The sequence below is a fragment of the Pezoporus flaviventris genome, unplaced genomic scaffold (assembly GCF_033815535.1).
Source record: "Pezoporus flaviventris isolate CSIRO_AGI_PZ_B2104156 unplaced genomic scaffold, CSIRO_AGI_Pfla_v1 ptg000007l, whole genome shotgun sequence".
In the NCBI taxonomy this organism is placed as follows: Eukaryota; Metazoa; Chordata; class Aves; order Psittaciformes; family Psittacidae; genus Pezoporus; species Pezoporus flaviventris.
The window spans coordinates 67675311-67740646 of NW_026892555.1; the positions used below are offsets into that span (position 1 = coordinate 67675311).

The 65336-nt window shown below is 42.8% G+C and overlaps 2 long non-coding RNA genes across 3 annotated transcripts; both read left to right on the top strand.

Annotated features, from left to right (window-relative positions):
* The first annotated feature begins 29543 nt into the window (after positions 1 to 29543).
* Positions 29544 to 35023, top strand: LOC133266394 (uncharacterized). Of its 2 annotated transcripts, none has more exons than XR_009742364.1 (2): positions 29544 to 29657; positions 34558 to 35023. It is a non-coding gene; the product is annotated as an uncharacterized LOC133266394 (long non-coding RNA). The 2 variants fall into 2 exon arrangements; XR_009742363.1 differs by having other exon boundaries at positions 29559 to 29824.
* A 7692-nt stretch (positions 35024 to 42715) lies between these two features.
* Positions 42716 to 56006, top strand: LOC133267113 (uncharacterized). Its single transcript, XR_009742639.1, has 3 exons — positions 42716 to 43588; positions 54612 to 54740; positions 55633 to 56006. It is a non-coding gene; the product is annotated as an uncharacterized LOC133267113 (long non-coding RNA).
* Positions 56007 to 65336: the final 9330 nt, after the last annotated feature.

Consider the following 65336-nt stretch of genomic DNA (forward strand, 5'->3'; position numbering starts at 1 on the left):
AGTATTCTGCTTCCAGGTCTTCCTTCTGTCATCACAGATGAAATGGCTGTGCAGGACAGCTTGGTATGAGTAGAGCATAAAATAACATGAGTGAATGTCTGTGTTCATTAGCACTGCTTGCATGGGTTTAATGATGTGCTCTCGAAGCCATACTTACCAGATACCCTATGTTAGGATTTCCCTGGAATCGCTGGTCATACTTCTACATGCGCCAGCCTGTAATTTGTGAAAACACTACTTTTGCTTCTATTTTTGAGTAGCGTTTCCCATAATTTCCTTCAGGGCCGGGTAGTTCTGGAAGAGCTCAGTCAGCGTGAGAGAAACCAGCAGTACAGAGGGAAAATGACAGTGATAGAAAACTTCAAAAGGTTCAGAGGTTCAGGCAGGGGCATAAGTTTATCTGAGCCTCTTTGGTGTGGAAATTGAGACAGAGTGTCACAAAAAGCCTCAACTCACTCGTAAGACATCTAGCAGATCAGAGGTTCAGCTGGGTTTGAAGTGACTTGAGAGTGACCTTCTCTGCACTGTTTCCATATTTCGCCTTCCTGCCTGCTGCGAGCAAGAAGTGTCAGAAGCACACGATGGTTCCAGTACGTAGGGGCAGGCTCCCTACTCCCCCGTCTTCTGTCCATCAAGGAGCCCAGCCTGCAAAAAACAAAAACCCGAGACAACCAAAGTATCTTTTTTTTTATGCCTTACAAGAACATTTTGGGTGGGTTTGGAAGTTGGCAGAGGATGTGCTCAGAGGTGAATAATTACTTTACATGAGCAGGCTTATTAGGGACAGCTGGACCAACTGGCGGTCTCATGATGCAGAGGTGATGCAATAGTTAAAGTGATTTAAAACTGTGCAGGACAAATTCCCCCTGCCACACACCCCAAGCCACTTCAGAGAAATTGATAGCTTGCATGGATTGTAAAAAGAGTACAGATTTTGGCCTTTTGTTTTTATGCAAGGCTACAAATTCCTGATACTGTGATTGTTGCCCTTGATATCAAAGTCGCATGCTATGATTCAATGGTTTTAGCTCTCTTCAAAAAGCTCATTAATCACTGACTGTACATGTGTATAATTATTCTGCTGGAAATCTCAGTCCATTTTTTTAATGTGAGAGTCAGTAGCTAGAGGTCTGTGAAGCCTATTCATTATAAAACCCTGTTGTCAAGAGAGTATAACTGGGCTGTAAACATTCATTTTAATCTAAACAATTTCACAGAGAGAGTCTGCTAAAGGAGGTAATTTTTTTTTTCTTTTAAAAAAACAAGATAAAAAAAACCCCATATGGCTGTTTTTAGTTACACGTCCTTTAGTGAAGGGAAGTACGAGACATCCTGCTCTGCAGGCCCAGGCTTACAAGGCTGTGGTGCTTCTCTCCTCTCTGCCGGCAGAGGGAAAGAAAACGCTGCTATTATTTCCTCCTTCTTCAGATCCTGCAGATGGTTTTCTGCCCCAGGCAGACAGCAGTGCAGCTCCTGGTGCCAAAGCCTGAGCTCTGTACAGAGGTTTCTATGCCATGAGTGCCTTTCTAGCAGGTGTCTTTAACCAAATCCAGGTCCATTCTGCATTTTGCACAAAAGGTGTAATTTTGATACATGGGAGATTACGTCCAAACCCTGTTATGGTCCCCTTTGGCCTCAAACTTTGTAGTAAAATAATCCAGCAACCCCTGTACCGGGGCCCTGGCAGGGAGACTGCTGCAGCACCAAACGCTGGGAACTTCTGCTAAAACTGGCACTGAAGCCCCCCTTTCTGTCACCCCATCCCCGGTGGTTGGGTTTGGTCAGAGGTGTGCTTCTCAGCACTGAGGAACAAGGCTGTCCCAGCAGTCAGCTGGTGGCTCCATGTGCACATCAAATAGGAGCATGAGCTTGGATGGGGGCACGCTCATTTCACATCTGCAGGTATATGCATGGATCTAACTCCAGCTCAGGGCAGGTCTTGGGGTCCTCAGGACTGTCTCCACAGCCCTCAGACTTTCATTATTTTCATAGCAGAGAGCTGTGTGTTGCTTCATGGAGAAATGGTTGCTTGGATGGACAAGGAGGCCAGGATGATAAAACATCTGAGCTCTACCCAGAAGGGGGAGCATGGAGGAGCTCAGTCCCTAAGCCCTGAAGACCATCACCTCCACTGCCTGGTCTGGCAGAGAGTAGTTGTGCTGAAAATAACTTTCCTAATTTAAACAGAAAAGTCTCTGATGTTTCCCATTCCTCTCTGAAAGCAGGCATGAGTGGAATGAGTCAAGCAAGAGGAAATGTCTGGCTTTTCAGCATGCAGTTTCAGGCAGGTGTGGTGCTGCATGTGTCTGCTTAGTAACCACAAAAATGATTTGTGCACATCATTATACATTTTGATGTAGAATTGCTATGGCTGGAGAAGCACCTTTTGCAGAAGTGGATCACTGCATAAGCAACTCCTTGCAATAATACTGTTTTTAAATGGCCTGTGATTCCAAACAGAGCAACAAAGCACATCAATAAATACTTAGGGAAACAGTTGTTACCTGTGAGCCCTAGCTGCATAGCCATGCCTCTAAGAGTATGCCAGCTAAAACAGGCTTTGTAAATGGAAAATAACACAAAGAAGCTTTCAGAAGGGAGGCACTAGATTTTAAAAAATCCCTGAAAGTTTTCTGCTTCTTTCTGTGGGTATTCCTGCCTTGCAAAAGAGAATCTGAGGGCCAAAGTGATTCAGACTCATCAAGGATATATCTATAGGAACTCTGGGGCTTGAATGCAATGTTTCCTGAAACCCTCAGGTGTGCAGCATACAAAAGGAGAACTTCCCTGGCTCCCCCCAGTCCTTATGCTCCACCAAGATAACCATTGTATATATTCACCACATGCAGTGGGCACAGTGTCTATCAATTAGTAGTGTGCAGTGCTTAGGAGAAATACAGAGCCACACAGTCTGGAAAGGAAGGACTCTAGAGAGGTCCCTATCTCTGGTGCCAAGCAGAGTCTGTATTGAATTCAGACCTGGCTTCCCAGGGCTTTACTCAGTCAGGTGCTGGAAACCTCTAAGAATGGAGCCTGTACAACCTTTTGGGGTAATCTGCTTCAAAGTCTGACTGTCCTCATGGTTTTTCCTTGCATCCTGTCTGGACAGCCCCTATTTCAGATTACTCCTGCTATCCTGTTCTACAGTCATCTCAGTGAAAAGCTTGGCTCCATCCTCTCAATTACCCCTTCGTAAGTACTAGCAGTCTGCTAGTAGGTCTATTAAAGCTTTCTTTTCTCTTCCCCAGGCTGAACAAGCCTTGTTTCTTCATCTTCATCTCATGTACCAAATGTTGCCACCCCAAACATCTCGGTGGCCCTTTGCTTAGCTCACTCTGTTGGTCAGCATCCTAATTTCTGAGGGACACAAAACTGGACACAATGTTTGCCATGCAGTCTGACAAGTGCCAAGAAAAGAGGGATGAAATGACACTGTTCTTCACCATTCTAAATTTAAGGGAAATCTGGTAGAAAATATTTGTAGTCCTTTGTGATTTAACATTTAACTCAACCCTAAAATCACAGCAAAGCCCAAAAAAATCCATGAACTACTTTTTCTTTTTTTTTAAATATTCCTTGCAGCAAAGCTAATAAAAAATTGCTGAAGAGGTAAAAAGGTTTCAAAATCATAATAGTTCATCGAATGCAATTAAAAAATTCTCATCTTTTATTTCACTACTGCTGGTTCATTTGTGCATCAGAGACCATTGGGATGGGCCAGCATGGCAAGTATGGAAGTCAGCTCTGAGCCATTTCAGGGTGCAGTTGTGCTTGCCTCAGGACATCTGAGGGAAGGGAGCAGACAGCTCAGAAAGGCATGAGGAAATAGGATGGCCTAGGGATCTCCAGGCTAGGACTCTGAAGGTGTTCCTGAATGTTATATTGCTAACAGATATGCACCTTTCCAAGGGGGATACTAAACACAGTGCTGCCTGGCTTCTAATTCACCTTGTGGGTTAGAAGCTTTCCTCCTGTAGCTGCTAAGGCCCATTGATGGCAGGTGAGACTGCTTCCTCAGGAATGCCAGACTATGGCAAAGTCAGTAATACGTCTCAGAGCAGTAGAAATATTACAATATTAAAACATGTATGTATTTGAAAAATGCCACCAATGAATGCTATTTCCAGCCAAAGCTGAAAGACTCTAACTTTATTACCCAGACTTTCAGTGAGGGTTTGAGGGTGTTTTTTTTGCTTTTAATCCTTCAGGCAATACTTTCCCCATCTCCTTCCTCCTAAAATCAGATTTCATTTCTTCAGATTTTAATTTTTTGGAGAATAAACTGCTGTAAATCTTTGGAGAGTTCTCAGAAATGTGATGGCTGCTGTGTCAGGCATTTTGGTTGAAAAAATACTGCAGCTGAGTTGATGGAAAATAACCCATTGCTTGCTTTTATTAACCATTTCCTGATTACTTTTTCTTTCCTTAAAAGGACATAACTATAACTGGTCACAAGCTAGTGCTTCATCTAGGCAGAGAACATGCCAAAAAGTGTCAAAAGTAAACATATGTAGTGATAGGACAAGGGGTAAAGGGTTAAAACTTAAACAGGGGAAGTTTAGATTGGATATAAGGAGGAAATTCTTTCCTGTTAGGGTGGTGAGGCACTGGAATGGGTTGCCCAGGGAGGTTGTGAGTGCTCCACCCCTGGCGGTGCTCAAGACCAGGTTGGACGAGGCCTTGGGTGATATGGTTTAGTGTGAGGTGTCCCTGCCCATGGCAGGGAGGGGTGGAACTTGATGATCTTAAGGTCCTTTCCGACCCTAACTATTCTATGATTCTATGATCTAACCCACTGAGATAATATTACCTTAAATGTGTTGGAGGATTTGAATATATATACTGTGACATGGCTTTTTTTGGACTTCTTCCCATTCTCACTCCTTTGTTTTGAATGCGGATAGGTGTGAGCGCTGCTTTCTCTCACAACAGCTGTCTGAATCCAAAACAAAGCGTTTCAAAATTAAAAAAGGCAAAGTCAGAAAGATTGACTCAGTGAGCAGCCCTCTCTGGAACTGGTATCATTTGGAAGCGTTAGCACTGAGACAGGAGAGAGAGGGTGCACAAAATTCCCTGCGTCTCTAAATATGACTTTCTAAACCTCATAATACCTTCTGTAAAAGCTACTATCCTGTTAAATATTTTTGAGGTTGATCTCTTTGCTGCTGAAAATATAAAGAAGGATCAAATAAAGTTGCAACTATTTTTTATATATATATATATATATATATATATAAACCACATCCATTTTCTTTTCATCTCCTTGTTCTAAAAACCTGGCTGCACGGCATTTGATCAAGCTTTCGGAAAAAAACCAAAACAAAATCCTCCCTCAGGCATAAAGCAATCTTGGGAAGTTTTGGCTCAGGGTACAGGTATTTGTGAGAAAATGAAAACAAGATATTGGAAACAAAATCCTGCAGCAGCCGTAGCTGCGCGCTGCTATTGTGGCCTTAATTATTACGTGGGAGGATGCAATTAGATATTTAGAAAAGCTGGGGGATTGATGTTACTACTGAAAGACTGAAATGGGGCTGGCAGCTGTGATAAGGATGGGGGACCCTGTAGAAACACAGCTGCTTTCCAGCTCCATGTCAGGATACAAACATGCAGCAATGGGCAGGCTTCTGTGTCTTTTGTAGTCTCCCTGGTAAATCCTCTTCCAAAGGGAAATACCAGAGTGAATGCAGCCACAGTGCTCTTTCTCCATGTCTTTCAGGCACAGTTCTCAGTCCTGAACTGGGAGCTGATGTTTAGCCATCAAAACCATATTTCATACCTGTTTTGACCTGTTTAGTTGTTGGCAACCAGGCATGTGCGTCAACCCACATCTTTTTTTTCCACTAATAACTATAGCTGAACTGACAACACGAAGTTATTAATGGATATTAAGATTTCCGGCAACTCTGACCTGTAACTGAATTAAATCAGGTGTGTAGAAATGATGGCTGACCACCTTCATGACCTCCTGCCATGCAGTTATATCATTATTTAACATATCATATATTTGCCATCCATATACATTCCCTGATTTCCATGTTATTTTGTCACTATTTTCTCACCATTATCTACCTACAATTTTCTTCAACAAACTGTCAAAATTACTTTGTCACTCATTTTCAAAGCTGAAGTAAGCATTGTTTAAAAAAATGTTAAATATTTAAAAAGAAAGGAGTAATGATGAATAATTGGGATGACCTGAGTGAAAATTACAAGAAATAAAGGAAATAATTTAAGGGGAATTAGCTTCAGTTAAGACAAAGTAAAGTAAGAAGATAGTTGCAGAAGTCACACTTAGTGTTCTTGAGGAATCTCCAATACCAGGAACATATCCGATGTACAGTTAGCTTCTTTCTCAGGTAGGGCTTTGGAGATTATGCTTCCCATGAAGCAGTCTCAAAGGTAGCTCTGTAGTATGCATATAAAATGTTGGAGTCATACAGATTTAGAAACATGAATGTGTGGCTTAAATCTGTATCACTCTGCTTTCCTCTAAGCTGCAAAGTCTGAGCTCTACTTTTGTAAGAAGCACAACAGAGTCTCGCTCCTTGCCTTTTTCCATTTTCAAAGGAGGTATTTGGGTTTTGGTAAACTCAGAATTTTTGTTAGAGTTGTGTCTGTACTAGTAATGGAGCTACAGGCATCATAAAAAGTGATTGTATGTGACCAGCCCCAAGCATCCTTTCTGCAGTTTTCTCTGCGTAGGACATGCAGTGGAAGGCACGATTGAAGTCTTATCATAACACAGCCACACTGTATAACGAAACTTTAATGTCAGAATCTCTCTTCAAACACAGTACCTTGACACCTTAATCATTTTTGCCTTTTGTTCTTTGCACCTGCTCCAGTTTTTCTAATTAGGTGGCCTGGTACCTAGTGAGGGTTCTCCGGGTGGGCTTCCCTTCCCTTGCACTGAGCAAGTTTGTCACCCCTCTTCACTATGATCTAGTGGCTTTACAGTGTTTTTTTTATCGTCAGTTATAAGCAATAAACAATTTGTTGACCAGTTTTATTCTTCCTAACTACCTGACATCATTGTTTATTCTGCTTTTCTCCTTCTCCTTGCTTAACTCTGCTTTGGGTTATTTCCCCCTGGATGTGTTGGTAGAATGTAGGTTTTGTTTTACAGTGGATTGCCTTTTGTTACTTCTTACTTGTAATTCTCTAGATACCTATGTGTTGCCATGTTTTTGCTCTTTCTCTTCAGTACCTGAGTGTGAACTTTGCAACCTCCTTTGTATCCCTAATGAAGGTATTACCCACAGTCAAAACTGGGGGGAACCCTGTGAACATTTTACTGCTTCTTTCTCAATCTCTCTCCTGCAGTTTTGCATACAGTTCCTTATCGGTCTCCCTTCTGCCGCTGCTCCTCTGTAGGTCTTGATTAAGCAAATCATTTATGCTCATTGCTGAACTTAGAGAAGGCAAACAAGCCTGTTCTTTCATCCAGTGGTTGCTCAAAACTTACTTGGAAAGATTTAAGCACGTGTTTAAGTGCTCTGCTGAAGGGAGTCTTCTATTTCGATTTCATTGTTTTTATCCCTTACCTTTTGATTCTAGTCTTATATGCATAAAACATCAATAACTCCTTCTAGAATGGATTCTTTCTTTGTTCCATGTCACTTGTTGCTCGTGTTTCCAATACCCTCTTGAAGTTTTCTAATAGCTCTTTTTGTATTGCCTGGTCAATTATTTTACTGAAGATTGAAGATAAAAGTGGAGGGCAGTAATTGCCAAGATCATTCTTCTTTCTGTGTAAATCAATACTATATTTGCTTTATTTCCAGCCTTTGGGACTTCCATAGTTCTCCATGACTTTCAAAAATAATTGCCAATAGTTCAGTAAATTAACTGGCTAATTCCCTCATCACCTTGGGATGAGTGCAACCAGCCCAGCCAACATGTATGGTGGATATTCAAAATTTCCAGCTGTTTCTTTAACCTGCATTACATTAACGGCTATTCGTGAAGGATATTTGTTATTCCCAATGCTACATCTTTTTTTCCCTTTTTAGTCAAGAAAGAAATAGTAAGGGGTTAATTTGGCCTTTGAAGAAAAACTGGTTGTTTCATCTTCTTCTGGCTTATTAATGAAACTTCTTTCTAGCTGGATTTCCTTTCCCCTACGAGACATTTGCAAAGCCATTCTTATTCCCCAATGGTACTTTGTTTAGCATAAATTCAGCTAAGTTTTTCCTGTCACTGCTATTTCTCTTTGCTCCTGTTTTCTTCAATTTCTTTTCTATTTGTTCGTGCTCATTTCTGAGCTTTGTTAACCTCTGAGTGAAGCAGCTTGTGTCACAATCACTGATCTATTCCTGCAAATAGTTAGAAAGAGAGCTGGGCTTGAAGGACATAACCCATCACCAAATTTTGTTGCACCTCTCCTGCACTGACCTGGTGTCCTCTCACACCTGGACTTTTTTCACTTTCTTTTATTTATCAGCAATGGAAAAAGAATAGCTTTAGGGCAGATATTTATGACTGTCTATCCAAGATGCTTCTCTCTTTCCAAGAGAGACATAATAGACAGGTGCCAGAATTAAGCAAGCCCTGTGTTGTCAGTTCCCCTCAGGTCATGGCAGAGACCCTCCCTGGAGGTGGGTGCCCATTTTCTCTTTAATTTGTTGCTGTTTGACCTTGGCTAGTGTATGATGTTCGAGCCCAGAGCTCTTCTGTTGTTGCCTCTTTCTCATGCACTCAGAAGGGCACTGACTTACATGGCCTAGAAGGACTTTTCTATCTTTAACTTCTTTGAAATGGTTTACCTTTTACAACATCTTCCTCTGACTCCTTCATTTCTTGGCCATTTCATTTTCCCAGAGGCTCACTTTTATAGTTCCTAGCTTACAAGACACTCTCACTTTAATAAATGATGACAGTATACAAGCTGTGCTTTGGCCGCTATTCTTGTGCTTGAAGTATTTCTGAATAGATAATTGTCACAAACTCTTTCCAGATTTAGGGCAGACTTTTCTTTGTCCTGCTACTCATGGTACCACCTCTCAAACTGGCTTGTGCAGATTGCAGAGTGGGTTGTTGTGTTGTCCTCAGAGTAAAGTGATCTAATATAGTGTGCTGGGGAGCTCACACAAGCTGTCATTTAGAGCCACTGCTATCCTAAAATTTTAAGGGAGGAAACGGTTTATTCTCTTCTTTGATGTTGTTTCATGTCCACATACCTCTATTTTGCTCATTTTTCTCATGGTGGAGACTGCTTTTATTGCTCCTGTGACCAGTTACTTGGACATGAACATGTTACCAGCTCTTAGAGGAGTAAAGGAAAGGGGGCTGGGTGAAGAACACCATTATGTTTTCTCTTTCTCTTCAAGATGCTTTGATTAGCTTTTCTACCACACATATTTATTACCATTTTCATGACTTCCCACTGATTATCTCTGATACAGTCTTCTGAAAATATGGGTGACTTCAGAAACGCATTACAGGAAATATTAAAAGTACTATCTTATTACTAAATTCATAATTATCTGTCTTTAGAGAGTACCTTATAAAGACCAAGCAGGATATCACAGATGGTGTTGCTGGAAACAAGGAGCTTAATTAAAAAAAAAAAAAGAAAGAAAAGAAAAAGAAAAGAAAAGAAAAAATCTCCAACTTTTAATTTATTCACTGTCTTGATTTTTCTGGGTAACCTCTATCACCATACTGCTCCAGAAGTGCATCTCTCATCATTTTTCTGTTTAATGCATGTTGTGCATCTTAGAATCGTAGAATCATAGAATAGTTAGGGTTGGAAAGGACCTTAAGATCATCAAGTTCCAGCCCCCCTGCCATGGGCAGGGACACCTCACACTAAACCATCTCAACCAAGGCTTCATCCAACCTGGCCTTGAACACTGCCAAGGATGGAGCATTCACAACCTCCCTGGGCAACCCATTTCAGTGCCTCACCACCCTAACAGGAAAGAATTTCTTCCTTATATCCAATCTAAGCTTCCCCTGTTTAAGTTTTAACCCGTTACCCCTTGTCCTGTCACTACAGTCCCTAATGAAGAGTCCCTCCCCAGCATCCCTATAGGCCACCTTCAGGTACTGGAAGGCTGCTACAGTCTCCATGCAGCCTTCTCTTCTCCAGGCTGAACAGCCCCAACTTTCTCAGCCTATCTTCATACAGGAGGTGCTCCAGTCCCCTGATCATCCTCATGGCCCTTCTCGGGACTTGTTCCAACAGTTCCATCTCCTTTTTATGTTGAGGACACCAGAACTGCACACAATACTCCAGGTGAGGTCTCACAAGAGCAGAGTAAAGGGGCAGGATCACCTCCTTCAACCTGCTGGTCATGCTCCTTTTGATGCAGCCCAGGATATGGTTGGCTTTTTGGTCTGCAAGCACACACTGAAGCCGGCTCATGCTCATTTTCTCATCAACCGACACCCTCAAGTCCTCCTCTGCAGGCATCTGCCCACCTCACAAGCATGTCAAGGTCCCTCTGGATGGCATTCCTTCCCTCCAGCGTATCAACCAAACCACACAGCTTGGTGTCATCGGCAAACTTGCTGAGGGCGCACTCAATCCCACTGTCCATGTCAGCGACGAAGATGTTGAACAAGACCGGTCCCAACACCGATCCCTGAGGGACACCACTCGTTACTGCTCTCCAGCTGGACACTGAGCCATTGACCACAACTCTTTGTGTGCGGCCATCCAGCCAGTTCTTTATCCACCGAGTGGTCCATCCATCAAATCGATGTCTCTCTTACTTAGACAAGGATGTCATGTGGGACAGTGTCAAATGCTTTGCACAAGTCCAGGTAGATGACATCAACTGCTCTACCCCTGTCCATCAGTTCTGTAGCCCCATCATAGAAGGCCACCAAATTGGTCAGGCAGGATTTCCCCTTAGTGAAGCCATGCTGGCTGTCACCAAGCACCTTGTTGTTTTTCAGGTGCCTCAGCATGCCTTCCAGGAGAATCTGCTCCAAGATTTTGCCAGGCACAGAGGTGAGACTGACTGGTCTGTAATTCCCCGGGTCATCCAATTTCCCCTTCTTGAAAATGGGGGTTATATTTCCTTTTTTCCAGTCATCGGGAACTTCACCTGACTGCCATGATTTTTCAAATATGATGGACAGTGGCTCAGCAACTTCATTTGCCAGCTCCTTCAGGACCCGCAGATGGATTTCATCAGGTCCCATGGACCTGTGTACATTCAGGTTCTTAAGATGGTCTCGAACCAGATCCTCTCCTACAGTGGGCACAAGGTCTTCATTCTTAGAGTCCCTGCATCTGCCTTCCAAGACTTGGGTGGTGTGGTCAGAGACTTTGCCAGTGAAGATCGAGGCAAAGGAGTCACTCAGAACCTCAGCCTTCTCCAAATCCAGGGTAGCCAGTTCTCCCGAGAGCTTCTGGAGGGGGCCTACGTTTTCCCTAGTCTGTTTTTTATTCACTACATACCTATAGAATCCCTTCCTGTTATCTTTCACATCCCTAGCCAAGTTTAATTCTAACTGGGCCTTAGCTTTCCTAACCTGATCCGTAGCTTCCCGCACAACATCCCTGTATTCTTCCCAGGCCACCTGTCCTTGCTTCCACCTTTTATAAGCCTCTTTTTTCCTCAGGAGCTCCTTATCCACCCAAGGAGGTCTTCTGGCTCTCCTGGTGCACTTCCTTCTAGTTGGGATGCAACACTCCTGAACTTGTAACAGGTGATCCTTGAATATCAACCAACAGTCTTGATCCCCCCTGCCCTCTAGGGCTGTATCCCATGGAACCTTACTAAGCAGGTTCCTGAAGAGGCCAAACTCTGCTCTTTTGAAGTCCAGGGCAGTGAGCTTGCTGCATGCTCTTCTCACTGTCCCGAGGATTTCGAACTTGACCATCTCATGATCCCTGCATCCAAGGCTGCCCTGGAGCATGACATTTCCACTGAGCCTTTCCCTGTTGGTGAGCACGAGGACAAGCATGGCACCTCTCCTTGTTGGCTCCTCTATTGCTTGCTCATCTATTACTACTACTACTCTATTATCTTACCCTGACAGAAGCAGCTCATGTCCCCAGTTAAACCTTTCCGTACTTTGTTTTGATGAAACAAACATGTTTCATGTCATGTTTTTTAAATCCTGTCACTGCTCAAAAGAGAAAGCTGTGTTTCAAGGACCCTGCTAAAAGAATCACAATGACGGTCCCTGGACATACTGCCCCATCTCTGCTTTTCTATTATTTTGTGAGCAGGACTCCATTCACATTCAGTGAGCATCCGTATTGCCGTGAAAAAAGTGGGTGAACTTGGACTCTTCTTTCTTGCATGACTGAATATTTTTTTTATGTATGGAAGAAATTCCCACTAAATCCAAAAGAAATAATAGAAGTCCAACATGTTAATACAGTAGGTGACTTGCTGTCGTCAGTGGCAGTGTCTTTTGCTTCCAGGCAGTTCGCCCACACTGACTTTGTTCTTTATTCCCTGCTGTCTCATATGTTCAAGAATAGACTCCCAATTAATATTTGCCATGTTGCTTCATACTCAGCATACTCAGTTTGAAAACCTACCTATTCATTAGGCACTCCCACTTGAAATGTATGAGGTCCTGTGGAGGATGGTCAAGGGAAGGGAAGGTTCCCAAATTCTAATGGGGCTCAGAGAGCAAGCAGACACTGGCTTTGGGTAAACACCTAGGAGGATGCACACCATTGCCATGGAAGCTGAGGTTCGTCTCTGCGTGCAGGGCTGCTGAAGCCAGCCCTGCCATTTATTTCTAATTCTAGTGTCCTTGATGATGAAGGGATAATAAAAAGCTGCAAAGAAATGTAAAAAAACCACAAACCCAAATGTCGTGGTTTAAACCCAGTCAGGTAATTCGTTCGCTCACTTCCCCCCCTTTCTTGCCCTCCCCCTGCTCTCAGAGGGACGGAGAGGAGAATCAAAAGAATGCAACTCCCACGGGTTGAGATAAGAACAGTTTAGTAACTAAGGTATAACACAAATCACTACTGCTACCACCAATGATAGTAATGATAAAGGAAATAACAAGGGAACAGAATACAACACCTCACCACCCGCTGACCGATAACTTGCCCCCCAAGCCCGACCAAGCTCTGACCGATACCTCCTCCAACCCTGCAGTCTCCCAGCCCTTCCGGCTAACTCCCAGTTACCTCCTGGGCATGACGTGCTGTGGTATGGAATAGCTCTTTGGTCAGTTTGGGTCAGGTGTCCTGTCTCTGCTTCCTCCCAGCTTCCCCTCCTCCCTGGCAGAGCATGAGGCTCACAAAGTCCTTGGCCAAACCAAAACATCTCTATCAGCTCTGTTCCCGAGCCGAAAGTCAAAACACTGCACTGCACCAGCTACCAAGGAGGAGAAACATGACTGCTACTGCTGAACCCAGGACACCAAACAAACCCAAACAAACCCAAAAATGGAAAAAGGGACAATATGAATGTGAAAAACATCATCCTCCAAGAATTTAGTTATCAAAGAGAAGGTTAGGAGGTGACTTGAACATAGTTTATTGATAACTATTTCATAGCTACATATAGAACTGCTGATAGTAGAAGGTTCTTAAATTCAGCAGACAGAATCAGTAAGTGAAACTCAGCACTGAGGCAATGAAGTGCTGTGAGTTTGGATCAGAAATAAGAAGTACATTTCTAGCTATGAGAGCAGTTAATCATTTGAATGTCTTTGCCTATGTGGTGAGTTCCCTATTGCTTGTATATTTTAAATCTACATTCCTGCCTTTCTAAAAGTATGTCCTCTGGCACCAATGAATTTAGTATAGTCCTTGTGGACGAATTTCCATGTTATGGAAGGAAGACATTTTTATGCTTTTTCTGGATAGCATCAACTCCCAAACATTTTTCACCCCTTACCAGCTCCTGAGACACCCCCTCACTCCATGATGTGCTCCATCTGCCAGGAGCTCCCTTCAGCTCCTACTTCAGACACCACGCTTTCTTCCTACATAGCAGCTCCTCAATTAAACCCCCCGGCAGTACTTCTGAGTGTGAATGTTTAGGGCAAGCAGCTCCCAATACCTATCCTTGCTGTGGCTCAGGAGCTCAGCAGTCTCTTCAGGCAGCCTTTGTCCCAGTCTTAGCTAGACCAATAGTTTCACAGTAGGGCTGTGAAGGCCCCAAGGAAGCTGCTCATGGTTAAACTGCATCCAATGGAGAGATGCACCCTTCTGTAGGTCACTGCAGACAGGGAGATGGATGTATTCTGCCAGCCTGACACACCAGTGCCAAGCTGGTTGTTAGCTGTTTTCTCTTTAGACATTGCCATCAGTTTGGGAGTCCCTGCACAACCAAATCTGCAGCTGAGGGGGGATGCATTCATACACCATTTACTCACTGATGCTGGGTCCATTTGACATTCTGTCTATAACACACTGAAGTGTGTTATATGTTATCTTGTCACACCTGTGCTTATCTTCCCAATTCTCCTTGTAGCTATGGGCTGCCTGAAAGATAACAAGTCCACACCAAATGCAGGTGTTTTGCCAAGGCTAAGGCTGAGACAAAGTGTAAAAAAGACAGAAAAGGCAGGCGAGCTCTGAAGGTTCAGATTCTCCTCTAGTCCTGTTATTTAATGAGAAAGTTCCTCTTTATCTTTTCCAAATCTGTTTTCTGTTGCAACACTGTTCAGAAAATAATTTCTTGTACCTTCTATCTCCCAGCAGGTCATACTGCTACATTTGTTTTCAGTCCTGGTCTGATTGCATATCTTTTAAAATATGATGCTTTGTTCTTTTGAAACAAAGCAAAAAAAAAACCCTCCGAGCTGAATTGGAAGAAAATGGACTGTCTTCTTTTGAAAGATTTTAGAGGTTTTGAACTGCAAAATATACGATCACTGTAAAGTTCCTTTTGTACTGGCTCTACAACCTTGGCAGGAGCTTGGAGTTCCTATTAGTCTAGGTAATGAGCAATAATAATAGTGATAATGACACTTCTGAATGCTTAAAATAGATTCTGTAACAATGTGTTGGTCCAATGTGAGATAATCTTAAATCTAATGCGGTTCTGAATCCCAAGCTGCATAAAAATCCACTTTAGAGATGACATGCCGTTCCGAGATAATCTTCCCTGCATAATGAGTTCAGGTATTTAGGCCTTTCTAAATACCAGTTACTCAGTTTATAGTTTTATCTTGGAACTTGGACACATCAGAAGAATAATGAATAAGAGTGTTACCAAGAGCAGGGGACCTGCTGGCATGTAATTTTAGGTGCTTGAAACAGCTATTAGAGCTGCAGCTTCACATGCTCGAACTGCAGTATTTTCTGATTTACCAAAATCGCCTGGCTATGTTTGCGATCCTTCCTAGACAATCAAAACATGTACAACTCAGACAAAAAACAGTCTTCCAGGCCTGGGACAAGTTGTGTGGTTTTGCTTAAACAGCATAGTAAATTCTATCATGGGTTTTCCAGCAAACCCAATGAATATGAAGTCCCAGTTATTTTGTTTCTAGGCCTAGCAGTTTCAGATATGCCCAGCAGAGAGCTCTTTGTCTCTAAAACTCTGTTTCTAAGGAATGCGCCACAGAAAACTTTAGCATGAAGAAAACACACATCAGATAGGAGAGGCAAACTATGCTATAGGGATGCTCCACATCTGATTTAAGCCATCAAAAAGAAACGTACTTAGTCAGCACACTCTCACCTCCTTTTTAAATGCAACCGGTGTAGTCCCCATTCCTGTTTCAATTAGAATTTAGATGAGCAAGGGTCATTGAAAGTTTGGGGTTCAACCTTTGGGTCCAGGCAATCTTTCTTTGAGGTATGAAATTTTTCATCTAAAAGTTAATTACTTGAGGATGCTTATTTAAAGAAAATAATACTAACTTTTAAATAAATAAATAAATAAATAAATAAATAAATAAATAAATAAATAATTTGGTGGTGAGCATCACTTGAGGACCTTCTCCAGCAATGGTAAACACCTTTCCCTTCCTTGCTGCTGAGTGTGTTCCAAAGCATCCAATATTTGCATACTGAAGGCATGCTTTCCTGCAGGACTGGCGAGTGCAACGCCTGCACCAGTAATGCACCACACAGCACTGCAGATAATGACTGACTGGCAACTCAGTTGTTTACCCTGATTATCTTTTCCCTTTCCCCTTCCGAACAACGGCGGTAAACCTTGACAGTTTACTTTTGGAGTCAAAGTAAGCACACACCTCTCCTTTGGCTAGCACATGTTACATGGAGTCCCTATGGTGCTACTGCCATCCGCATCAGTGTCATCGCACTGGGTCATAGCAGTGGCAGGGGCTCAGGGACACCTCTCAATGTATAGTCAAGATGACATTCATTGCATATGAAAGTGCAGGTTAAAGGATATTACCTAAAGTCAGCTGAACCAGGGTGTATCAAATACTTTTCTAGTGTTCCCAACTTTTTAAATTATTATTTCATTTTGAAAGACCTCCCCAGGACTCAGGCCTTGCTAATTCTTATTTATAAGTAAATTCTCAACGTATTTAGAGGAACATATGCTGAGGAGACCCTTGGAAATTTGCTGCAGGGATTGTCTGCTGGCTTGCAGTATGATACTGCAGGTAATGAAAAGTTCCAAGCCAAATTTACTATAAAAATGAAAGAAAAATGTCCAAGTTCTAGAATTTTATGCATAAAGTAAAATTCTAATCTTTAACATTTGTCCTATCCCATGCCACCCTGGCTTCTGCATTTATAATCTCTCCATAACTCCTGGATTTTATTTGCTTAGTTTGCAAGAAAAAAGATGAGGCGAGAGGTTTCCTTTTCTCCACATGACTGAATCCAGTTTGTTTAAAGTACGATGCAAATAATGATGAATTACTCACTTATCTTCTTTTTCATGAGTTATGCACAGGCTTATTTTTATGAAGTAATTTGTAGTCTCTAGGCATCTCTAGTCTCTCCTTGCTGAAAAGTCCAACCAAATATTCCTCAGCAGATTTCCTGCAGACTTCATTGATCCATTCATGCTGCCCAGGCTGTGCCCAGGTCAATGTGTGGTCTCAGGTGCCTGGGTTTGATTATAAGACAAAGAATGACTCTGTAAGGAATGACTTTTCCCATGTATAAGTATGCTGGCTCCTACACAAATGCAGGCTTTGCAAAGACCTCTCTCAACATCCATATGACTACAGCTCAGTCAATTAAGTGCTATTGCAGAGTAGAGAGAAAGACAAAGTAGAGGAAAGCAAGTGTCTACTCTGGTATCAAAAGAAGCCTCCTCAGGTCAATGAATTCATTCCCACCTTGCTCTAGTTCAGTTCTCTACTTTTGACCTAGGAAGAAACTCAGTCTTCACCTATTGGTAGAGAAAATGGAGATTCACCCTTTTTCTGCTCACTCTAGAGCTTGTTGAGAAGCAATTCAGCTGAATGCTGCAATACCACTACTCATTATCAATTTTTCACAGTACATCAGCAAGTTAGTTTTCTAATGGAAAACCTTACTTCACCGCTTTCTATTCTTCTCACCCACAGCCCCTGCCTGAAGGCTGTGATTCTCTCCAAAACCTATCAATCTGGTTCCCTGGCCAACTGAGAAAGTTAATTGGCTGTTTTCTGTTTATGACTTTCTCTAGGACAGAGAAGCAGCCAGAATTTGTATGCCTGAGTGACAACATAGGTATCACAGCTGTCCCTGCCATGATGCTTCTCCACACACATAAGTAAGTTGGTCACTGAAAACAAGCTTTGTTATCCCCCCTCCTTGATCCCACCCAAAGCTTAAGGCTCAGAAGACCCTGGAAAATGGTTCTCCATAGCTCAGGGGAATGTGGAACTCATTGTGGCTGTCCCTGACATTGCCCGTTGTTGAGGCACTTGTGCTCCCAGCCTGTTTGAGCACAGGGTATGCTCCCAGTGCCAGGACGGTTGCAGCAGCTAGGAGAGCAGGGTAACCAGAGGGCAGGCCAGAACTGGAAGGGGCTGCCAGCCTGATGCGAGGGTTCCATACCCAGCTTAGGAGGAGCACAAGGCATGCACATTTACCACAACTACGGGCTTCTGGAAAGTTCCAGTGAGTTTGTGAAGTTACTGAGAAAAAAGCCAGCAGTTAGCAAAGACCTGCACGGATTTGCAAGCTTCTGAATTTGCTCAGTATCTGAATTTGCTCCCTGCCAACAAAGATAAAATCTACCTGGTTTTAGTGTGGGATGCCATTAATGCTTGAGGAGACTTTAATAACACCAGAACATATTCATAAACTGATCCTCAGTGATTCTTGTATGCAGATCTCTGTCTATCTAAAATATTCTTCTACTTTCCATTCTTAGACAGACTCTTCCACTGTAATTTTGAATGCATCTTGCAGAGTGCTGAGAGCCCCCTTTTGCAGTGGAGCCACCGCAGTGAGCAATGAAGGTACCCAGAAGGAAAAACATTTGGAAAGGTTTGTATTCCAATTCCTGATTTCATGGATTAGTCTGAAAGTTGTATTATCTATTCCGCCTGAGTGGCAGCTGCTTATAAGCCTTGAGGGAGAAATACTAAATACCACTTTCTCTTTCATAAGAAAGATGATCTTATTTATTTGAACTGGGTTTTATTCTATGCTTTTTATATGCACTAAAGCAGCGAACATTACCTCAGCACTCCAGAAGTGTTCTGCCCTGTGCCTTTGAATCAGTCCACCCTGCCAGGCTTGGCACCCAGGTTTGACATTTCAAAAGGACTTTGTACTTACATGGTAATTGAGCTCTCCCAACTCCCCTGACAGAACATGGCCCATCTTCATCCCCTGAAAAATAATTGACGGCACCAGTGACTCCCTTGCTACTTTTCACAGTATTCCTGTGGGATATGCAATATTCCCATGGATTGGGTCAGAAAATGTAAGATTTAAAGCACAAAGCTTAAAAAGTTTTGCGTATCATGCACTCAATATGACACCAGTTTTTCATTGTTTCAAAGCTGTTACATGTGTTCTCTCTACTTTTCTCAAAAACATGACTGAGACCAGAATGAAAATGGAACCATCCATTTATTCACCATCATAAACTTACTTGGATAAAGCTTGCAGTGAGAACAGTCTCCCAGAGAGCATCATAGGCTGGGACAAAGCTGGAAAAAGCAAAGATTTTGATCTATGTTTTAAAGGTGGGCTGCTAGGATGACTGTCCTTGCTGTTCAAATACATTCAGTTTGTTCTGATTCCTGGTCTTCTCATCAGCTGAGAGATCCAGGAGTAACAGCAAGCCCCAGGCCACCCAGCAGATCAATAGATAAGTTGAGATAAGAATATTGTTCTTACCTCCTGGGGCTGTGGCTGGACACCCTGCCTCCTCTATGGTATCAGAAAAGCCCATTAAGTGCAACCTGTTTATCCCAGGACAAACAAATTTAATTTCTTCTTTAAGTCTTTCTAGTTCTCTGTCACCAAACATTGATTTAAAAATGGACATTTGTCTTCCTTGGGCAGAACACTTTGGGTATTTGCAGTCCTCTGAACTTGCTCTTTAACACTGGAAAGCGATAGCAAATTGAAACCTGTGATAAACTTTTTAATAGGCAGATAATGCCACCAGATTTACATGCTGACAATGGAGTTGATGTTAATGGAAGACAGTATGAACTAAGGGAACTTTGGAGTCCTTTAATGCTAAAAGCCTGCAGCAGGTAGGTTTTTAATTTACAAGCTCCACTTACCATCTACTTGTCATTGGGAGCCTGAGGCTTTTGAATGGGTAAAAGTGGATAAAGCAGTTAAAGAGGTGCTGAAGTATTATTAGGTGTGGAGTGCCCACAGCAAATACTCTGCAGTTGCCACACTGATTAGGCACAGAGGCATAGGCTGACAGTCATTGCCAGCTGGTGCCAATGTGCTCTAGTGGGAGATCCACACCTATTTGAGCATGTGTTCACAGGGAATAGAGGCTGGCAGCCTTAATATTAGCTTCACGCCAAGAGAAACAAGCAGTGACCAGGAAGCCATTCTTAATAAGACTTATGTATGTTTATATTTTGTCACCAGTTGCTCTCGGGAAACCAAACTCAGTGCAGGTGTGCTGGAAATGTGTTCCTGAGCTGCATCAGGCACCACTGTGCTCTTCAGGGTGGTCTGAGCCCTTGGCTGCTCTGGGGCTGTGAGGTGACAGGTAAAGTCTCAGTCTCTCTCACTGGGGGGGTGGCACGATCTGCAATGGGGGACAGGACTGTGTGCCAGATAGAATGGGTTTTGCTGTTCTTTGGTTTTGCTTTTTCTGGGAGATGTGAAAGGAAAAGGGAGGGGAGAGCATAGTGTTTAAATTTACAGAAGCTATTTGGCTCCTTACATGAAGGACACATCCGAAAACAGGCACATCAGAGTAACGGGGGAGGCAATTTGACAAGAAGGAAGCACTTAAAATAATGGGATCACTGATAAGGTCAGGGTTATGAAGAAGTCCAAACTGGGTCAGAGATTCTCATTTCAAACTAATGAACCCCTTGATGACAGGAGCTGGAGTTTCTTGACGAAGGGGATGGACTGTTCACAGCAAAGTCGTGATGTGAGTGTCGACAGCAGCACCGAGAGGTTAAAGGCAGTAGTTTAATTCAGTTGGGCAAGCGTCTGCCACCTTTCTGGTCAAGAGGGTCTAGGCAAATTCCTCTTCTGGGTTCAAATTCAACACTTTATCTTTAAAATATCAAGGCCAAACAGAGTTCAGTTTTACATGCTCACATAGAAGTTCACCTTTTATTCACCAGAAACATCTTGTTTCATGGCTCATAAATATTAAACAAATATAAATGTAACCTCTGTGCTCTCAGGACCGATTATGAGTGAGTGAATTTAAGAACTAAAATTTCAGAGCTGCAGTCTTTTTCCCTGTTTTTGACATCCTCTGCTAGACAAGGAGCAAAAGCACCAGCACCTGTGGTCAACTCACACTCAGAAATGACCCCCTCCTTAATTCCCACCTCCCTTCCTCTGGCTCCCCTGTTGTAGTAAGTCAGCAACCACAAATATCCCAGCCTGAGTTTGCGAGCTTCTCCATTGCCCCATCCACAAAAGCTGTGTGAGGGCATTACTGGGTTTTGTGGTGCTGTGGCCACATCAGTTCTGCTGTGTCCTTCTCCAGTAATATGTTAGCTCGCAGCTGAAAGGCAGCATAGTCTAGAAGTCACTGGTAACAGAAATGTCCAAGTGATTTTTGTGCTGTAACTTTTGAGATGAAAAACTTGGCTGGGAAAAAAACAGAAGCCATAAGTCTATTTGCCTCACCTACTTACTGTGTGCTTATCTGGAACAGCTTGTGAAATTCTTTGGAAACATAATGTATTTAGCAGATAGGGGCCAAGACTTTGAGCTCGCCAAAAGCAAACTTTAATTCACGGTCTTGGTATCATGGGAGAGCTAAACTTCAAGTGGTCTGATGCAAGGATTTTCTGACATTTATATGGTGAAAAACAATTCAGTCCCATATTTAAAGGTGGGATGGGGGAAGTAAACAGAAAACGATCTCTTGGGAAAGCTTCAAGGCTGATGAGCAACATTTAAAAGTTACCCTCATTTCTCCTAAGGGTCTTTGAAAGAAGTGCTGTGATTCCCCTTTTGGGCAAGGAAAGATCTTTACAGTTGGCTTTGAATCTTGAAGAATTAAATTTTTTCAGGTGCTGAATGCCTTCAGCTCCTGCAATTTCTCTCTGCCATCATACAACACCTCAGAAATAGCAGAGATGCTTCTGAGTACTTCTGCCACCAAGCATGCCACACTATTCCAGGTAGAAAAGCTGTGCTAGCTCTAAGGCTACCCTTAGTCCTGTTTCCTTCTGCCTTGCCTCTCTTGCTGAGTGCCTTTATCAGTCCCATCTGCTACCTGCTGCTTACAGAGATAGGACACAGAGCCTGGTGCGTGCTTCAGATTTCAAATGTGACGCTCATTATATACCCAGAGAAGACCACAAAGACAACTGAGTAAATGAGCAGAGTGATAGAAAATGTAATTAGCCTATTTTTATGATGAGGCAGGAGATGAAGTCCTGACTGCCTGTTGTTATTCAAGAGCTGACAGCACTTTTTGTGCAGAGGAAGCTGATGACTCTTGCCCTGTGTGAACACATTATGTTCCACTTCAGTTTCCATGGCATTTTGCTGTTCTTGGCCCAAATAATTCTTCAGTCTTTGTGAGGGCCACGGTACTGAATAGCAAATTGTTTCAGCACAGATGTAGCAGTATGATAGGTTGTGTAATGAAACTTAGCTTAGAACTGATTTAGCAGAATACTTGTGTCTGTGAAGGGTCACCATGGTTATGGTTTGTATTCAAAACCTCACAGTATGCTGAGAAAAGCTCCAGCATGCTAGACCCAAAAAAGGTATCGATGTGTCTAAAAGTCAGATGTTGCAACGAGATGAACAATCCAGGCCTAGAGACCTGCATTAGACACCTGTGTGCAAGGGAAGTCCTGTGCCTGAGCTCCCAGACCAGCATGCTGAGAAGACAGCCTATGCTGACCTAAAGGTAGCTGAGCCTAGGGGTGTGCTTGTGGGGCAGCAGGGTGGCGCCTCCATCCTTCAGGAGTCGTCATGTTCAGGGCCAGAACGTGCATCTCTGGCTTTTCCTTAAAAGAAATGAAGAGAGGTGCTGGTGGCAATGGCTAGAGCTGCTTCCTGAAGAGGCAAGAAGGCAAGATTTCATTCCCTCATTTGTCTGGAAGGGACCAAATCCACACAAATAAGGACGTGTAGACTGGGGGTAAGGCATGGCACGTGTGGGTCTGCCTCCCACCCGGATGATGTCTTGTGCCTCCTAGGTTGGAGACGGGGGGTAGAGGGAGTCTGGCTGCCTGCTATTGTAAAAGAAGTCCCCATTTTTCTCCCACTGCTTGGTTTGAAGATAGCCTGATGTCTGAGCATGCAACATGAGTTAAGCATGTTCTGCCACCACCTCTCAGATCAGCTATGTTGGGGATCATAGCTAAAGGTCTAGTTTCACCATAGGGATTGTAGCTGGCCATAGACTAGGTGTTAAGCCCAAGGCAGGAGTATTTGCAAAAACCTAAGCTCTAGGCATTTGCGACGCTTGAGCGTGGAAGGAATCACACCTCTGAAGTCAGCAGTCTGGGGCTTCCTGGCCAGATGAAGATTTTTCTAAAGGCAGTTTTAGATTTGGCATCATGCAGAGAACTGGAACATGCTTATATAGACCTTCAGGATTATCTTCATACGTCAAGAAGATTCCTTCTGTTTTTCAAAGCATTTACCTATTCTTTGTCATAGAAAGTGGTATTTGATGGAAGTGACAATCCATGTGCATTACAGTTTACTGATGCTTGTGACTCAAGGTTCTATAAAATATGCTTGCATTCTGCATTACAAGATCCAGTAATAGAGGATTTAGCTTACTGTGTACACAGGAGAAAAGCTTCGCTCTGGGACAATTTACAGAGGTTGTAGAAAAGGATTGGCTAGAATTTTTCTCTGAAACAAGGCTGCTGCTTGTATAGCAATTTGTACTGGCAAGTCCATCCCCAGATGGATTGTTTTATCATTATTTTCCTATTATTCACACTGAAAAAATATCACCATAAAAATATTGCTTGTTTCAGTACGTAACTTGGTTACTAAGGTTACAAGATGAGATCTGCTTGGAATGATTTACAGTTCCTAAATACACTTTCCTCCCCCAACAAGCTGACTGAGAAGAAGAATCTGCCCTAATAAATTAACCATGGTAAATGTGGACTGACCTACAAATTAAGAAATAGAAGGTTAAATACAAACATCGATCAAAGGCAAGAACTATAAATAGATAATGAACTGAAGAAACAATGTCTGCAAAGCAAAAGAGTCCCGGAGTTTTCCCATTTGATGGCAAACACTGCTTAAGTACTCTGCTCACCAAAAGAGGAAGATACTGCTTACGTGCAGTCAGAGGAAACATTATGCAGCAGGAAGCCTTGGCACTTCTACCTAGAAGTCAAGGAAAAAATCCCATTCTCCGTGAAATATCTGTAAAAATGGGCTCAGTCATTAACACTGAAACCCATATTATACAGGCAAACAAGCAGATCCTTATGTGTCATCGCAGATCCTCAGGGCAGTTGCACTGATCCATAGTGAGTGAGGATCCAGCTTCAAGTTCACCCTTGCGTGTATATAATCTGGTATAACAAAGTGTACACAGGATTATAGGAGACTTCAGGTCTTACATGGGCTTTCTCCAGACTCTGCCTTTAAATCCTGACAACTGAATTTACTTCTGAAAGAAGAGGTTTTGCCCTAGATATTTGCCACAAGGTGCTGCTGCTCGTTAATTCTGTTTCCCCTCCACTCAGCCTCCCTAGCTGGGTCTTAGAGACTTAATTTCCTCACTGTTATCAGCTAAAGGCACATCTGCTTTCTGATTCACTTAAGATGATTTTTAAATCAAGCTGAAGCTGCACATGATTCTTTCTAATTGGTAAGCTCTGACTTATCACCTTGGAGAAGTCCTAGCCATGCCCTAAATCCTGATGATTAAGTCAGCCTCTTAATAATATCCCAAATCGCTTCTATGCAGGGGTACAATAATAATTTTATGAGGCAGTTTCTTGGCTGCAGAAAGGTATAGAAGAGGTGTGGGCCTGTCTCAGAGCATATTGCTCTTCTTAGTGCCAACCAAGAACCATCTTGTCACTGAGGCATTGCTGCATGGTGCCAAAGGGTCTGCCTTCCTATTCGCCCCTTGCCAGCTGCTAAACTATCTTCTTTCTTTTCACTTCATTCTGGCCAATTTAGCAACCTTCCTCAGGAAACCAGCTGTCTGGTTGTACACTGAGCACACAGCATTATGCTTGCATACCCGGGCACAGCTCCCTTGGCTCATTCACATCATCTTGAAGTGGGATTTGGAAAATCACTGAACCTGCTGTTCCACAGTACATCTGTATACATGGGGATGGTGGCATCTGATCTCTCCTTGATTTGACACTGCTCTGGATGACAGTACTTAAAAGGAAGAGTTTTCCCTGTCATCAGGGGCACACAGTGAGCTCTCTCTTGCATGTTGCTGCAGTGAAATTAATCTTTGAGATAATGCTTTACATTATCACCTCTCTGAGGTGAGGCTGATGCCAAGACCAGGCATGTAAAACATTGTCTCTGTGTGGCTCTCTCCATCCAATGCTTGTATTTTCTGTAATCCATCATCACAGAGCTTTCTATCAGTTGGGAGGGAAGGAAGAGGGACAAGATCCAGGGATGGGTGAGAATTATCTGACTAGCCTTTTGTCTTCCCTTTAGTGAACCCTATGGGCCAAAGCTCCATGTAAATACCTTCTTGCTGAACCCAGACCAGAAAGTGAAGCGCTACCTGCCACAATCTATAGGTCAAGTTGTTCTACGCTGGCACAGCTCTTCTTGAGACACAGCTGGAGAGAGCCCAAAGAAACAACAGTATTCTGTGATCCAGTGGGGGAAACTGTAGTCCAGGCAGACTGGGGGCCTAAATATTGTCAATGTTCCCTCTCTTCTACTCCCTGTCCTGAAATGGCAGTAAATGGAAGTAGACACATGATAAATGCTCACACACACAGTCACAGGTAGCTTGGTAATGGCTGTCAGGTTGTGCTCGCTGCTGACCTGCTGCTGAGTTAAAGCTGGAGAAAATGGTGACAGCTAAGAGGAAGCAGCACTTTCAGATCAGGCAATTTAGATGCTGCTGTGGTGCCCACTCAGAGAGGCTTTACTTTCTGCTAATGGAAGATGTTCTGAAGGGGCTAAATCCCTCTCTTAATCCACTCCCACGTCCTCATAAATTCATGACAGCTGACGGGCATCTTTTGTTCTAATGACTTTGGTCCTTGGATGACTTCTTTACCCACATGCCCTCTGGATTTAAACTGCATTAACCAACAGTGTTACTTGCCTGTGTGTTAGTCAGCTGTTGTGTGTTTTAGCTAAGGAATAACACAGTTCAGTTCACACATATGTTAAGTGATTATGAAGTTATCGAAAGATTTGTTCAGATAACCTTGATGGACTTTACTAATACAGCTCTAAAAACTTAGCATTTTGACAGAAAGAAAATAGACAGCTCCTTCAGGCATCTTCAACCTCATTTCTCTTGGACATAGGACAAACACAGTGGAGCAACCCATATAGCCTGCTCAGGACTCACCTTGAAGAGGGAAATAAAAGCATGGTTGGGCAGGTGTGTAACCCTTGGAAACCCATGCCCGGATTTCAATGTGGCTGCACTGGCAATAGCTTTCTCATCAGTCTAAACGTAGGTAATGGGTCAATCAAGCAATGTCTATTTACTCCCACCTGTCTGCTTTCCTTAAATCTCTGCAATATTTTGGTTAGCAACTTGGCAGACAGTTTTAGCTTAGGAAGATTTTTAGTGCAGAGTTGCCATTTCCTGGTTAACCACCATTCATCAGCAAAGAGAAGGTCAAGTCCATCTGACAGCAGTGCCCAGCTTCAGAACACCAGCCTCATTTCTCATTAAGGACAAAGCACAATGACGATGCATGCTTTGCTGTCAGAAGTCCTGGATTGGGTTTCCTTCCCTATCTTGTTTCTTTCTCCCACCTCATCGTGGCACAAGCATGGTAATAACATCTGGACCTCTGATAAAAGCATTTCAAAATGAGCAGGTGTGAAGATATCCTCCTCTGCTATCGAAGTGAGTCTCAGTTTTTCCACCTGAGGTTACAAATGAAAGCTCTGCAATGCTGTCAGCTTAACAAACAACAGTGAGGTGATGTTTAAAGCATAAATGTTCCAGGGCAACCAAATATAGCGTCAAGTTTGGATCCTGACCAGACATGGCATGAGCACCACAGGAAATTTCTGTGTTAAAAGCACACCCTCTTATCTGAATGATCAGACAGTACTCACCTTTTGTAACCTTAAAAGTAGGTTTATATACAGGGAAAATCTCTACAAAGTATAAACAAGATCAAAATGCAACCTCATTACTGGTTACCTTTGTGAGTGCTGTGCAGCACACAGCTCTTCAGGAGAGAGTTTCTGAGGAGGAGAAATGATGTAGCCAAAATATTATCTTCTAGGCTCATAGCCCACTGCTGCCTGTCAGTCACCAGATAAATTCTTTCTCAGGATGGTTTCCTTTGCCAAAAGGAGCACAGTGCTGTTGTCTGCGATAGGCAGTTTCAAAACAGCAGGTTTCTGTTTGTCAGCTACAGCTGTAGCTGGGCTTTTTGTCCCTTCACTTGGGTCATCGTGTCTAGTTGCTGGCTTGTGGGTGCAAATTGGGTGCCAGAGAAGAGTCAAATTCTATTTGATGCTGTAATTAATTCTGTAGGAATAAAAATGCTTGCAGGAATATGACAGCACCTTCTGTCTGCAAGCAGCAATGCTAGGTTCCAGCAAGGCTGAAAATGCAACATATTTACTCAAAAGTAGAGCAATGGATTAATTTTCAAGTGTATTTGTGAACACTGGGAAGTATCTGCCTATCACAGAAGAAAGACACAGCATGCATCTGAATGCCTAGGTCTTGCTGAATCTCTTCAAGCCCTGTGAAAGAGTGTCAAAGGAGGAAATTAGCACCAATTATTTGGTTGGTTTTTTGTGTCCTGCCTCCAAATAATGCAGTGGTTCTTTTACCAATGAGCTTACAGGAACCCAGTAGAACTGCATGATGTGGTGAAGGATCAAGGCATGAGGTTAGAGTGCAGCAAGCTTGAAAATTGGGAAGAGCTGGATGGGCATCTCATGGGAAGAGTTGTGGTTTGAAGAGGTAGGATGATGGGGAAAGAGGAAAAAGAGGACCTAGAAGTAACATATATGCAAATTCTCATTTATTACTCATAAATTGATCTTTGTTGGACAACAAGCAAAAGGGGGTTGCTGCGTCAATCTTGCTCAAACTTTAGGCAAGCTCGCTTTGTAAGACTAATATATGGCTAAGAAGGAAAATTCATGTTTTTCCTGTTTAGAATCATAGGATAGTTAGTGTTGGAAAGGACCTTAAGATCATCTAGTTCCAACCCCCTGCCATGGGCAGGGACACAGCACACTAAAACCATGAAACCCAAGGCTTCGTCCAACCTGGCTTTGAACACCGCCAGAGATGGAGCATTCACAACATATTCCAGTGCCTCACCACCCTAACAGGAAAGAACGTCCTCCTTATATGCAATCTAAACTTCCCCTGTTTAAGTTTTAACCCGTTACCCCTTGTCCTGTCACTACAGTCCCTAATGAAGAGTCCCTCCCCAGCATCCCTATAGGCCACCTTCAGATACTGGAAGGCTGCTATGAGGTCTCCACGCAGCCTTCTCTTCTCCAGGCTGAACAGCCCCAACTTTGTCAGCCTGTCTTCATACGGGAGGTGCTCCAGTCCCCTGATCATCCTCGTGGCCCTTCTCTGGACTTGTTCCAACAGTGGCAGGAGTCCCTTTTCTGTCCCAGCCTTCAGCTCCCCATGATCTGTGAGATACCCTGCTGAGTCAAAAGCAGAGGACATCCTACTGGCAGACTGATATGTTTGTGACATGTGCCATCCACTGAGGATGGTGATCACGGTACTGCCACTGCTCTCCTCATGCAGTTCTTTAAAGGTGAAATGCTCAGTGTAGATAGAAAAATCAAATAGTAACAGTGGTTATCTCAGTTGCCCACTGTGCAGAGAATTGCTTGTGATGCTGTCCCATCACTCCATCCCTCAGCTTTGCCATGGCTTTTAAGATAAATTTGTTTCTAAATAGCTAAAAATAGTTTTCTTTTAATCTTCTTCTTTTTTTTTTTTTTTTTGTCAACAGTGTAATTTAATCCATGGGTGACTATATTAGCTTTGACATGAAAAATTCATGGCTGCAATGCCTTCTTCAAGAAAGAGGATAATGTAGACATTTATCACTATAAGGTACTAATATACTAATGTTTTTGATTTAAAACTGTGATATTTCAAGCACCTCACGTCAAAACAGAAGAGAATCAGCATGGGCAGGAAGCTGCCCAGCATCAAGAAGTCCATGCTTTGACTTCAGTGACATTAGTGCTAACAACAGCTAAAATTTAGGCATACGTAACCTACTTATTTTTCCTGGGGGCTAGGATTTAGTGGCATTAGTATGATTTGGGGAAAGACAGTAGAGGAAAAAAAAGGGGGTTTGCAGAGCCATCCTGTGATAAAGATGTGCTAATAGTTGAAGATTTTTTACTCATCAGCTGTGTATAGGCTCTATTGTCTTTTCAACTCAAAAGCTGGAGTCATTAAACATCACTTTGTAACATTATTCATTTCCACTTCATTATTTTAATTTCTCACCTAGAACTATTATGTGCCATTTTCACTGCTTTGTTATTTTTCTGCTTCCCTTCTCTTCAGTGGATTTTGTCTCTACTCTTGAAATGCTCCCCATAAAACTGGAAGTTCAGCGTGGACTGATATGGATCACCCATTCAACTTGATTTCCTCTATAACTTGTTGCCCATTTTCCCTCAGTATCTTATGGTAAGCCATAAGGCAAAGGCATGGTAGCCTGCTTTCTCCTACCCCAGTCCTGTCCCCTGATGTCCTCTGTGGACAAGTCCTACCCCCTCATTGCTATCTTGATGCTCCCTTTCAGGCCTATTTCTTGGTCCCTGCAGGGTGCTGGCAGCTGGGGTGGTACTTTTCCACTGGGACATCATTGCATGGTCAAACACCTGATGACACCATCCTCCTCAAACTGTGGGCCATCACACTTCCTCTGATTTTGAAGAGAACTGTTCCCCACCTCCTCTCCCTGGCTGACCTTTGTCTTTCTGGAAGGCTGTGAGTGTCATGTCTTCCTTCTATGGCTGTTGCAGTACACAATGCCTTTCCTCTTTAGAAGGAAGTTTCAGAGCTCAAAACCACTGTGTTTTCTGTACTCTGTGGCTCACTGGTGACACAGCCCAATCAACCACACATTGCCAGCAAGCCATGCAAGAAAGCACCTGGTAAGGGCTGGAGCAAGAATCCCCTTTTCTTATAATGTCACCTCTGCTAAGAAGTGGCTTTGGGTAAGATTAGATTTTGCCTTAATGAAGTAGGGACTGTAAATAGAAGCACATGTTGGTGATTTTCCTTGACATGACCTTATGCAAAAGCATCCTAGAAGACTAGTTTAGATGCATTGGTGCTGTTCGTGGAACCCAGGGAGGCTCAGATTTCTCAAAGGCATGACCTGTTATCTGTTAGCAAAATTGTGTTTGACACTCCGACAACATGGTTTGGGTTTTTTTTTTCAGTAAAAGTATGTACAAATATAAAAAATGAATTGGTGTATTTTCCTATGAAGTGTTTCAACTCTGCACAGAGCTGAATGTGTTCCTTTCTCTAGGATGAACCTGGTCACTCCTCCTAGTCAGAGGGCTGTAATGTCAGTGTGGAGTGAGAGCAAAATAGCAGTGGTGGTTTATCTTAGTCAGAGGACTCTGCAAGCTGCTGCCAGTGCATTGACCTACCTCCCACCTGCTTCATTCTGACCAAAAGCTGCCACTTATCCTTTTGTTTTGGGGGTCACACTCCCATAGCCTGCACCCTGTTCCGTATCTTCTGTTCCCTGCATCATTGTCCTTGTTGTTGGACAGAAGGAATACATTCTGTCCAGGCACTTCGTCTTTGTGTCCTGTCTTACCCTTCTTTTCCTAGGATAACTTCCCATGCTCTCCTCCTCTGCTGTTTATCCACATCTTTCGGTTCTTGTATGTCCCCTGCTCCATCATTTCTCTGTATATTTTAATTAGGATGTCCAGCACAGCTTTGGTTCTTTAATTTAATAATTTCTATCTTGCTCTTCATTCCTCTTTTTCAGAACCTCATTTCTTGCTGTATTAAGTTCATTCCTCTTGTTGATTCTTCAGCTGTTAACAAAATTAAGTATAATGAGCATCTATCAAGATCTATTTTCCATTTACCAACAAAACTGTTATGATCACTTTTGATTAACATACAGATGGGTCTGAATGGATCCAAGGAATAATTAAACTGAAAGAAAATTCACCTCAAGGCTTGTTTTAAATTTCATCTGAATACAAATCTGTATTTCCTTAACTTTACCCCGTATCTACATTCTGTGTTCTTTTATAACCCACAAATGTCTTTGGTATTAGGAATTCACAGACCGTTTGTCTTACATTACCTGTAGTGCTAGGATAAAGCTGAAATATGTAAGTCTCAATTTACCTCCCTAGAACTGAAAATTAGTCATCTGTAAGCAGTCAATTGTGCTGATTACAGTGATCACTAAACCAGCCACATCCTCATCTTACCTGCTCTGTTTTAGAACTGGAAATGATTGCATCAGCTTCATTTGTGCTGCATGTTCTCTCTATCTCTCTGAATTTTTTCCTTCTAATTCAGGTTTATTTTGAACAGAAGTGAAGCATCATAGATTATCTATAAAATTATCTATAAAATATAGCTACAAAATGTAAGGTACAGCCCTGACAGAAACAATAGCCTGGCTGGACACACAATGTTTGTCCTTTGCATTAGTTTACACAAACCAAAGAGATCCATTATAACTCCTTGACTGATAGGTTTGTATCATTCTCCTTGTGCTCATTTTTCTTCTGATTATTTTCTCCGCCTCAAACGCAACACAATCCATCCACTACACCCTGGGCAGATTATCATCTTTTAAGAATTACTTCCCTACTGCACATTGTGACTGGTGAAGTCATTTCCCTGCAGCTATGCATCTGAGAGGGACAAGCAGGATCGGACCAAGAGCTCCAAACTGCTGAAATTTCTCTTTATGTGTGTTGGACATTGTAAGTATGCGGTACATTCACCAACATTAGTGCCAGCACCGATTGTCTTTGGAAATTCCATATTAAATTACCCTTCAAAGGTATAATAGGGAGCTGGGTGCTGTTTTCCCCTATGATCTGACATGGTAACATCCATGTAATAGAATTACAAATTTTCCTACTCTAAACTTTGAACATAAAGGAGCTAGTACCTCTTCTTCTTTTGCCATCTATTTTCGGACCAAAAATGTATATTTTCCCTTACTTAAACTGCAGCTGCAGATCACTGGAACCAAGGAATCCATGATTTTAGAATTCCCATCTTCCTGTGCAGTTCTGGCTGTCAAAGCTGCTTAGCATGAACGATGGTGAGCTGTCCAGGTTCACAGGTAGACTTTGCCTCTGGCTTTCTTTACTGAAACTCTGCAAACTCTCTTCACTTGAAGACCTGTGTTATAAGGGGTCTGATTTCTATTAGCTGCTCAAAGTGAAGCATTTCTTTTTCTCTCCTATATAGCTTTATGTAGAATAGGTCCTCAAAAAAAATATAGCTCTGTAAGTATTTTTCCCCATATTATACTTAACTATTAATTGATTGCTCCCCAAAATTTAACTGTGATGACAAGAATACTGGGTAATAGGGAGCATGTCCCTGTGCTGCCAAATACTGGCAATTGTGGAACTTTGAGTCTATAGGTTCATGGAGGATAATTATCTCTGTCTTCCCAGTGGAGACAGGTTCGTGCGGCTTACGATATTTGTGATATGTCTTGTGGATGCACTTGACAGGTAATACCTAAACTGATAGGTTTGAATGCTGCAACTTGTTCCCAAAGAGTCTGACTGTTGTAGGTTATGGAGGAATCTTTGTTAGGGGATGCTGCAGCCTGGGGAGAGGAGCAGGGCTTGAAAGGTGATATAGCTGAAGGACTGGAGGTCTGAGGCCTCCCATGTTGGTCACACAAGTCTGTCCAGTCCTGGGCGTGAAGCATGGGTCACTGTCGCTCAACTCCCACAGTACATGAAGGACAAGAAGGGTTGTTCACACAGACAGGGGACAGAGGGCTGCCCAAAAGCCTGCCATAGGAGCCAGTTGTTGGCAGTGTGTGGCACCTTCTCCTGTGGGGGGGCTACAGGGAGCACCTCTGCAGCTGGCCTGGCTCCTTCAAGAGAAGGAGAAGTTTCCAACAGCTGGCTGGCTCAGCTGATGTCTGTCCCGGCATCCCTCTGTAGCTGTCCTCCCAGTGCAGGGGAAGGAAGGGTGATGGGCAGGTACCGGCTCTGCTGCAGGGGAACACAATTTCTCTGTTGCTGGGGAGTGAAATTTCCTGGTTCTTTCCGTACTCATCAGGCATAGGTTATTTCAGCTTTAATGAAGAAACGATGTAAAGAGATAACAGTGGCAAACACAATCTAACATCACCACCTTGCAGGTATGGGCAAAACCAGCTATAAGGCCATGCTAGTATTTAACTAAGCATGATCCTTTCAGAAGGAATGCAGTGTGACTGAGCAGCAAGTTCATCATTTAAAGTGAAAATAAACACTTCCCAGCAGCGAGGTGGATCATTAAATGTTTTGTTGCGTGAGCCAGCATCACTTTTCTAAAATAAGGTGTCGGGATGTTCAGCCAAATGAGCAATTCAGTTGGCTTAACTTTCCTGACCGCTTTCTAATTTGGTTTTAATGAAGATATAATTAAGAGGTAATGTTAGTAGAGCAGAACATTGTCACAAGATAATGGTCTCCTGCTGCGGCATAAATGGCAAATTCAGTGAATATAGAAGGAAAGCTGGAATGTTTACTTTCAAAGCAGGAAGCATTGATCTGGGACACTCTTCTGTTTGGATACCTTTATTTCAATTTTGTCAGAACAATGAGAGGCAGCAGATTCAATCCTTTTTGGCCTGCTGCCACTTCGCAGGAGCAGGAGGAAGACTTTCAAGGTGGTTCTGCTGCAATGGGAACTGCTGCTAATGGTGGCTCATGGGTTAGACTCGCAATTGCTCACTTTAACCTGATTGTCCGACAGCATTTGTGCTGCCATAGGGAGTGCAGCAATTGTGAGCCTCAGTCAATTGGCACTACAGAATAACTTAGCTATGATAGTACTGTTTAGAAAAGAGAGTCCCCTTCCAAAACCCAGCCTTTTTATTTTTCGACTGGCTGGAGCTTATGATGTTCGTCTTTTCTGGTGAATAACATCTGCCTTCCAGCATTGCAATAGCAGAAATAAGAATTTTATGTTCCAGCCCATATCATTCACCTCCACTGCAATTCAGGCTGCAAAATTATTTCCATCCTGAGCTTCAGTTTCCATTTTTCTTTCAAGTTTTGCAAAACTTCTTTGAGGAGGAATTCTCTTCCCAAGCGTTTAAGCCAAGTAATAGCTTTAACTGTTTTTTTGCATTATGAAGGCTGACAAGATATACTATCTCCTAAAGCTAACACAGTTTTTTCAAGCAGAAAACTGCATGAAATAACTGCAAATGAAACTTACGCTAAAATATGGATGAATTTTGGAAGTTAAAACTTCCTGTGAAATTAGTACTTGCTGAAGAGGACTGCTTTTGTTCTGTCTGAAATGGTATTTTGTATTTGCAAACTAACGACACTTTAGAGCATACGGAGTAAATGTTAAATCTTCCAGGACACCCAAGGAATAACAGCTCTTAAATAGTGCTCTTCATTGATAACTTGCAAAGCATTTTATGCTGATCAGAATGAGGGCTAGCCACATATAGGTTCATTAAACCAAAATCCAGGGTTTTTCCATTCTGGAGTGGGATAAAACCCAGCCTTTCAAAAATGCTAATAAAAACTGGAAGACAGTTAGCACACCATATGTTAAGCACATCCAAGCTGAGGGGGATTTGCCTTCAAGCCCAAAGTAGGCCTTGCATTTAAATGTACCCTAACTCCTGTGCTGCTTGCAGTCATTTTGCTCTTGTCCAGAGAGATGTTCACACTGACTAGATGAGAGGAGTTCTGTGGGCTTATGGCCCAGCAGTTGGCTGGAGGATGGAAGATGCACTTCTGAATCCCTCTTTTGGCTCATGCAGGCTTGATCTGGGTCTGCCATCTTCTGCGAGAGGCCATGCTGCCCCTTCACCCCTCCCAGTGACATTGTGGAGAGCAGATGATCTTCACCTGCTTCTCCTTTGTGAATTACAACATGTGCCAACTCCCTGCTGCTGTGCACAGAGCACCAAGCAGCTGTTTTCACTTACTCCTCCACAGCTGATGCAGAGCACTTGCTCTGATGAAATGGGACATCTCCCTATGGACCAGAGAACCTTGCCTGCCACACAGAAATTGTTATGACAGTTACATTCCTACGAAAGGCTCGTTCTGTCATATCACCTTTTACAGCCAGAATAAATTATTCTACCAACCAGCCAACCAGGTCAGCACCTTAACATCATCTTCTCAGGCAGGAAAGACAAGACATGGCAAGCTAAAGTGAAATTAGTGACAGAGCTGAGCGCAAGACACAAGTGCTCAGTGTCTTGTGCTTTCAGCACATTGCCTTACCCTTGTCTGTGGGGAGATATTGCGGTATTAAAAGCAGTGGGTGTTTTCAGAGATAATGATGTGAATCTGGAAGATACATGAATATAAGTGTCATGGGGCTGCATTTACATCAGGGTCACCCAGTCATTATTTGGCCTGTGTTGTGTCATGCAGTTTTGCCTCTCTGCAGGATGTGCCCCTTGCAGGCCCCATCATTTAGCTGTTAATATGGTCAAAGGAAGATGGGAAAATCACACACAGGAGTTCTGTTTGTGTAAAGACATACTCGCACAGCCAAAGCAAATGTTAGAAAGTGAAAGGGACCCAGGATAACAGGATTATTTTGTCCTGAGCTGGCTCCTACTAAGGCACAGAAAAGGGTCAGTTCCCCCAGACTGTCACTCCTCCACCAGCTCAGTTTAAAAGCTCCTGCAGGCAGCAGGAGGATCTTGTCCATCTGGAAGCTGTTGGGAGGCCACCTATTTCCCTCCAAGAAAATGCCTCGTACAGCTTACCTATGGTGTCAGGAGCTGAAGGAAATGGTGCAGGACTTTCCAACGTTTCCTGGAGTGACAGCATCATGCTCTGGATGCTCTTTACACTCCTGGGTGAGGAAGCCATCCTCCTTCCCAAAACAATGTGTCTGACAACTCTCCGGAGGACATGAGGGCTCAATGTGCTAGGTCAGTCCCTTTGAGGAGGACGCATGCATCCTTGCCCAGCTGGGTACTCCTTGCCCAGCTGAGAGTAGAGGACGGTGGATCCAGAAGGAGAAATCTCTCCCGGAGGGACAGTGCAAATAGTGAGAGTCGGTAATACAAAGGGAACCTGAGGCTCCTCTCCCACTTTTCTCAAGGCCCTGCGGAAAGGAGCCCGTGGCATACTGGGGACAAGCAGGGGCAGCTGCAACGCCCTTGTCACTGTGGGCACCCGAAGAGGTCCAGCAGTTCAGAGAAGTGAGGAAATGGTCAAAGCAGATTCCTGGGCTGTTCTCAGCCATCCAGGCAAACCCTGAGGCTGTGGCAGGGACTGGAACAGCCCTGCAGGACTGGCTTTTGCATGAGCAGCAGGGTGTGAGCTCTGCCTGGTCCCTAATGCACTGTTCCCTGCTCTGCTTCACTACACCACCAAAGGGCTGTCACTGAAACAGATTTATGGGGCTGTCTGCAGGAAAGTAAAACTGGGGAGGGAAGAGCAAGGAGCAACACATTTCCCCTTAAATGAATAGGAAACTCTCGATACTTCCCCTCACCCTGTGGGAGCATTCCACTTTGCAATGAACAGCCCTATAAATTTCACCTATTGGTAGATGTAAAGATGTTTTATGGTTGTCCAGACTGAGCTATGATTGACTTAAAGTCTAATAAATCATTCCCTTGCTCTCCTCCCACTGGCCTTTTAACCACACTACACACAGAGCCTGCTTTTCCTTTAAAGATAACCAGGATGGGAGGGAACAGTTGTCAGCAGCCCCTAATGAATGAATTTTGAGCCATCCTATAATTTTTCTCTGCTTGGCTATAAGGACATGAGAAAAACAAGCAGAGCAAAAATCCTCTGTCAAGAAGCAGGCTGAGCTGTGCTCCGAACATCACGCCCATGCTGTCAGGACACAGACCGCTCCGTGGAAAGCTGAAGAAGCTGCTTCCTCAGGAAGCTGTAGGAAGGGATGGGGAGCCAACGGGAGCTTTGCCATGAAAAGCTTTTTGATGAAAGGTGCTACGTAACACTGCATGTTGTGGTGAAGGGGACACGATGGAGTCTTTCCAGCAGGAGATGATGCATTTGTACCAAATCTGTATGCATGCTGTTTTCTCTGTTGGAATATTGTTGTTGTCCTTTATTACATTAAAGGGGAACATCTTTATCTCATGGTGATTTGGGTGGGGTGTGACATTGTCTAATGTAAAAGGGGCCTGCAATATCAAGGAGACAACCGTGAAATAACACATTACACACTGAATTGAACAGCAGGCTCATTTACATTCCTTTAATTTGGAACTACGAACATTCAAAAACCCTCTTCTCCACTCGCATTCCCTTATTTGGGAAACATGTAAATTACTTTTATGATAATTTAGTATTTAACTGGTACAAGCATTGCAAATTCCAGAAGCAAACGTTTCAAAATAGACAGGAGCTGTGCCAGCTTCCTCTGCAAATGCGTGTGGTAAAAGCCACCTCTGAGGATGACTCTGAAAACAGCATCTCTAGCTCCTGGACCTGCGCATACAAGCACTTGTAGAGCAGATGGGATAGCTGGGGTGAGGCTTGTAGGGCTAGACCTTTTGTCCCTATCATGGTGTAGGCTTATCATGTGTGGCAGATGGATTTAACTAATAAAATGAGTGTATCGCCTTTCCTGTTGCGTGTAAAGTCACTTTTTGCATTCCCAGAATCACAGATGAAAATGACAGCAAAGGATCTTTTAGATCAGCTGTGCTCAAACAATGCTGAGAGACCTCTTCTACAGTAATCCCACTGCTATGTTTTCCAGTCTCACCTCGGAAACGCTTAACTAACAGTGACTTGCATTCAGTTTCTCACCAGACAGCTTATTCTGTTACCTGTGTATCAGCGCTTATGATTAAGTCATTTCTGTTATATCTAAATGGGATTGTTCCACTTTTAATACAGGTTCCTTTTACCATCTCTGTTGCAGGGAAGGTCCATCTTAATGGCACACAAATATTAGTTCTTGTCCCATTGCTACCTGGTGCTCCAGCCCACCCTGTGAATTGCGTTCCATCACAGCTGTCACCTGCAGTTCCCTTCACCATTCCCGCTGCTCATCCTTAAGTCCTCTGCCACTTTTTAGTGTCCTTTTTAGAAAATGAAGCTTAAAAATGCGTGCTGTGCTCCAGGTCCAGCCTTGCCCAGACTGTATAATGCTGCACTCATCTCTCCCTTTTTGTCACACAACAGGTCCCTCTTTACTCTGTACACGGTGGGATATAATTGCTCTCCTCACAATGTGAGCTCTTACTTTTTTCATTACCCACTATAACCCCAAGGTCTTTTCCTATATTAATGTTTTCTAAATGTCTGTGCTGATTGTTATTTCTCTCCAGGTGCATTACTGTCACATTCATCAATATTAAATATATTTTATGTTGTTTGACATCTTCCTGTGACTTGAAACCTGCCAGATAATTCTGCAGTAGGGATTTACTATCCCTTTTCACCTATTCATTTCATATTTTATTGCTTTCAGTGTTAGCAAGGTTAAACACATAGTTGCCTCGTATAGTTGAAATGTCCAGAGTACAGAGGGGAATGAAAATATTAGGATAAATAATTGAAAGTAGGATTTATATTCTTTTTGGAAAAGTAAGAAAAAGACAATCTTTTTTTCATGAAATATGAGACTTGTATTTAAAATTTTCCCTCTTGCCCAAACTTGGCTAAAAAGAGAGAAGGTAAAGAAACAAACCCTAATATCTTCTTTTTTTTTGTTTTGTTTTGTTTTTAACAAAGTTGGAAGTCTTTGTAAAATCTAAACTTTGATGTGGGCATTTTCATCTGAGCTACACAGTCTTTGGGGGCAAAGGTGTTCTGAGTAATTCTAGCAAAGGCTGTGAGGAGACAATACCTGCCTTGTTTTCTGCAGTACAGAAATCATTGCTCTGAAAAACAGTTCATCATCTTTCAGGAGAACTCTGAAACATTTGCCTGAAGTTAATCAGAAGTTGTGGTTCAGTGGGCTTCCATGAGTCTTTGCTGTGTGGAGTAGGGACTGAAGCAAGCATATGCTGCGTAGCCTCAGTCAACAGCAGTCCCTTGAGCAAAGTTTCATTTAAAAAACCCAAAACAACAGTAACAGAAAAACAAAAACCTCCAAAATATGTCTGAAGCCCAGAAATATCAGCATACTCTTTTCTTGATATTGTCAATAGCTTTTGATATATTTATGCATAATTTCCTGCAGAAACTTGTATAGATCAAAGACAAGCTGTGGGCAATCCCATGTATAATAAGAAAGGCACAACTAAATAGAGGTCTAGTTAAATGAAGAAAGACCTCAGAGATCCAAGTCAATGGGCTTAGCTCAGAGGACCAAATGAAGATCTCATGGCCATTCCTCAGCTGTATTCACTTTACAGATCATGTCATGTGCTGTGCACCGAAGCCCTGTCAAGTTGAGTACCTGCTACTACATGAAGGTGCAAGGACCTCTGCGCATATGGTGTCTGACAAGGGCTGCTTGTGCTTCTGAAACAGCATCAGGCTATGCCTGCTGCTTGGCACTAAAACAATCCTGATTTTTCTATAGAGATCCTAAGGTAACACCATACGATGTCCCCTGTGGATGGCTGACTCCCAGATGCCGTTACCAGCTCATGGCAAGTATTTTTGAGTTTCATTAACCCTCTTAGTAAGTCAGCCTTCTACCTGTGTTGCTCATTCCCAGTGGGTTACAGGAACATTGGTTTAGGTTATCCCTGAGGTTAAATAAGTTCAGAAGAGGAGCCCAAACAGGACTCCTTCATTACATAAGATTTGCTCTGACAGATTCATTTTCAGTAATTGCATTTGCACATATGATTGAGGGTTCCTCAACAGACAGTAGCTGAAGCTGATTTCTTTGAAAGTGAATATCCAGCAGCCGAGACTATAACGAATGTTACAGATGGGACCAGTAATTCACTTAACTGTGCCTCAAAACTCCTCTTTTCTATACAGTTTTCCTCAATATTCTCCTGGGCAATCACTAGCCCCGCTAAATTGTGGTTCTCATTTAATTTCCTGACATGTTCTTATTTCTTAAAGCTTTATTTTCAGCTATTGAAGTACAAGAAATTGCTTTTGGCCTCAAGCCTTGCTTTCCAGAGAGGTGACAAGAGACTCCACTCCTGATAAGATAAAGAGAATGCTTTCCAGTTTGGAGCCAACAGCTCTGGGGGCGTTTCTGAGCCCACCTGTGCTTTTCCACCCCAGTCCATGTTCCCAGAGGATACAAATCTTTTCCTGCTCTGCCAGTGAAGGGCACAAAGCTCAGACCAAGCTCTTGAGATAAAGAAGTAACTTTCTTTAAGATAAAAGGCCTGCGTTTAAGTGTAGACAACATACAAACCCTTCTGCCCCAGGGCTTGGTTTATCTCCCTTTGCAAAACCACTAGGCAGCAAGCACTTAGTTACCTGCAAGGAGGAGAGACAGGGAGGGCAAGCATGACCTGTGCTGAGAGCAAGGACCCCAGGACAGCCTGTGGTGGGCTAAGAGGAATCTCTTAGCTGTGGGGATGGAGGGGTGGCCCCATGCCACAGCCACATGACATCACAGTCAGCATGCTGTCACCTCGCTGTTGGTTACATGGCGCTTCTCCACAGGTTTGGAAACTTCTTCCCAATTTGTTTCTGTGGGCTTCCCCAGGTTGAAGGACTAGGCTGCAGGGGTCAAGGTTGGGAACAGCCCTGGCAGGTCCCAGTGCATCCTCTTCAGAAACAAGCATGTGGTCATACAGCGATGGTCATACAACCCATGGTCATACAGCCCGTGGTCATGCAGCCCATGGCTTCGCTTGGGTTAAAAGGTAAATGCTGCGGATGACACCTTTCAGCAATGGCATGCAGAAGCATGTGTAGATGCTATGCACAAGAGGTCATTCTTTTCACAGCATTACATCAGAAATGTTCTGAAATCATTGCAAATCATGTCTGCTGTATAATCTTTTTTTTTCCTTTACCTAGTCCATAATTACAGCACCTCCAAAAAAAAAAAAAAAAAGTGTATTGGATTTTTCTGTCATGATCTATGTTTAGGGCTTGGCAGGATTCAATTTTAATTTCAGCTTCAATGATAACACTTTATTACCCGTGCTTTTTATTTATAGTTACACACCACTTATTTATACTGATGTAAATATTTTTCGACTTGCATCCAGGAAAGTGCTATTATCATTGGCTTAAAGAAAAGCAGTGTCCCTCTTTAGAATAGATGGTGTGATTTCAGAGAGATGGGGTCTACAAATTCATCTACCATCACAAAATTTAGCCCTTAATCTAGACAGAAGAGAAATGACAAATACATTATAAAACCCTTCTTGACAGAGCCTGTCCATGCTGTTTCCTTGGAATACTGCACTAGGTGACAACATGAATCACAAGTAATGTTCAATGTGAGTTTGGACAAGCTAGAAAAATGCTCTTTTTTCTATTGAGGGGGGAGAAATATACTGTGCTACTGAAAACAGTTGAGCTGAGGAAAAAAAAAAAAGAGGTTGTTGTAAGTATTTGTGCATTTAGATAACCCAAGAAGATCCCATATGGAATATGAGCAAGTGTTAACAGAGAGCTCATTAATCAAGTAATACGCCTACTGGAAACAAAACCCACAGCAGCTCAGAGAAAACAGACAAAAAGTTAGCCTGGATTTAGATAAGCAAGTGGATGTCAGTGATGGAGTGTTTTTTTCAGAGAGGAACCAGCACGAGACTGTGGACAGCCATGGATCAGGCATTTCATCATCCAGGCCTCCAGAACCCCAGTACCAATCAGCTGACACCCAACCAGTGCAGAAAGGTTCCTGAACTGAAGCTGGTTACTGAAGAAGGAGAGCATAAGGGTGCCTCAGGGAGGAAACCTCTGGTTTATGCAGAATTAAACCCCAAGACTGCAGTGTGATTCGTGTGGGCATGGAGACCAGATTTCCATTGACTCCAGTCAAGCTGAAGGCTTTACCTGCACAGAAAAGCAGTGGACAGTGGGCATGTCTTCTCCACACTCCCACCCACAACAGCCGCCTCTCCCCTGAGACAGGCGGTACTGAGTAGGGAGCATCTTCCCCACACAAAGCAGGGCTGTGCAGATCAGGGTGGCCAGGAACTCTTGTTGCTGTTCAGTAACGCTGAAAGCTGAGAAATACCGTGTTGAAATTTTCATGCATGAAAGAAAGGCTGAATTTTAAAGGAATGTATAATAACACAAAATAATTGGTCCCAAAGCAGAAAACATGGGAGCTCTCAGTTCAGAGCTGCAGAGCAGGGGAATGGGAGATGACTGCTCCTATCTTGGTGCTAATATTTTTTGCTAAATGATTTGGCAGAGCAAATAAAAAAAGCCAAGGCTATAACTGTTTTCTGTTGCCACTCTAATGATCCTAAGTGCTCTGAGGGAATTGCCACTAAGCATTTATGTGAAGTATTTGTGGAACAGGCCTTAGGAATTATGATAGCAAGAAAATAACAGATATTAATGGGCATTGTCCCCAGGCTGTTGTACCACCAGAGAATTTACAAGTCCTAATGGGCACTAAATTGGAAAAGTACAATTTTAATTCCATCCGGGAGAGTATTTAAATCTTAAGGAGAATTACCTACTAAGTAGGGATATAAAGTCCAATTGTCAGATCTGACACGTCTTTTACCTCCCTCCCCCGAAACCAACCAAATCCATCAATCTCAAAGTTTTTGTTCAATACTCCATTGCCAGGAACTGTTTTCAAATTCAGATGAAGGGGAAAAAAACAAAACAAACAATCTTAAACATATCATTAAAAACTGTGCATATTAAGTAGAAGAGATCAGCTTAGGGTCCTTGATTTATGCCAGACATGAAGCCATGCAGCAACACGAGAGAGTAGAGTGCTCCAGGACTTGTCTAACAAGATGTTATGTTTTTCCACATGCGATGAACAGCTCTATATCAAGTCAGAGGAGACAGCAATCTTCCAAACCTTCCTTGCTTTATCGTTTTGGCAGGGATGCCTTTTTGATCAAGTTCAATTCCTGGATAGGTCCAAACAAGCAGGATTTTTTGGTCTGCCCTGAAATTTGGTACATCTCACAGAGGGAGGGAGGCAGAAGGTGTGGGCTGGGGGAATCAGACAAGATGCATCTGTTTGAGACAGTTCTCCCCATAACAGCTGCTCTTCTAAGCATTATGTGCATGGGTGAATAAGTACAGATGTGTGTGAAGATCTGGGGAAGCAAACAATGGTTTCCGAATAAGCTCAGTCTCTCAGCGTGTATTCTGCAGTGTCTTGACAGCAGTTCACCTTTGATGACGCAACATTGGCAGCAACCACAGGAAAGCATCTGTCTGCCTTGGTAGGTAAATGAGTAGCAGCTGAGGAAAAAAATGGAGTTCACACGGGGACAGAGGCATTGAAAGGCTTCCTGAGCTATTGATTTTTGCACGTGCTCAAGGGAGCAAATGGGGAAACAGATTTTACTTACCCAGAAATTTCTATAATTTGCCATCCAGCCCGGTCACTAGATTGATTGAACCTGGTTAACATTGCTCAATAGCCAGCACAAGTGATCTTTAAACCAGATTATTAATCATTTGAGAAAAACCTGCTCCACGTTCTTGCTAAAGGGATTTGTATGTTAAGTTGCTTCACAAAACATTTTGTGTGAAGACTGAGATGTATCATAGCATAAAAACCAGTGGTGGCTGTGAGCTGGCATGGCAATTGCTCAGCTACGCGGCCCAACTACATGGCCCTTTCTACAGGTGAGTGTTGTGTACTAGTGGGGTGCTGTGGTTGCTCTTGTCTAGGCACCTGAGCCCTCAGTAATTGGCTGGGCAGAAGATGCATCTCCCAGCTGCTTTTTGTCCCATACCCCACAGGTTTTTTGCTCCTGTCCAACATTCTCCTCTCACACAGTCATTACAGTTCATTTGTCAAGAACATCTATGATATTAAGATGTATTTTCAGGACCTTGTATTCCTTGGATTCCTTACACCTTTCCTTGCAGGTAGGTATAGCCAGCACACAGGTTGCAATTGCTTCAGGGTCATACCTGCTACTGCATATGATGCTGTGCTCACTCCTCGCTAATGTCTGTGAGTCAAAGGTCCTCCCAAAATATGGCTCAAGCTGGCAGTTAATAGCCCAAGAACTATTCAAGAAACATCTGCACTCAGGGCCAATTCAAAACACAGCTCTGCTCTTCATGCATCACTCTCCCTGCTGCTCGCTCAGCTCTAATCATTAGGACCCTATCGCTTCAGGAAAGATGAACACATTGATGGGATTTTCTTGTGTCCTGTTGTTCGTGAATCATTGTTCCCACCACACAGTAACTGTAATTATTGCTTTTCTGGACCTTTGGCTGACTGTTTTAGCATAATGAAAAAAAAAAAGCAGCAGAAAAGGGGGGTGCAAAATCAGAAATCTTGGAAATACGAATAATCTGCTGCTTCTTTCTATTAGAATTGTTCCCTTTAGGTTAGAGTCCATATGCACACATTGCTTTCTCTACTCTGCAGTGCCTAGGGTAGTTTGCCTAGTTTTAAACTGGCCAAAGTAGATGAAGGGTGGCAGAAGGCTGTTTTTAATCTGTGAATGTGTTATGGGAGACTGTTGCAGCAATGAAGCGTAGAAGGTGGGGGAAAGCAGAGGGAAAATGTAAAATAAGTTTGTTTGAACTATAGGAGCTGAAGATGTGAGAATTTCAAAGCTCCTGATACCAGATTGTTATAGTAGCAAAAAAAAAAAAAAGAAAACAACAAAACGAATATTTTTTGTTTTTTTCCTTTATTCCCTAAGAGAACATATCCCTGTGTAGAACATGGGAGTCTTGGTGTGACTGAGTCTGTGGTAAAGGGATAAAGGAGAGCCTCATTACCAGACTTTTCCACAAAGCTCCCAGCTGGTTACATAGCTCAGCATAACAAGGAGTATCACCACTAATACACCTGGGAGCTATGGATTTTGCACCACACTGTTAGCCTCCCTGACCCTGGAAGATGGCGAGACTGACCAGATGGGCAACCAGAGAACACCCTCTTCCCTGGGCAGCTGTCAAGTCCCTGCTCTTGCCATTCCTTCCCCTTCAAAATATCTCTTTATTCCTGCTTCTCGTGCTTACTGTGTCTTCTTTTTTTTTTTTTTTTTTCCTCTCTCTTTTTTCTTTCAGTCCAGCTGTGGTTAATTTGTCATGGAGAAAATAATATCAAATGGTGCAGTGCTGGGAGAACAGACAACCCAGTGCTAAGCCTGCCCCTAATTGATTGATGAAAGGAAAATCAGGGCTGCCTCAAGAAACAATTTCCATAGCACTGGGAATAGATGGGAAGCTGTGTGGTGAATTGTGGGTGATGTATCACAGATACTCAGCTTCTGAATTGCCAGCAGTGAGGTGCAAGTGCTCAAGGCTCTCGCCCAAGGCTCCCGCCAGCAGCAAGTGGTGGATGTGTCAGGTTAGCACGGGACTGCTCTCACACTGATGGACCCCCATGGCAGGGCATGGGACAGGCTGTGTCCATTGTCAAGCCTGGGGGCTGCAAGCATGGTGCTGTACTGTGAGATGGAGATCAGCTTCCTCCCCGACCTTGGCCAGCCTAAGACAGAAGCAGATGCCTTATTTTGTAGTCTTTTCCTTTTGCATTCCTTTTAGGCAAGAAAAAAGATCATACCTCAGCCTATGTTCTGATTGCTATCACTTTAAAAGGACTGACTTTCTTTTATTTTCTCTATAATAGAATCACCCAGGAGACTTCCAAGCAAGATTTTTTACCCTTCAGAAAGAGCTCTGCAGATGCCATGGGCAATAGGATCACACTGGCAATTACTAAGACCACATTCTTCATTTCTGATGATTAAGGTTGCTTGCTTCAAAGGTGCCTAATGATATGGGGTATATCTGAAATTTTATTTGCTTGATTGGAGATGTCTTCAGGAAGGGATGCTTTCAGGGAAGGAAGTCCAGTGCAGGAGTCTCAAGGTGGGGGACCACAGTCTCCCACATTGCCAGCTGCTTTTGAAAACTTTGGTCATGGTTATTATGTGACAGGATGATTCATGAACAACAGGATGCAAAAAAACTCTGTCAATGCATTCATCTTTCTGGAAGTCATCAGTTCCTAACGATTATAGCAAATTTGCGTGCACCTTTTGTTTGCCAGGCAGGCCACAAAAAGCAAACTGAAGTTCCTGGCAGCTAAATCACGAACAACTGTTACTCTTAATCTGGTGTAGTACAAAATCAAGGGTTTACAAATTATAATAAACCTTGAAGAATAAAAACAAACATCTCAAAGAGCAATAAAAAAATCCCAACACCCTATTCTGGACTTGAAGCTTGAAAAACAAATTAATCCATTTTCACAGCTGTCTATTGGGTACACCTTCCCCAAGCTGCACATTTACCAAGGCTTAATTCCTGCTCTGTCGTGACTCAGTGCTGATGGGAATTTGGCATCTAGATAGAAGGAGCCATCTCTTGCAGCACACAGTGCTGTAGCTGGCTTCATTTCTGTGCTTTAAACCTATACCCTTTTCAAAGCCAGAATATACATCATTGCTTTTGGCAACATTTTGATTGGCAGTTATGACCAAGACGGCATCGGAAGAAAGGCAAGGCTGATGTGATTTCCTCCATACTGCCTTTGTCTAGCTCACGTTTTTCAACAGCCATTCCCAAAATAAGGGGAAAGACCAGTGACTAAAAAGCCTCTCTTCTACTGAGTGGCCTCTTCATTATTGTCATCTGTACCAGCAGTCTGGGGAACATATAGAAGAAACTGCCTGAAAGGTAACAGTCTGAAGACAGTGAAAAATAAAGGTCTTTTCCAACCTAAATGATTCTATGATTCTGTGACATGTAATGCACCAATTGATAGGAAGATGGATTTGTCTCAGAGAAACATGACATATTCTTATCTGCCTGATTTTATGGAAATCAGTTTTAAAGTACTGCTTTTCAGGGCACACAAAAGTTAGCAGGCTCCAAGGAGCATACATATTTCAGGAATCTGGAAAAAGCTAAAGAGTCTGTATCAGAGACACAACTTAAAGGACAAAACCAAACAGGAATGATACAGAACAAGTGAAAACTGTGCTAAGAACAAACTTTGAGATTCTACTTTTCTTGGCATTTTTTTTTTTTTTACTTTTTTGCTGAATACCCTTTCAAAAGCTGTCTGGGGAGAACTGAAGCTCTCCATTGAAAAGCTACTGAAGTATAACTATGTTTGGACTATTTTCTGATATTCACCTTTCTAGTGCAGAAATTGAAATTTGCCAGGGAGAAAAAACATCCTCTGTTGTAGGTGCTGTTGACAATTTTTAGTTATAAATCTTTCCTCACCTGCCCTCATTGGGCAATGAAAAGATTGCAGACCTAGAGCAAAATTACAAAATTAGGCAAGTCAAATCATCCTGATTTGTTTGTTTGCTCTTTGGTACTTTTCCTTCTTGTCTATTTTTTTCTACTTGTTAGGGCTCTCCTTTTAGGCTATTGGCTTTTTGTACAGGGATTGCTATTGAGTTTTCACACAGGTTAGCGTGTTGTGTGCTTGACTGGCAGAGGGTTAAGGGTTACAGCATATGCCAGTCACTGCAGACAGACAGCTAGAAGGAAGGGTCATCTGAGCAACCCTTTGCTGTAGTAAACAGTGGAAGAGCCCAAACAAGCAGGCTAAAGTATTTGATGCAATATTTCCCTTGTTTGGGAAAAGACTTAGGCAAACAACCAGCTTGAAAACCATCAGAAGCAGCACTCCCACTGTCTGAACAGTTGGTCAGACCTTGGAAAGTGTTGTAGCCAAAGGCTGGCAGTTTTATTATGTGTTCAGCTCACAGTCTTACATGCCATCAACCCCAAGGCAAGACTACATTTCTGCTAGATGAACAGCTCTTCTCAGCTTAAACTCAGGCACTTGCTTTATGACCTTGGTGCCCCTTCACATGTAGGTTTTGGTGAAGGCATGATGCTTAGATGGAAATGGCATTGTTTGTAGTGAAAACAATCAGGACTAATAGGATAAGGACGGATATGACATGACAGTGTCAGCTAGAGAGAGGGGCTGACGCGCTAGGGTGACATTTTAAATACACTTTATATGGTTTATTTGCAAAGAATGAACATAATGCTCCAAGAGACGAAGAACTCCACCTGCTCTAGAGATGTAGCTATAGCAACCTCCACACGATTACATTGCTAATCTGCAGGTGTTGAAGAGGCATAGATAGATGCTGTTGAGTAATTCAGCTCCAAATAGATACTTTGATCTGCATAACAGCTTGCATTTATGTCCCAAATATGGATCATTTCCAATTCTGCGATTCTTCCTTATAAAAGCAAAATTCCCTTTCTTTATTTTATAATGGGAATCTTAAAACTTGCCCATGCTACCTATCAAGCTGGACAGCTCCGTTACTTTTGGGTGGCCAAGGGCAGGCAAAAAGAAAACCTTTTCATTGCCAGAAATGCCCACACTATTTCTTGTATGTTTTATCCGAGTTCCTTCTCAACAGAAACAAAATCAAATAGAACACTTGTACTTTCCTGTATACATAACATACTGACGAATCAATTGCATCTTCACATTATAGACAGTCTATTCTGCTGCAGACACTGGCAACAGCCTCTGAACATGTACCAGATCAGATCATGCTTCATTAGCAGCCACAACATTGTTAAAAACATCAAGCTAACGTCTGTCCTGCTTTACTCTCCACAAGCTGCCATTGAACTTGGTGGGGATGGCTGGGATGGAAGTCAAGGCAGAATATGGCTCATCATCAAACAGCTCCAAAGGAACTTGGACCTTTGATAGGCAAAATCTGCAATTCACTGATTCAATAAAAGGAATTCAACAGCTGCAAGAGAAAAATGATCCTTCATTGTATTCCCTGCTAATCTGCTGGAGCACTCCTTTAGGAGGGTAGTTCAGTCACACACTCATCATTTCATGAAAGCTGGTTAAGGACATCTGATGAAGCCTCTGAAGTCTATATTGCATGTCCCTTTCCTTCCCTCATTTTCATTCTTTGTTTCTTTCCCAGCTGAAGACACAGCCCAGTTGCTCCCCTCACTTCTGAAGCAGTCTATGGCACCCTGTTTCCTGCCTCCCCGCATTTGTTTCTTTTCAGGTTGCTGCATAATCACCTTATTTATTTATCTGAATGACTTTCTGTTGTTTCTGAACAACATATCAAAACAGAAAAGCCATTTGATTGTAAAAATCAATGGTCAAAGTTCAATGTTTACCTTTTGGATGAACTACATGCACGTAACAGTGCAGTAGGCCAAAGCACAGCAGCAGACTGTTTTTCCCATGGGACCCTGCTTCACCCCTTGCTCAGGATACAGCTGTTATAGAAAGGTTACTTTACTGCCAAAGTCAGAAGTTCCTTATTCCACCTCTAAGTTCACTGTCCAGCTGCCTTTCTGCTGCTCTTGCCTTCACCCCTGCCTCCTGCCCCACCAACTTCCCTCTCTACAGCTACCAGAAAGGAAGATAGAGAAAGGAGGTGGCTGGTCAATTTTCCCAAGTAACAAGTGATAGGACAAGAGGAAATGGCCTCAAGCTGTGCCAGGGGAGGTTTAGATTGGATATTAGGAAAAATTTCTTCACAGGAGAATTGGAATTGGAACAGGCTTCCCAGGACAGTGGTGGAATCCCCATCCCTGGTAGTGTCCAAAAAACCATGTAATGAGGCCCTCAGTGTCAAGGTTTAGTGGTGGACTTGGCAATGCTGGGGCAATGGTTTGATTTGATGATCTTAAAGGTAAGATCTTAGCTAATTCCACGATTCTATAACCCCCTGTCCCTATCTCACTGTCCTTCATTTTGTTACAGTCCCAGCCCTGCATTGACTACTGTGGCCATTTAGACCACCTCTACCACCAGGAGCCACGAGGCTCCTCAATATTCCACCCCCCTGGGATGTTTCAGACTCCTTATCTTTGGTTCTTGCAGCTTTTACATTGTGTCTCCCATCACCACATGGCCTCAGTTGTGGTGACTACCCACCCCTTGCAGGATTAGGGGACAGCCGAAGGGGGAAATAATGCCATCTGTCTTGGCCACCAAGGGGAAGTGGTGCTTTGGTCTTTGGTGCCTTGATCCTCAGTGTTCTGCACACTCGACCCTTGCACGTTAAGCAATTACATTTCCCACCTCAGGTGATCAATCATTCTTTATTAATTAAATCTTCCATCAATTTCTCCATCACTTTGCCTGGGATTGATACCAAGTAAACTGGACTATATTTGCCAGTGTGGTTTCATTTGTCTTGGAATTCTTGTTCAATATTGACATTAACCTTTCAGAATTTCCCCATTATTTCATGACTTACTAAAAATTTAAACACACAAGCTAAAAATACCCTGCATTGCGTCTTGGGGACCACTTTTGTGGACCTTCAGATTTCAAAAATGATTAGCCCTTGTGTTGTCCAAAAAGTGGATTCATGCCCAGCATGCAGTAAGCCAATTTCACACGCTCAGGAGAGATATTGTGTTGTGATATCATATCACTAGTGCAAGTTGTTCAATCTCTTTATTCTTTAGTAACAGGTCAGAAAATACATTATTCCAAATAGAAAGCAGAAATAATTGTTGAGCAACTCTGGGTTTTTCTTTGTTGCTTTTAACGAGTAGGCTGTCTCCAACTAGCAATGAGTCTATGGCGTTGATAGTTTTTCTGCTATTATTCTTAAGTTTTCTAGAAACTCTTCATCTTAAGCAAAGCCTGAGCAACCATGGACTTTTTTCTGATGTCTTTAGTATTCTTTATCAATTTTCTACACTTCATAAACTCTTATTTATATGAATTTTTATTACCACCCCCTTTTATCCATATGTTGCATATTGCTTTTTAATTCATTATTCCTACCTCCATTCTTCCGCTGAAAGAGAATGGGCTTTTCACCAATATTATTCAGCTCCTTTACCATGAAGTAATGGCTTTTTGGCCATTTAATATGTGATTCTTCCTAATAACTTTTACACTCAGTTTCACCTGTAACTTTCCTCAGTTTGGGAAACTAGTGTCTTTAAGTACCAAGTGTATGCGCTACTTGGAGTTACACAGCTTATCAGGGTAGTAATGGCAGCTCTCCCTAGGCAGCCTGTGCTTTCTGCTTCAGCACAATTTTCCTTGACACAGAGCCCAATGCCAAAGGAGGACACCAGTCTGCACCCAGACCTAGGCTGCAAAGGGTCTCACTCTTCTGAAGGACACCAGTTTGGTTTCAAAGGTGGGTACAGTTTATGAAGCAGTTCTCTGATACATAGGCAGAGGAGGTTTGCTGCCTCTGAGGTGCCTGCCGTCCCCAAACCAGTAATGGTGAAGAGCGTGCCACCTCCCCTTTTACATCCTGTGCCCTGCCTAGGCAAGTTTTAGCTGGTGCTTTTAAGACTGCCATTGTACAAAGCCTTCCAGGTTTCAGTAGGCCAGTTATATCGAATATCTTCCCATTAGGGATTACTTTCAGTTCCTCCTCCTTGCTTCCCAGGCTCCTCACGTTGCTCTATAAACCACTGGGAAACAAGTGCTCTGGTGATGCAGGAGGTAGGAGACGGTCTCCAGCCAAGGGGAAGCTCCTGATACGCATAACCCTGTGAGAATGGGATGCTTGAAGGGAGGAAGAGGCTGACTCAGAGGTCAGACAGGGCAGAGTTGAACTGAACTCTCCTTAATCCTCTGCCTTGACTGCAAGACTTATCTTTCCTCCCAAATTGCTTTTGAGCTCTATTGCTCCCAGATGTGCAGAAGTGTTTTTAGTGAACCCAAATAGCCTCTCAGTTATCTAGTTGAGAGGGAAATGTCAGATATTGCTGAAGGAAAACCTCAGCTTTCTCTCTGTATGTGCATGCTAGCCCACAGCAGAAATAGTTTCATCTAGAAAAATATTATTTTGGGAATCAAAATCAGCACTTTTTCTTGTTTGAGTGTGTTATTTTTCACTTTGCTTGGCACTTCAAGTGCAAGGTCATGTGGCAAGTCATTACACCAGCAATGTTTATCTCCATTTGAAGAACTCTGTCAAGAACTGATTTGAAAAAGCTTTGGGTAGTGCTTTTTTTTTTCTTTTCTTGACAACAGCTCCATTATTTAAAGTCTATTTATGTAAAATCAGTTCCTGCAGAGGTATCTTCATTTTAATTGCAGAGAGACGTCCTAAAAAGAAAAATGAAGAAAAAAGTTAATATTCTTAAAGCAGGAATAATCTTTTAAAATATGATAATGTTAAATTATAGCACCACTACTCCCACGGATTCTATCAGAAAATCAGGGAAGTATTGTTTAGAGAGACCTCTGGAGATGGCCTGGGCAAACCTCCTTCTTGAAGTTGGAGCAGCATCAACCTAGCTCAGGCCAGCTTGTGCACTCACACAACACAAACACACACGTTTCCGTCTACCTCTGTTATGTACGTACATACGCATCAAATTACAACTTTTATTGGCCTTCACTATTTTTAGTAGTTTTTAAAACCTTACACAGGTGCTGTATCTTAGAAATACAGCTTTTAACACCAGCTGGTTTCACTTTGCTAAGTGTTTTATCTAGAAGATTAGATTATACACCCTAGGGAAGAAAGGGACTTAACCGCATTGTACAGTAGGTAAAGTGCTTTGGGCTCTGCATTGTGTTATTAAGACCAATATAAGGAAGCAGCAAGACTTATCTTAATCTTGCTGATCACCTCAATTAACATAGTCCCTATAGTGTCCTCCTTGATATCTAATCCCCATGGTTTCTTGTTCTATGTATTTTGCTCTGATAGTGTTATCAGATCATTGCTAAGGGTATAAAAGTACATATTCAGTAGGCGAGGAGGTGGCAGTTACTGTGAGAAACCACGTGCTAAATTAACATGGAAATCAAGCAATGTACTATTAAGTCTTTCCCATAAGGGAACGAAATGTACTAGATATGGGCCCTAAAAATAAAAAGTAAAAAAAAAAAAAAAAACAAGAAGAGGGAAACGTGCACAAGAAAGAAGGCTAATTATAAGCTGAATTCAAAGGCAATGCCATTCATAACAACATGTCTACTCCTGGTAAGCACTTTCATCATTTGGAAATAATTTTTCATACACAGCATCACAAGCAAGAGGCAAAAAAGAGGGGGGCTGTCCTCCCACATCTCACACATCCAACATGTAGTGAAATTATCTCTACACCCATGGGACTTTTCCTTATTCCTGAGGGTAGACTCTACTCCCAGATGGAGTGCATTCCTGAGTCATGTGAAGACAAATTGATGAAATGATGATCCATATCTTTCCGGCTAATTCTGCAGACGGTGCCTAGCATAAAGATTGCTGTGGTTAAAAAGAAATAAATTAAAAAAATTGCCTGGGAGAGAGTAAAAATCAGTCTGGGAAGCTGACAACCTTGAACTGGCAATGAGCACTGCTGCCAGAAGCAATGCCATGGCTGAAATTGCTTTCTGCTCTCTGATGTGCCATCTGATGCTCTGGATGGCTTTCAACAAGTGTCCCAGAGCCAGGCTGCTGCCGTGAGGGAGCGCAGCTATCACAGCAAAAGCACCCGTGGGTCCTTCCCCAGGGCAGCAGGGAGGCAGCCAGTGCTCTTCCTCACCAGCGTGCACCCTGCAGTGAAACCTCTCCTCAGGGATCACATCCCCATCAGTACGAGCTTACTTTCCTCTGAAGTCTCATGAGGAGAGCTCTCTCTGAACGCTTTAGTTTAGGATTTTGCTTTCTGTTTTCACCCTCCCCTCCCACTGCACCTCCAGTGTGCTACACATGGGATTGTGTTTTGGAGAAGGAGGGTGGAGGGTGAAATGTTCACTTCAAACCCTGCATCTGTAATCATGTGAATCCTCACATGCTTTATCTGAATCAGTCTTTTAGATCAGCTAGGTGCTTACACCTCGCTGGGTGACTGCCATGAAAGAGAGCAGCAGAGGATCTGATGGTGAATGATTGCTGCAAAGACTTTTTCTTCTCCTCTTTCCTTTGCCAAAAGACCAGTCTCTGAGCTAGGAAACCCATTCTGTCTCTTTTAATGCCTTTCCTAACTGACTTCCTGACTATATGTTACAGTGACATGCCAGGACAGCACTGAAAGGAAACATTTCTGGAGGAGGAACAGCCTTCTACTAGCAAAGTCGTATGTGAAAATATCCCATCCTTACTACTCAGAATGCAAATAGCACCTCGTTTGCATTTCTGTAGTTTAAATGTAGATGGTCTAGGATAAGTCATTGTCAGATGCCTGTAAATATTGATGAGCACTCCAGGACTTGGTTTGTAACTATTTCTTTCTCTTCTGTCTCAATCTGAGAGCTGCAGAGGTATCGATGGAGCTTCCGGGAGGGAAACACACACCTTCGCTCAGTGGGTGACAGCGGAAGAACAGAAAAAAGTTAGGGAAGAAAATTTCCGGATGAATAATGAATCAAGCCAGGTTGGAAGCTGGTGAATCTTAATTAGAAACTGACATATTGGCAGCCTCTCATCTTTGTGCTCCCTGCACTCAAAGGGATGCCTGCTAGCCACTGTGTGGTGGCCATAATGCCAGCAGTGGAGCCTCTCGTTGGACCAGGGTGACATGCAGCCACCTGGGTTGGGGATGACATTGCTGCCTCTCTCATGCAGAAGAAAGAGCAGAGGATGTGCTAGCAAAAATGATGGGGAAAGGTGACTCTGTGGCCACCCCGCCTCCCTCCAGAGATTATCAGCAGGTCTGGTGAATTGTATTCATCTTGTCTATTGTGAATAGATCTTGTCGCTTCTTCTTTCTGCTTTAATTTTTTTCCTGATAGGAGTTTCAACACTGCTATTTGGGATGTCTTAGTGAAGTGCCTGAAGTTACAAGGAAGGAAGTAAAAACATCAATCTGCATCTGCTCTCTCCTGCAGAGTTGTCATCAGTCATCTTGTCTGGACTAGCAGGTGAGGGACATCACAGCCCAAAGGGCAACCCCAGAACCAGGAGTCAGGTGAGGTTCTCCCAGACTGCGCTGTGAGAAGGTCATGTCCTTGGGCCTCAGTTTCTCCAACCCTAAAATGAGAAAAACACTTATTGCTCCAGTTTATTTCATGTTTTAGAGGAAAAGTACTCCATAAGTGCTACGGTTTATTATTCTAATGTGACTGTAAAATCATGATGTCTTTATTGCAAAATGATCTTTAAAACATGAAGCATTAGGATGGTGACTGAAATCATTAGTATCAAATTGTTCTGCTTTTGCCCTGTCACATTGATACTTCAAAGCAAAATTGTCTCGTGGGCGTTTATAAGACTTTATGAGGATAACTTGTCTTTTCAAACTTGTTCAGGGGAGAGGCAAAAAAAGCCCCCAGATGTTTTCTTAATGAAAAAGGACTGGGGTTTCTGCCTATTTAATTCTGAGGCTGTCCTTTAATATTTAAATTCCAAAGCCACTAACAATCAACATGATGAATGATCAGCATGATGAAAATGAGCTTCCGATTGTTCACAAGTGGTGCAGGCAGATGTCCCCACACCTCGGTCCCATCCGAGGCTGTTGAGCTCACCAAGACATTTGAGGAGGTGACTGCCATCATGCCCCATCCCTCCCTCTGCCCACAGAAGGGGAGCAGAGGTGTTTCTGCTCTCTGGCACAAGCGCTTCCTGGCAAGAACCGCATTTCCCTGCTGTGTTTGGAAACTTAGCACAGGGAAGCCATATCCATGATGCAGCTCTCTAGGACATGACCTCAGCAGAAATACAGAATAAACAAGATGGTATTGTGCCTTGCACAGCTGTTGGAATTGTGAAGTCCCTGGTTCTCAGAACTGTCTTATTTTCTTTGTTTTACAGGTTATATTTCCACGAGATTAACAAGGGTTTGAGTCTTTGTCTTCCCCCTCCATCTTCATTCAGGCTGGACTACAACTGAAATCATGTTTCACCTTCTGGCAGAAAACCAGGTGGCATTTCAGTAGGCTCAGTGAAAGCATTCTGCTATGTGGAGACACATCATGAACATCTTTCCTCCATCAACAGCTCCACTGGGACAACCTTCTTACTCTCCTTCAACTTGTCATTCCTGGGTCTTCTCTTCCCTTGCACATGTTTTGTAGATAATGAATATGCAGTTGGTTCCCCTATTTTGACCCAATCCATATGTTCAAGGAGGAAAGCTTTCTTCTCTGTCTCACTGCACATGGCATGGTACTACCATTTTCTGCTTGGCTTTTTTTTTTTCTTTTTCAGCCCAGCTATTTAGCAAAAAAATACTACTGGAAAAATGTGTTTATTTGCTTCTTCATTCCCTCTTTTCTTCCTTGCCAGCTCCCTGAAATAACTTTAGGATTTGCTAGGTAGTTTCCAAACAAGTTTGATCAAATGGAAGTAGCTTAAAATGCTATGAATACAGCAAAGAATTAAATGCATCTGGAGCTGTTCCCTGGCATAGAACAGTTCTTGCCCATGTTATTAAACATTGTTCTCACCAGTCTGTGTATTGGGAATGGTTCTGGGCTTGACTCCACAGCATGCTGGTTCAGCATAGGCCAGAATGGAGCAAGGGATCATCGTGACCTCTGGGATCAGGGATCTGTCACTGTAGGTGACAGTGTGCCCATGAACATGGATTAGTTTTTCAGGATGGATGTAACCAAATGGAAATGCCTGCAAATTGAACAGAGATGAGCAGATAGAAGACAGCTAGGAATCTGCACCAGGCCTTATTCTGACACTGGAGAGCCTGTCCCCAGGACACAACTCCACAACAAACTGTATTTCATCAGTTCAGGAATAAGTTGGTAGCAACTGGCTGAGTGGAGCAGAGGCTCTAGGTTTATGTGGATAGCTTTGTGCAGGGCCATTTGCTTGTACAGTACTGTACAGGCTGCTTCAGGAAATGTGTGGGAAAGTGCTATTCCCAGGCCTTCACTTCAAACGTATAACAAAGCCACTGGTCGTGTGCTGGGCAAAGAGGCAGCCTCATCATCACCTCTATAACATGGTCTAGGGCCCAGTCCTGGTGCCTTTCAGAAGTGATAATGAAGCTGACCCCAATCTAAATGGAAATCATAGAATCGTAGAATCTCTAATGGACTATAATCCCACCACCAGCCACAGTGGGAAGCACCTGTGGTCCCCAAAGAAGTGCAACCCAAAGGGGCTGCACAAAACTGGCAGATGGGTCTGAGCAGGATGGTTTCAAAGTCTCCAAACTATAGGGGACATCCTATAGGCAAAGCTGGGGAACACAGCAAGCCACCAGGTAAGGGAGGAGAGAAACAAATACTCCTGCCCTTGACCCTCCCTCAGGTTTCCACAATTGGCTCTACAATCAGTTTCTGAGAACTTGGTTTCTGTAGGATTTCTGGAAAGTCCTTTTTTGCTGCAGTGTTGTACAGAGGTCCACGATACACAGCAGTACTTGTGAATTTATGTACACAATGTCACAAGTGAAGTTCGACAAAGGAAAGAGCAATACTATGGCTCTGATGCAGTTATTGAGTACGACTACTATCTAGTTTTATGGCAAACCAGTCCATTAGCATTTAAATTGATTCTTAATTATTTTCCTAGAAATTCAAAGCACTATAAGCTTTAAATCCAGGACTGGTAATGTTGTGGTTTTTATGTCTAATTTTAGATTTAATTTTTAGTCCGATAGATTGCAATTACATGGCCATGCAATTTCAGAGCTGCTTTAAAACACACAGATTTGTGTTTTGCTGTTAATGGCTAAAAGAAAAAAAAAAAGAAAAATGAAATGGGCATTACCCCATGTCCCTATGCAAAAGTGATGGCAGATCCTGAAATTCTTGGACATAAATCCCTCATGCATTCTAGTTACACAGCCTACAAATTAATGGCCTAGACAGAAGATATATCTTTAAAGCTGCGTACAGGATACAAAATAGAAGTCAAAATGACCTGGGCAATCCTGTGAGTTGACTAGCAGAGATGTCAACCAGTGAATAGCTATATAGTTTCAAACCTGGTGTAAAGTACAAGTGAAAAGGGTTGAATGGCTTCATCCAGCCTCTGTCCACACCTCACAGGATTCAGCCATCACGATGCTCTCTGTTTGACAGCACCTGTCTTACCAGTGTCTCTGGCTGGAGAGGAGCAGTGGTGGTGGCTTGCAGCGGTAAGTCACACTCACAATATGTTGATATTGATAGTGTGGGAACGTGAGCAGTGCCCCTTGTCTCAGCTGTATACTTCAAGCCATTAGTTTCTCTGCTAAATTTCACCATCCACCCCTAAAGTATTAAAAAACCCACTTCACATTGGTAAAAAAAAGCAAAACTCACATAAGCCAAAAGTGTGGCTTTTCAGTAACCTTTGTGATGGGGAGCACGTTTCCACACTATTTATTTGATTCTGTTAGTTAATGTCACCCCATGTCAATCCTTGTGAGTTCTGTGATTTCAAGAGGTGAGGTTTTTTCCAGCTGTGGTTTCCATGGCTAAGTACTCTGCTGCCACTTACTCCAGTCACGACTGAAACAGGAAATTCCTCAGAGACTGACAAGCTAACAAATGGACACTTTAGAAATATTGCATTGCTCATCTGCTTGAATCTTTATTTTAATTACCTTGAGGAAGATATAAAGGATGGTTTTTCAGGTGTGAGTTAATACAAGACCCTGGGGGGAAAGAAAGAAACTGTTCAAGGGAAAGAAGTACTTGTGCTATTTATTGTAGCTACAGAAGGCTGACTTCACTCAGGCATGCCCTGTTGACAAGTGCTGTTAATGTTGTATATGAAACACCCCTTTGCAGGCTTCACTGGGAGCTCTGATACAGAAACTGGTTTAGATGAAGTACCAAAACACTGACAATCACACATTTTTGGTATCACATTAAAAATAAAACTAGTTGCTTGAAAACATCCTTGTTGAGTATTAGTGAAGACATCTGACTTTCATGTGAGAAAGGCTAGGTCAAGCTCTGCATGTTTCTTATCCATTTAACAAGCATTGCTGTAGGGAATCTAAGGGTATAGAGAAATTACTGTCACAGGATTTTATTTTATTGAACTAAATCTTCAATACGAAGGGTGTGACCGCAATTTCTCTTTAACAATAAAACTTTGATTATGAACTGAATGTCACCAGTTCAGCAGGGTGCATTTCACTAAGTGCTGAATTCACCTCCTTGTCAGGAACATATTTCTGCTCATTAAAACATGAGGCTACTTAGATCATTTTTTGTACTGTATCAAAGGGGACACTGCTCAGCAGATTCACATTTCCTCTCCCACATTTCTCTTACAAGAGTTACTGTACTTGTAAAAATCTCAGTTAAAAACCTCAGAAAGTTATCTGAAGAGCCGAAGTTAAATGAAAACCTACAAGCAAATTCTCTTGATGCGATTTGAATTCAGAGTTACATCCAGGTGTTACAGATCGTTCAAATCAATCCATGACACTGAACCTTTGAAATAGAGCTGATCCCAATGGGATTGTGAACTTTCCATCTTTGACTACCTATATGGATTGTTACAAAAGTTAATGCATTTATTGCTATGAACCTAGCCCAAACCTCGGTACAGTCAACAGGAACTTCATCACTGACTTCAGTGGACTTTGAGCCAAAACACACCACATTACCAAAAAAAAACAGAACCAAACCTAAACATAACAAAACAAAACAATCAAAGAAATGACTGGTTGTTCTGGCTTCAGGGAGCAAAAAGTGGCTTCAGTTTTATGCTCACACTTCCACCCAACTTCCCAAACCTGTCTGTTTTATGCACCCTGTGGAATGTCATCTTTCTTAAACTCTGCTTTTATAGGCCTGCTATAGGAATAAAGTAAAAAACAAAACCTGAGACTGCAGAGATGTGCATTACTCTAACACCGTATTTCTGGGTGCTACTCTCAGGGCTTCATACAGACTGGCGCAGGGACCAAGAGAAGAGTTCCCTCCCTGGTTTTAACCAAGGTTGGATTAGGCCCTTTGAATATGAATATATTTTGAATATACCTCTGTCAAATGGTTCCCAAAATTGGGCAACTGAGCTCTGTCTGTGCTAAGGTTTCCCTCATCCAGAGATGTCTATTTGAAAGATGATTTCCTTGCTCACATTCCCAGGAGAGGGGTGGGAAACAATTAGATGTGTCAGAAGGAAAACTTGTGGAAGTGCCTTGTACACCCCCAGCTAAGATGAAGCAGATAGCTTGCTGAATATATCCAGAAGGATCTGACCATAAAAGAACTGTTACTGTCTACCGAAATGATCTCACTAATACCTCTTTCTCTGACTACATCCTTTTATATCATATATCTGGTGCACCTTTCTTCCTGAGAGCTCATTAGGTATGCTTTTGAGGTACAACCTCAGTAATGACTTCCTTCCAATGTAATTGTATTTTAATTACACATTTAAAGACAAATTCTTTCCTGGTCTATCCCAACTAAAACTCTTTGAGACCTTATTCATTTTAATTAAGAAGAAGTTGGTGCAAAATTTCTAGCTGCTGAATTTCACATTAAATTCATTAAATTCATTTAAACATGGATTTAATTTCCATAAGCATTTCAGCTGGTAGCGTGCTTCCTCATTTAGTCTTTCATGGCAATAACACAAAATATATGGAACATAAAGTCCTTTCCAAAAGATTGTATTAGAACACAGACCATCTTTAAATGCTTCCAATCTGCCACAGCTACCTGAGGGGTGTTTGCTACAGGCCATAGCAGGACTTCTCTTTTATTAAGGCCAATAGCAGCAATACTTGATAAAGGATGGTAGAAACTGTTTTCGAGTTCTTTTACTCAATTACGTCCATATGCTCAGTTCTGAAGGAGGGAGGGCCAGGCACAGGGTCTATGCAGGAAGCCCTTAAAGAAGGCATCAGGACACAGAGAGCAAGAGGGTGACCTGCACCTGGAGATAAATTGTCCCTTTATAACATATGGGACAGAGCTTATGTTATCAGCCAGTGTGGTATGTGCATCACTGCAGTAGTAGCCTCACTAGTGAACTGCTCCATGGTCCAGGCGAAAAAGACAGCCAGGAAACAGAGCAGGCAAGCTGCCAGAAGGGACTCAGGTCACTGAGTGCTCAAATAGCCAGTCTGAAGCCTTCATGTGGGCATGGATTCAGCAGAGGGAAGAACTGAATTGATACCTGGAGTTAGCCATGAAAGACAGTGAAAAATCATGAAAGTAAAACTTTTTACTGTCTCACTGAGCAAGGAGGACAAGAAGTGACCGGAGAGACTATTTTCAAAATAATACTTGGAACAATTGAACCATTGAGAAAGTTATTTGAAGACTTGACCTGGACAGAATAAGACTGTAGAGGGATGCAGTAATTGTGCTTAAAACTGAGAATAAAAATAAAGGGCAATAGAGCCTTATGTTTCACATGTAAGATCTCTGACACTATGCATGTCTTTGGAGACATTTATGGAGCTCCTAATTAAAAATAGAGTTGCTTGTGGGATTCCAGCCTGCAAGTGAAATTATTGAGAGAAACAGATCCAGCCCTAGAGAAATTAGCCAGCATCACAGAGAAGTCACTGCTGAGTGCTCAGACAACTATAACACATGTCACTGGGAATCCAAAGCTCACAGGTGAGGACAGGGTACTGCCCAGCAATGTCTCTGGCAATACACCAAGCAGGGCATGCTGCGCAGAGTACCACACAAACGTCTGTTTGCAAAACCTTTACAGCCCAGAAGGGAAGCTCCAGCAATTGCTATAACTTACTGCCCATGATGAGCACTGCAGGATGTGCCTGTCCTAACGCTCAGCGTTTTTTCTTCAATAGCCATGCAGTAGTTCCAGCAAAGATCTGACATCTTTTCACCAACGTACACCAAACATATGGGAGACAGGTTTGCCCGAGCAGACCCACAGAGCATATCCTCCGGCCAAGCATGAGTGCCCATGGTGAACAATGTCAGACAGAAAAAAGAGCAAGCTGGTAGGGAGGCAGCGTAGCCTGACCCCTGGAAAAAAAAAACAAACAAAAAACAAACCAACACAAAACAATGACTGGATAGGTCTGACTGCTTTTAATGAAAGGAACATGTACAGCCACTGTACTCATTGCCTCAGCTCTGCAGAGAACAGATGCCTCAAAACAGCCTTCTAGCAGCTATAGCGGAAAAGGGAGTGAGGTTGCAGGTTTTGGTATGGGGCAAAACAGTGATGAAATACGATTTGAGCTTGAAGAATGGAAGGAAAAGTCTGTCTAGCAGAAATTCCTGCAAGGGGAATTAAAACAGCTGGAGGCAGAGCTGGGTCTGAGTAAACCAGAAAACAGATCACGTTGGTATGATACGCTGTATAAAATAGTGTGAGACAACAGGTCAGAAGCCTGGCGTGAGTTATAGGTGTACATCTATAATTTTTAGTTGCGCACAAAGTCCTGTGAGACAAAGGGAAACCAGATCATATGAATGTCTGTCTGACCCTTCTAAAGCCTCTCCAGTTTCAGTCCAAACACAGTGATGTGATGCTCCTGGCCCAGAGGGTCAGGGCAGATCTTAGCAGCCTCTGCACCAGCCTTACAAGAATCCTCAATGCCAAAATCACCAGAATTGTAATTTCTAAGGTGGTATAGACAGATACAGCATGCAGGAAGCCTGAAAACCATTTAGATTGAAAAGTCCAAGAAAACCCTGGACATGTTTGTTATAAGCAGTATCGTCTACTGTTATAACCCATGGCGTTGGCCAGATGTCACATGGAAGAGCCCAAGCAGCTGATGCCACCTTCATGTCCCAGAGGAGAAGATAACAAAGAGACTGAGCTGGGAAGGTCTTGAACAGACAGGAGACTTTGCTATTTGAGACGTCCTGAGACTGTACAGCACCTATAACACCAGATCATCACAGTACTCTTCCTCATAAGGGGGTAGCCAGCTGCAGTCCAGCCAGCAGAGAACAGCATCTGTGCTGTGGATGCTACCAGCAGGGCAGAGCCAAAATGGAAAGATTCACCAACAACAGAGTAGCTGATGACTCAGGGAAGAACTGGAGGTCAAAACAGCACAGGGCATCCCAGGGCTGTGAACAATTGAATAGGTAGATTTCTTAATACTTGTTTCATGTTAATGTTTGCTGTTAACATTATTTTTTGGGGGTAACAAATATGTGAGGAAAGGTGCTTGTAGGATGCTCGGTCACAAGGCAGCTGGACCTCTCCTGGGGATTGCAGAGGTTCCTGTTACACACATATCTACTGACACTGCTTAAACCTGGCCTCTGCTGTGTGCCTGCCCTCTGCGTGATGGCTGAGCAGCATGTCTACATGTCATCCACAGCTGCAGTACCTCAGAAAATAGCTTTTTCCAATAAGGAGCTTGTTTCAGTTTTACAAGCAACGAAGTACTTTTTGGCTGTTGCTCACCATGTGTTACCTGACATCCCAGGCATTCCCAGCAGCCAAGAGGAGAGCCAGGCAGCAAGGAACTTCTCTGTGACCTGAGCTGAACTTACTTTCTTGTTTTGCTAAGTTTTGGCAGGAAGGTAAGTTTTTAAAGGTGATACTTGCTTCTAAATGCAACATGTAACTCATTTTGCTGCAGTCTATCCATCTAGTGTGCTATGCTTATGGGGACAAAGGAGCTCTAGTTAATGTGACTCTGAGAATTAACAAGGAAATATGTGCTTTTCTGTCAGAGAAAAAGTGGGTTGAGTTAAAGTAATGCAAAGTATTGTGAAGTTCTGTCGAATTTTGAAGCTCGCTGCTCCTCACCTGCTTAAATAAAGAGAAGTTGAGCTTAATGGCATATTTCTGCATAACTGAACATGCACAAGCACAGGGAAAGAGACAAAAAGAGAGAAAGCTAACGGGTAGCAGTTTCCCAATATGTGCAAGTCACTCGAGCTTTGCCCGCAGAACCTGCAGTTTCAAGCTATTTAGGCACTGAAAAATGTGTTCCGGTTAATGGAGCTCGCTGCAATGCCAGTCAATACTCTGTGTTGTAGTCAGCCCTGGGGAAAGAGGGGTCCCCCAGCAGGCTGCAGCCAGCAGCATCCTCTGAAGCTTCCAGTCCCCGCCTCCTTCCAACAGTAAACAAAAGCATAATGAAGTAAGAAAAGCTACTGCCAACACCCAAAAGCTGATATTGAAGCGGGCAGCATGAGACCAGACAGGCGCAAGCAGCACACCCCCTCTCCTCCAAGTACTTTGCAAGCATCTGTGGCCTAGACACATCCTGAGCCAGACTCTTCTTCTGTTTATTTAGTAGCTCTCAGTGGCTTTCCTCTTACATGAATTCATCCAGCCTTCTCTTGAGGCTGCTGAAGTGATCAATGTTTTCTAAGCAGCCAGTACCACAGAGGAAGAAGAGAATCAATAGTCACTTTGGTCTTGCTCTCTCCAGTCCTTGGCTGCTCCCTTATGTGTCCCTGTGTTAACACCCGTATGTGAGGGATGGGAATGAGACCGGTAGCTGCTGGGAGGCTCTGTACTGTACAAATTCCCAAATATTTGCTCTTTCTCTCTTAAGGATACAGAGTGCAGCTGACACTCCCATTCTCATATTAGGCCTTTTTCTGTGTATACAATGCATCTGGCAAATAGACACTAAAGTAAACGTAAGGAAAAGAATCAAAATAAAAGCTCACAAATGAAACCAAAAAGCCAAATCAACGTGAAATGTGCATTGCTGAGGGTTTTTTTCATGTACATATACACATGCTAGTGTTTAGTAATATGCAGAAATCACAGATGTGACTTAATCCTTCTAAGACTTTATGCTAGTTTCCTCCTCTGCAAAATAAAATGCTCAGTAGAGGAAGACTGGTATGGAAGAACTAAGAATCATAATGTTACGATGGTCAATATTATTGATGTTTTTCCTTTCATATTTTAATTTAACAGAATTAGCCGAACACATTTCCTAAAAGAATGAACTCAGATTGGATTCAGCTGAATAACTGAGTGAAAGAATGAATTATTTTCTTAATTTCCCCCAGGAAAGAAAGGTCTCTGCATTACTTGTACACACCATCAGCCTCAAACCATGTGAAGAAGTCTCAAGTTACTCAGCAATTAAATGTTGTGGAATAAATGGGAGGCAATCATCAAAACCCCTCATCAGTGAAGGAGATGTGTATCCTTTGTGATACACATAAGTACTGTCATCCTAGAAACACCCTTCCCAGTATGTGGGACTTCTTTGCAGGTATTCCTCAGGAGAAGCCTGCGCATCATTTGCCAACATGGCTGTAGATTTATGTCTTTGTTTTCTTAGAAATATGGAACTTTGTAGATTCATTGATTTTTCAGTCAAGAATTAAACATTAAAATCATGTTGTACATCAGTCCTTACAGGCTTGAAACAGACTTCTAAGTTGTCTCCTCATATATCCCAGCTGAACTGAAGCATGCCTTCTGAAAGGGAAAAACTAAATAAAAAAAATCCATCCATGATTTAGATACATAAGGTGTTAGAAAACTGCCAGACAAAATCTGATTCCTGGTCTGAGCTGTCTTGTGGTTTTCACCATGTGGTTCATCGGTCCCTGGGCATCTGTGGACTACCTCTAATGTGGTCATGAAATGTGATTGAGGAAATGAAGTTCTTGGTCTCT